At 56.6% G+C, this 61,105-nt stretch overlaps 1 protein-coding gene and 1 long non-coding RNA gene across 3 annotated transcripts in view; one reads left to right on the top strand and one right to left on the bottom strand.

Annotated features, from left to right (window-relative positions):
• Positions 1 to 470: 470 nt before the first annotated feature.
• Positions 471 to 10,186, bottom strand: LOC308521821. Its single transcript, XR_013996194.1, has 3 exons — positions 10,098 to 10,186; positions 2,234 to 2,452; positions 471 to 581 (listed from the first exon to the last, which is right to left on the bottom strand). It is a non-coding gene; the product is annotated as an uncharacterized lncRNA (long non-coding RNA).
• A 41,373-nt stretch (positions 10,187 to 51,559) lies between these two features.
• The window catches only part of GRM4 (glutamate metabotropic receptor 4), a 98,759-nt gene continuing 89,213 nt past the window's right edge, over positions 51,560 to 61,105 (top strand). For both annotated transcript variants that reach the window (XM_081094735.1, XM_081094734.1), the window contains exon 1: positions 51,560 to 52,446. In XM_081094735.1, coding sequence (XP_080950861.1) covers positions 51,598 to 52,446 — 849 coding nt within the window. In that variant the 5' untranslated portion in view covers positions 51,560 to 51,597. The remainder of the gene's footprint in view (positions 52,447 to 61,105) is intronic.

Genomic DNA, 61,105 nt, shown 5'->3' with positions numbered 1-61,105 from the left:
TCTGTATTTTCTATAACGTGCACATTTTTTTTTTTTTTTAGGGAGAGTATCAGCTATATTTTACTTATTTTAAATGTCTTTTTTTTTTTTTCACTTACCTGTCAATCCATGCTTATGCTCAAGTTCAAATGGTACAGACATATGGAGTGACCCACACATGGTGGGAAGGCCAGCGCACTCCCCGCACTGTTAACATTCTGTGAATATCTTAAAGGATAAATCTTAAAGTGAATCTTTAATTCTTTATTATTATGTCACTTTTAAAAAACGTATCAGCTCAAACGTATTTCATCTTTGTTTCCCGTGACCATGACCCAACAATGACAATCTCACATTTACAAGGGAGGAAACAGCCTCTATTCTGTGTTTGAAGCAAAGAAGGTGCAATAATTTTTCCTGATTCCAAGAACTGAACAGGAAAAGGACTGCACCCTTGAAACATGGGCTCATCTTCCTTTGTTATTTTAAAAGATGTAACTGTAAATATTTATAAATGGAGAAGGTGGGCAGCGTCTGCTTCTGGCACAGCCACCAACTTTCTCGGAGTCCGCTCTGGGCTCAGCTGCTTATGTTACTTGATCCTGCAGAATAAACAAACAGAAGAGATAGTAACACCCTGTTACGGGCAGCAGCGGAGGGTGTCGTCCACCGGCCTGGTCGCCTTCTCCCCGAGTGCTAACCTTCTATTTTTAGCTGAGCACATGGTGACCCTCAGAAGAGACTGTGTTTCTTTATTTCTCTTATGAGATGTGGTCAGTGCAAAATAAACATGTTTTTATTTTTTTAAATGTTATTAGTTGATTTCAGAGAGAGGAAAGGGGGGAGAGTGAGAGCGAGATACATCTATTTACTGTTCCACTTATTTATGTAATTATGGGTTTATTTTTGTATGTGCCCTGAAAAGAGATCAAAGCTACAAACTTGGTGTATCAGAAGGACACTCCGACCAACCGAGCTGCCCAGCCAGTGCTAACAAAGTGTTTTTAAAGGGAAGGAGGGGCCGAAACCGGTTTGGCTCAGTGGATGGAGCGTTGGCCTGCGGACTGAAAGGTCCCAGGTTTGATTCCGGTCAAGGGCATGTACCTGGGTTGCGGGCACATCCCCAGTAGGAGATGTGCAGGAGGCAGCTGATCGATGTTTCTCTCTCATCGATGTTTCTAACTCTCTATCTCTCTCCCTTCTTCTCTGTAAAAAATCAATAAAATATATTAAAAAAAATAAAAATAAATAAAGGGAAGGAGGGTTTGTTTGTTTCTTTTCTCCAGTTACTCCTTTCTGAAGGCGGGATAGGGGACAGGATGACGGGAACACAGCAGCTATTTTAGATCATGAGGAAGCCTTGGGAATGAAAGCCGCGCATCACAGAGCAGACGGAAAGAGGCCGGGTTGCTGGGGCAGCGGCACACCCCGCTCATGCTGACCCTGCACTGCTGCCTCTGGCCTTCTTGGTGCGAGAAAAGTACTTCTGTCCCGTGTAACCCACTGGGATTTTGGGATTTTGTTGTCAGACAAAGTCAGTGCGGAGAATCAGTGCCAAGGCTGTTTCAGAAAGTGAAGGGAGAGGCGACTAGGCCTGAACCCTGGTGGGAGGTTGGATTTTTGAGACATTTGTGTAGGACAGTGGTTCTCAACCTTCCTAATGCCACGACCCTTTAATACAGTTCCTCATGTTGTGGTGACCCCCAATTTCATTGTTACAAATTGGACATAATTAAAGCATAGTGATGAATCACAAAAACAATATGTAATTATATATGTGTTTTCCGATGGTCTTAGGTGACCCCTGTGAAAGGGTCGTTTGGCCCCCAAAGGGGCCGCGACCCACAGGTTGAGAACCGCTGGTCTAGGACCTGCCAAGTCCCCATCCCCGAAGGACCGTCATGGGGCTGCTGAGCGCACGGACGTGGCGGCCAGCGGGTCCGAGCTGGAGAGAACGTGCCCAGAGAGGCACGGGTGCCACAGCCGCACAGCCAAGCCGCTGGCCCTGAAAGGAACCTGTGTCATTTATCTCCTGATGAGTAAGAACTTCCTCCAACACGCAGGGAGTGGGGGGCAGGGGCCCGGGGGTTCTAGCTTGGGGTTCACTGTGAGACTGCAGGGAAGATGTTGGCCAGCTGCAGCCATCTGAGGCTTGGTGGGGCCGGAGAAGCCATCGCCACGGTGGCTCGTTCGCATGGCTGCTGGGGCCTCCTGTGCGGCCCCCCCTGCCCCCCCTCACCGTCAAAGGTTTTACCTGAGTAAAGATCGAGGCCACTTCTGGGGGTGGAGGGGAGGCCGTGTAGCGTAGCGGTGCCCTCTGATGAGATCCAGCAAGGGCGCTTGGGATGATGAAGAGGAATCCTGCCCTGGCCAGCCTGGCTCAGTGGTTAGAGTGTCGGCCTGCACACCGGAGGGTTGTGGGTTCGATTCCCGGTCAAGGGCACCTCATGGGCTGCAGGTCGGATCTCCACCCCTGGTTGGGGTGCATGTGGGAGGCAACCAAACGGTGTATCTGTCACTTCGATTTCTCTCTCTCTCTCTCTCCCTCCCTCTCTCTGTCTCCCACTCCCCCTTCCCCTTTCCCTTCCACCCTCTCTAAAAAAAAAATCAATGAAAACAATATCCTCTCTCCTTGGGTGAGGATGAGAGAGAGAGGGAGAGAGAGAGAGATGCTGTCTGTGAGGCTTGTGCTCACAGTGAGGCTCACTGAGCGCTGGGACCTGCAGACACAGCGTCAGAGACTGAGGCCCCAGCACCCCCCCCCCCCCCACTTGCCGTTGGAGCTGTGGGGCCTGCTCAGCCGTCCAATGGGAGCTAATATCTCTCATTGGGCCCTTGGGAGGCTTAAAAGAGGAAATCCAGGTGAAACGCCTGAGCCAGCACCTGGCACTCACAATTGGCCCAAATAAGGTTTCTGATGGCGAGTTTCCTGCGAGGAATTCTCCAGGGGCGTCCCCGCGGTCAGGCAGCCTCCGTCTCACCGCGGGCTCACTCCCTGCCCACACCCCTGCCCTCGCCCACATGCCAGCCGCCAGCCGCTCTCCCATCTCCCCCCAGCCCTCCCTGTGGGATCTGCCTGGTGGGCCTGGGCCTCTCTGGTCCCTGGTGGTGGTGGTGGTGGGGGGGGGGGGAGCGGCGGGGAATAACTGGGCTACAAGGCGGGGAGGGTGACGGCGGAGATGGGCAGAGGGGTGGGCGGAGGGTGCCGCCCGAAGGGCTGCCAGGGCCGGGCGGTGCACGGTGTCCCTTGCCCCTCCAGGATGTCACGTCAGCAGTGGGTGGTGGGTGTTTCTCTCATCTGCTCACTCAAGGAGCTCACCAGTTGCCTTTGAAATTAACTGAGGATCTGGGGGTGATCAGATCCCCGCCTTTCCCCCAGATACCGTCCCTCCCCAGCTCGTGCAGGTGCCTGAAATCCCCCGTTGGGATGACGTCGGGTTGAGAGCCAGTGTCCCGGGAAAGCCCCGCTCAAACGTGCGCCCCGCCGGCCCCGTGGGCTGTGGCAGAGCCGCCCCATCTGCCACCACGGCCCCAGCCGCCTGCAAAGCCGCCGGGTGTGTCATCACCTGACCTCGCTCCTCCTCGGGGTCACCACCCAACCCCCAAGTCACCCCCTGGTGGTCTGGACTCCCCTCTTAGTAACCCCACCCCCAAGTAACAGCTCCCCGCTGGGCTACCCCCCCACCCCCGTCCACCACGCCCGCAGCAGGATCGCACCCTCGGGTGGAGGGGCAGCTTGCGGGTGGAGGGGGTGGCGCCGCACAGCCAGAGTCAGAGCTGGCAGGGACCCCAGTAAGCTCCTCTGCTGTTAGGCGGGCAAGCTCCTTTATCCACATCCATGGTCCCGCCCTTGCCCCTGGGTAAGCCAGTCTGTCTCAGGAGGAAGTGCTTCCCACTGGGCGTCTGCACCAGGTGGCCTCACCGGGTTTCTAGGAGGAAGGGGTGCCGTAGAGGAGGGAAGTCCGGGTGCCTCACCCCGAGGCCTGGCTCAGGTGGGGCCTTCTGCTGTCCTGTGCCCAGGTGGCCAGAGGCGAAGGGGCTCCGCTGCTGGCTAATGGAGTGGCTCAGCAGCGCCAGCAAGGACGAGGCTGCTCTCAGCCGTCACGCCTGCCGTGGCCAAGGGGCAGCCACGCTTTTCCTCCCGGTCACAAGACGGCTGCCTGTCGCCAAGCATCGTGCCTAGACATGACAACGCACAGTGCAGAAGAGAACTTTCCCAGAAGCTGCCAACAGTTCTTTCTTCCCAGTGGCCACAATCACATCACTGCTCCTCAAAATCCATCACTAGTGCAACGCGGGGAGAAATGAGTTCTCCGGGGCCTCTCATGCTCTGCACATCTCGCAGGGTGGTTGGGTACCAACAGCCTCAGAAGATAGATCTTCCTCCAGATCAAACAGCCGATTGGGTTAGTTCCCATTTGAAAAGAGTTAGGTTCCCTAAGCTCAGGTTTTCTCTTCCTGTAAGGCTACTCTCTGCAGTGCAATGGCCACAGCTCACTGCAAAGGATGCTGGGAAATGTAGTCTTTAGCCCATCTGAAATTTCCATTTCAATGGAAAAGGGACAATGGATATTGGGGCAATTGGCAGTCTTTGCCATAGTTACGCCAATGAAATTGGGGTTCTGCGAGGGAGTCAGGAGGAACGTGTTGGAGAGGCAGCCACAGTGCCTGCACAGGAGCTTGGTGCCTTGACCCCGTTGAAGAATTGCATTCCAGACAAGGAAGTGTCAGGGCCGAGTCTAGAAGCCCCGTCTGCGGACTGCTGACCTCATGTTCCCCGTTTTCCCGCCTCTGCATCAGGCCAGGTCGGCCATGGCCAGGGAGCCCTCCTCCAAATGCTCCACGTCCTTGCCTCCAGGGGCCTCTCCTGTTCAGCGGATCTTTGGTTTCTGTCTCCTTCACCTTCTCTTCCCAGCCTGTGCGGCAGGAGCTATCAGGCCACCTGGCACATGACATTAAACGCCATCTCCTTCCCTCGAGCCCCACCCTCCTCTCTGCCCGCTGGACCACGCTCTGTGCTCTGGATTTGCATACCCAGGAGCCCCCATTTGGGTGTCTTCAGGCGCCTAGGACACCATAAGCCCGAGGCTGAACTCATGACGTCAGCACACGCTGACTCCTCTTCCACTCTGGCCAATCTCAGTGCGTGTTCCACCCTCCAGCGGACACTCTTGTGTCTCTGAGGCCTTCCTCTCTCTGTCCTTCCAATGCACGCCACCTCCAGGCCCCTGCGCCCGATCCCTGCTGGAGCCTCCCCAGGAAGCCACCTGGGCTTGCCCCAGCCAGTCCTGTCATCTTACAACAGAGGCATGATCACACTATTCTTATTCTTAAAACCGTTGCTTTTAGGATAAAGACCAAAATGCTTTATACGGTGTAGCAGAGTCACCTGCCCCTCCCTCGTTATCCATTATTTTCTTCTTTAGAAAGAGAACCCCCTATTTGTAGCTGAGCAGGCACAAGGCCATTTAAAGGAAGACTCCAGCCCTGGCCGGTTTGCTCAGTGGACAGAGCGTCGGCCTGAGGACTGAAGGTCCCGGGTTCGATTCCGGTCAAGGGCACGCACCTCGGTTGCGGTGCTCTCCTTTCTTCCTGGAGCCTCTTCTCCTGCAATCCCAGCTCAGCCTTCAGGCCTCGGCTGGATGCCCCTTACTCAGGGAGCCTCACCGCCTGCAGTGGCACGCCCGCAGGCCTCACACCCAGAGCAGGTGATTGTTGTGGTTGTTGTTTTTAATGTTTTTATTGATTTTTACAGAGAGGGCGGGAGAGGGAGAGAGAAACATCGGTGTTCCATCGGCTGCCTCCTGCACCCTCCCTACTGGGGATCGAGCCCGCAACCTGGTGTGTGCCCTGATCGGGAATCAAACTCTGACCTCTGGGTACATGAGAAGCTGCTCAAACAACTGAGCCACATCAGCCAGGCAAGCAGATAGTTTTTAAAAAAAATCCCTCCTCTATACATTATTTTCAATAATAATCATGCCATGAATAGTAATAGTAGCCAATAAAAATGCAATGAAATGTTCTCTCATTAAAGGTCATATGTATCATCATCATAGTAAAAACAAAGTAAAATATTATAGCACAAAAAAAGAAAGGGAATAATACTTTAAAATTATATTAATGCATTCCTTTTGGCAAAAAGGGAGATGTACATGCACATCTATAGCAATAATGATAATAACATTACACCATTTGTTTTCCAGGCTTCTGCGGGTTTGTCAATGACCTCATCAAAATTGACTTCGAATATTTATGTTTAAGAAATAGCTTAGGAAAATTTGTTAATTTATCTTTGATCATACTTGACCAAAGAATCCTCTTTATTAATTTTGGGGGGAAATGTTTTTTTTTCTCACATGAAACAATTGATGCACAGATAGTTAGGTAAGCCTTAATCATAAGGATACATTTAGCAGAAATTCAGGAAAAAAATGAATTTCACAATCAATTCCAGAAATCACAGAACTGTCCATGCCTGCTTCTTGGGGATTGATTCTAGCAGCTTTCAAACATCTTTCCAGTTGAAAAATTTTAAACAAATAAAAGCTCCACAGGGTCACATCGAACTATGCTGCTAATGTTTACTTCAGACCCACGGTGTAAAGGAAGGGCAGGAGGACAGGGTTAGAGACCCAGGTTTCCCCCGAGGTGCGCACAGTTCTGCATGCACATGCGCTCGGCGAGCTGAGCACTGTGAGGAGTGGCTCAATGACTGGGAATCCTCCCAATTAACTTCCACGTAGAATACAGTGCTTATTCGAGGATACGTAATGAAAAGGTGCCAATTTGAGACTGACACATATAATATGAAAAGTCAACAGTGCCCTAGACAGTTTGGCTCAGTGGATAGAGTGTCAGCCTGCGGACTGAAGGGTCCCAGGTTCGATTCTGGTCAAGGGCACATGCCTGGGTTGGGGGCTCGGTCCCCAGTAGGGGGTGTGCAGGGGGCAGCCGATCAATGATTCCCTCTCATCATTGATGCTTCTATCTCTCTCTTCCTCTCCCTTTCTCTCTGAGATCAATAAAAATATATTTTTAAAAAAGTCAACAGTAACTGAAACAATTGTTTAGGTCTTAAACCAATAGAAGAATTTGGGAGGTGGGAGGATTGTGTAGAGTCACTGGTACATAGTGGTAATAAAAAGCAGCCTGATGTACCTTGGTTGCAGGCACGTCCCCACTGGGGGGCATGCAGGAGGCAGCTGATTGATCTCTCTCATCGATGTTTCTGACTTTCTATCCCTCTCCCTCTTCTCTGTAAAAAAAATCAATAATATATATATATATATATAAAGCAGCCTGACTTTCATGTTTGAAAAAATATTTTTATCGATTTCAGAGAGGAAGGGAGAGGGAGAGAAAGATAGACACATCAATGACGAGAGGACTCATTGATCAGCTGCCTCCTGCACGCCCCCTACTGGGGACCGAGCCCACAACCCCGGGCATGTGCTCTGACTGGGAATGGAACCGTGACCTCCTGGCTCAAAGGTCCAGGCTCACCCCCTGAGCCACCGGGCCGGGCCAGGCTGACTTCTAACGGGTTCTTATTGTTTAAGAGTTTGTTGTTGATGACCCCCTCTTGTTGCTGATGCTCCCACCGCCCCCTGGCACAGCCTCCTTGGTTGTGAGTCCCTACATTGGTTTCCCTTTGAGGCACTCACCCCAAACAATGTGTCTGCATCATGACTTCGTCGTCTGCTCCCCACGGGACTGCCCCTCCGTGAGGGCCGGCACAGTCCTTGGGGAGCTCCTAGCAGAGCACCTGGCAGCCACTAGGCCAGGGGTGGGCAACCTTTTTGTGAGTGCGTGCCAAAACCAGCAAAATCTCTGACTCAAAATTCTTCTGCGTGCCAACCCTAATTTTTTGAGAACATGTTATGCCTACTTGGTAACTCTTAAGGTGTACGTATGTGAAGAACCTTGAAGAAATAATAAAATTCATTCGAGCGACAAAAACACAGTATAGGATGATGAAAAATACATTTATTTTTTAATGTATACATGTACACTGATAGTCCGACAGAAAACTTTATGACTCCGTTTGATATTATCAGTGGGACTTTTGCTGCTGCATCACTGATGACAGATTTTACATCAGGCTTATATTTCATGACCTCCAGAGATATGCACGAGCTACTACTTTCATCTGTCAGGCTACTCCTATTATGAGACTTAACAAAATTCATCACTGAGAACAAAGATTCACAAACGTATGTGGATGAAAACATGGAGAGTATCGCTGTTGCAAAGTTTTTTAAACAAAAATTTTCTGGAATGGCATTCCAAGTCATCAATAGTTCGTTTTCGACACTTCTCTCTGGTACTCCTGTCTCTAAACGCTTTTTTTCAATGTTTTCCAAGTCAACTTAAGGTCAATAAATTTCTGCTTCCAAATTGAGCTACTCTGAAATTCAATCAACTGCATTTCAAAGTCAGCCATGTCTATCCATGAAAACATTTGTAAGTTTAGTTCCTCCAGTTTCATGCTGTCTGGAAACCTCATGAATTTTGCTGTCTCTTCCAGTTCTCTGAATTTCGCAAATCTTGAGAAGAACTGCTCAATAGTTGACTCGATGATGTTTAAAAACAGCTTTTGAAGGCTTTGACAGTCTGTTCTGCCATCTTTTGGGAGGTCTTTGATGTGCCTCTTGAGGTTTGGGAAATATCTAAATCTCTCACCATCCACATCCCTCTTCAAGACTTCCAGTTTCTTTTCAAAAGCCTTTATGTAACCAAACATAACATCAAGTGTCTTGCCAGTTCCTTGTAATTTAACATTTAAGTCATTCAAATGTTCACAAAAATTGTAAATGGAAGATTATAAGAGAGGGTTTCGCGTGCCAGCAAAAGTTACTGGCGTGCCATGCTTGGCACACGTGCCAGGGGTTGCCCACCCCTGCACTAGGTCCTCAGGACAAATGTGTTGAGTGAATGTAGCTGGAGAGCCTGGTGCGGAGTAAGCGCTCAGTACAGGTGGCTGGGCGGCTGCCGCCTGCAGCACGTTTACAGTCAGGCACGTTGTGAACGCTGGACGGCCAGCGCCTTCCACATCAGCAGCAGCTGCTCTGCGTGAGGCCTTGGTGCGGCTCCCTCTCCTTCTGGGCCCCGGGCGGGGCATGGGTGGGGGGTGACGAGTTCCTCTCCCGGCAGCCGGTCATGCCTGGACAGCAGCAGCCGGATCTCGTTCATCTCTGGGGTCTCTTGGACCCCAACAGAGGGCCTGGCCCAGCACAGGAGTCATTAACTACTCACTCAGTAGCCAGAGTTCATCGAGCACCTACTTTCTAAGGAAGCATTTTCTTTCTAAGGAAGTTTCTCTTCGTGTGGTTCCTAATAGTTACGGCAACTCGCAGGGCGGGTAGGAGCACTCCCATCTCACAGACGAGGACTTGAGCCCAGAATGGTTTGACCACTGGCCCGAGGTCACACAGCCAGTAGGTGCAGAACCAGCTTTATTCCAGGTCTGTGGGCCCCAAAGCCCCTGTCTTTCCAGACTGTGGGGTGTGGGGAAGGGGTGGGTTGGGCAGGAGCTTGGACCTCGGGTTAGGCATGTCCCAGGTGCCTGGACTGAGTCCTGGCCAAGCACAGTAGGAGCACCTCTGCCGGAGGAGGTGGGGTTGCGGCTCCCAAGTGTGGCTGGGAGGCCTGGGTTGGGGTGAGGGTGCGGGTGGGTGGCAGACATGAGCTCCAATGCCAGTGAGCTCCCACACTGATTGTTGTGCAGCCTGGGCAAGGCATGGGGTCCTTCTATGCGTGGAGGATGGCACGAGATGGGAGCATCTGGTAGAGACGAGAAATTCTGACTACGGCCGGCCCAGGGCTGGGCGCGGGCAGGGCTGGGCGCAGGAGGCGCTCTGCCAATGGCTGTCTTCTCCTGTTTCTCTTTCATGTTCTATTCCCTCCCCTCCCCTTATAATCCAGGAGGAGCAAGGTTCACCCCATGGGCCCTGCAGGCGGGCACGCTGCACACCTGACGGGCGCCCCGGATCCCGGGATAATGTGCTGGGGTCCCCATAGGTCAGGTCCCTCTGCACCGAAGCGGTCCCCAGGCGCCTTCCACGAGGATTTCGGCTGAACCACCTCCCCTCCCCGCTCCCCGGCCCGCTGCTTACCGGACTGCTCCCTGTGAACTAGGGCCCGGGCCGGGGACGCAGGGGGCGGGAGGGCGGCGGGGGGCCTGGGCCTGCAGCACCGGGCCACTCGGAGGCAGAGAAATGTGGCCCGGAGGGGTCTGGGTTGGGAGTCTCAGGCGGTTTCCTGGCGCCACCTCGTGGTCATGACCGGCATTGCCGCGCCTGCTCTGAAGGGGATGCTGGCGCCGGGCGCGGGGCTGGGCTGCGACCCGGCCGCTTGGGCTCTTGGGCGGTGATGCTGTGAGGCACCTCCAAAGCCCGTTCCTGTCTTTCAGGGGACAGCCGAGGCTCTGAGGGCCCCCGGGTCTGCGGCGAGCAGAGGGTGGGGAAGGAAGCAGTAAAGGGGGTCCAGCCCCGGAGGCAGGCACGGGGTGCGAGGACCCTCCCCGGGGCGCAGGAGAAGCCGCACCCACATGGTGGCTGTGTGTACATGAGTTGAATCCCACGCCTTTCCAGGGGTCACCTGTGGCCCAGGCGGGGTACCTGCTCTGTCGATGGGCTGCGGGCCCCTCCCACCCTCTCCTGATCGCTGAGGACAGAAGGGAGGGCAGGGCCACCGCCAGGCCTGCCATCCTCCAGGACCCGCACCCGTGTGACAGCGGAACCGGGACCAGCTCCCTGGGCCACCCTGGCTCACCAGGGCCTCTGGGTCCAGGCAGCTCAGGTGTCCACAGAGCCACTGCTCCGGCCCCCCAGGCCACAGCGAGGGCGGGGCAGCAGTGTGGGGCACTGGGCCTCACCGGACCCCCCAGGCTGCCCCCGGACTGCCAACAGCCCAGGGCTGTCCTGTCCCCTGGAGGTGGAGGGCGGTGGGAGTGACACTCAGGAGAGGGCTCGGGAACCTACTGCTCTGAGGCACCGTCCCAGGTGTCAGCTCCTGCCCGCCTGGCCGCCCGCGGGCCTCAGACCTTCATCTTAGCAGCGCCCACTCGCCCCTTTGCACACGGGCTGCCGTGGCTGCAGGCTGTTGGGCACTCTCTTCACTCCTATTTTCTTCCGCAACCAAAAGAACCTTTGAAAAAGGCAGGGTTTCATATCAATGGTTGGAAAAGGGTTCAATACAGAAAGTGGGAGGGACCTTTCCCCCGGGGTGGAGGCACCCACTGGAGGGCCCTGAACAGAGCTGGTCACCAGGGCTCGGGGCTCGCAGCCTCCCGAGGGGGACAGGCCCCTCGGGGAGAAGTCCGTGGTTCGGGTGCATGAGTCCTGAGAACTGGGCTCCCTGCAGGTCCATGGGAGGCCTGTGTCTGGTGCTGGCAGTGTGTGGGGAGCGGGGCCTCGGATTTCAGCTCCCAGGATCACCTCTGCTTGCAGGGGCGGGTGGAGGCATAAGGTCCCCAGCTGACCCAGGCGATCAGGCATGAGGGGCCGCAGGCAAAGAGGGAGGGCAGGTGGGAGTGGGCCAGGCTGCCCCTTGCCCGTCACATGTTCTGTGACCAGTGCGCACTGTATCTAGGGGAGGGCACACTGGTTCCATTTGTTTAAGAAGCAGAGGAGACTGGCCGCGATCTGGCCGTTCCCTCTGCCTGATGCCCCGCTGGGCCCCCGGCCTCTCCTTGTCCACCTTCCGGGAGTCCTTGCCCCGCTGCTGTGGGGACCCATCCTCCCTGTACCCCACGTCGTCCTTGGTTTACCCCTTCCTCCTGGTGGAGCACAGCCTCGAACTTTCTGGAAGGGCTGGGGGCAGTCCCCACACGTCAGACCCCTCGCCCCGGTGGCGTGGCTGCTATAGGACTTGGGGTGGGGGCGCACTTGTCTTCAGAATGTCCAAGTGAGGAACTGTCGCCTTGTTCCTGATGTCGCTGCAGAGCAGCCTGAGGCCAGTCCAGCTCCTGACCCTTTAAGGAAGATGACCTAGTTTTCCTCCCGGAAGCTGGTGGAATATCTGTGTCTGCGACTTCACGTGATGGGCTCCGGGGATGGATTTTTATCCACTGAGCAGGCACCTGACTGGCCAGTGAGCCTGGAAACTCATGTCCTTCAGTTCAGAGAAACGTTCTTGGATTCTTGCTTTAAAACAACAACAACAACACAGCCTTATTGGGATATAAATCACATACCATACAACTCACCCATTTAAAGCATACAGTTTAATGGTTTTACGTATATTCACAGAGTTGTGGAACCATCACCACAGTCAATTTTAGGACACTTTTATTACTCCAAAAAAGACACCCTGCACCTCTTAGCGGTCACCCCTCCGCACCCCTCCATCTCCACCAGCCTTAGGCAGCCACTAGTCCACCTTCCGTTTGCACGGACGCACTTACTCTGGACATCCCTGGAGATGGGTCCGCACAGCATGTGGCTTGTGTCGGCTTCTCTCACTTCGCACGGTGTCTTCAAGGTCCCCCACGCTGCAGGCTGCGCCAGTGCCTCGCTCCTTTCATGGCCGAGGAAGGCTCCGCTGTGTGGGTCTCCCACTCACATTTATCCGTGCGCGTTGGTGGGCACTCGAGTTGTTTCCCGTTTCTGGCTATAACGACTGAGTACTTCCTGCCCCGTTTCCCGCGCTGTCTGCTCTCTCCTGTGCATGTCCCACCACCTGGATGCGACTCCCCGAATGGGTCCTCCATTTGAGCAGGAGGGAAAACTGGAGCCGGCTGGCAGGCAGGGGGCAGGGGGAGGGCATGTTTAGCACGAGTGGACACGGAGCTCGCAGAGCCCTGCACAGGCACGGGGACCTGGCGGCTCAGGAGCTGGGGTGGCAGGAGCCACCGAGCAGGCGGCTTCTCCATCAGCGCTGCGGAGCGGAGACCCAGCGGCACCTGGAGAAAGCTCACCGCCCCGGGCAGGTAATGCTCCCTGGGGCACCCCATAATGCAGGGAATGGGCCTCGCTAGGCTCCCATCTTGCAGAGGTCCCTCCCAGGTCACCGTGGAGCCTCCTGGATTGACCTGCGGGGGGCAGGGTGGGGGGTGGGGCCACTGAAGGGAGAAGACACAGCATTTTCCCTTTGCTTGTGAGTCTCTCCTCGCACAGAGGCTCCGGGGGGCTGGGGAGGGCAGCGGGCCTGTTGCAACAAACAGGTACCTAGTCCCTGATTTCCCGTCTTGGCTTTAGCAATGCCAGGGCCACAGGGAGGTCCCTCTTGATACCCGAGGCCTCGAGCTGAGCGTCTCACCTCCCAGCGTTTCTCACCGTCCAGGCACTGAGTCCCTGAGGGCTGCCGAGAGCCTGCGGCTGACACTTCCCAGCGAGTGAAGACCTCACTGTGAGAAGCAACTTTTAAGGGGAAGGCATTCTGGGAGGAGAAGATGTATCGTTTTTAATTCTCACCTGAGGACATGCTTTTTGTTTTTAGATGATTTAGAGAGAGAGGAAGAGAGAGAGAATCGGTTGCCGCCCCTGCCCACCCTACGGTGGAGAGAACCTCAACCTTTCGGTGCAGGGATGACACTCCCCCCTGAGCCGGCCAGGCCGGAAAGCAGATATTGTCTCCATTAATATTATTTATGAAGTAATCGTGGCTTACACAAGCTGGCATTTCTTCCTCTCGGATGTTAATGAGGCCAGAGGTGAGGGGTCCCCGACCCAGGTTCCCTCCCTGCTGCTCTCTCACCCTCAACACGAAGCGAAGTAGCTGCTCAGGCCCCACAGCCAGGACAGGGCAGAGCCATTGTCTGAACAGGTTTCCTGGCTCTCAACCCTCTTCTCGCCCGACTTCGTGTCTGGAGTGTTGGGCGGCGTCTGGGCTGTGCGCGCAGTACCAGTACGTGAGGGAGCGAGGACGTAGGCTTTCTGGCAGGAAGCCAGGGGCAGGTGCCAGCCCCGGTGATCTCTCTCTCTCTCAGAGGTGCCAGCAAGGCCGGTGGCCCTTTGGGGGCGGATGAGTCCTTGCCTTGGGACACAGTTGGGAGGGGTGTCAGAGAAAATGGGGTTCCGGCAGGGACGGAAAATGATAACCTCTCCCTGCCATTACCCCTGCTTCACCTGGCTCTTTTTTTGTTTTGCTTTAAAAACATTTAAAAAATATATTTTTTTTATTGATTTCAGAGAGGAAGGGAGAGGGAGAGAGAGAGATAGAAACATCAATGATGAGAGAGAATCATTGATTGGCTGCCTCCTGCACGCCCCCTCCTGGGGATCGAGCCTGAAGCCTGGGCATGCGCCTGGACTGGGAATCAAACTGTGACTGAGCCACACCGGCTGGGCTGCTCCAGCATTTTAAAAATCGATTTTACAGAGAGGAAGGGAGAGAGAGAGAGAGAGAGAGAGAGAGAGAGAGAGAGAGAGAGAGAGAGATATTAATCGGTGATCTCCTGCATGTGCCCCAACTGGGGATTGAACCTACAACCTGGGTATGTGCCTGGACCAGGAATCAAACTTGTCACCTTCTGGTGACACAGGGCGATGCTCCAACCAACTGAGCCACCCAGCCAGAGCTGCTCCAGCATTAAAAGGAAAAATTAATGGTGGTAAAAACAAGTCCATATATGTAAAGATGACCATCTAACCACCTCCAGCGCCTTCTGACCACACTGCCTGTGTGCGGAGAGGCCTGCGGTCCGCGGAAGAAGGCAGGCACACACCTGCCTCCTGGTCTCCCTTCGACTAGGGTGCAGGCCGCGGGGCTCCTCCGCTCAGACACTGAGAGAGGCCGCCAACCACAGGAGCCCGGGCAGGCGAAGGGAGAGCTGGCGGCTCTTCCCTGGCCAGCGTGGTGGGGAGCTGGGCGCTGGCGCCCAGAGATGTGGTTGTAAGAACCTGAGGTTCTGACGCGCAGGCCCAGGGTCAGCGGAGTGGCCTCGGTCCCTCACCCATCCCACTTGGCAGCAAGGCTTCCTAGTCTCACAGCCGTACGGTTGACTTGTGACTTCTCTCTTTTCTCCTTGGTCAGTCTCGCCAGATGTCGCCAGTGCAACTGGTCTGTCTGAGAGCCCACTTTTGACTGTCTTGATTCTCTCTTCTGTACGTTGTTTCCTGTCTATTCATTTCTGTTCTTATCTGCCATTTCCTCCCTGCCACGTTTTTGGATTTATGTGGCTGTTCTTTCTCTAACTTGGGTGGTAAGTATGGCGATTTTCAGCCTTTCTTTTTTGTAAAGCTTTTTAAAAAATATATTTTTATTGATTTCAGAGAGAAAGGGAGAGGGAGAGAGAGATAGAAACATCAATGATGAGAGAGAACCATTGATCGGCTGCCTCCTGCACGCCCCACTCTGGGGATGGAGCCCACAACCCGGGCATGTGCCCTTGAGCGGAATCAACCCCGGACCCTTCAGTCCGCAGGCTGCCACTCTATCCACTGAGCCAAACCGGCTAGGGCTTGCTTTATAATTTTAAACAATTAAAGTATAACGCCCCAGTACCTATCCTTTCGTGCTAATCGTACCTTGCTTTTCTCTGTAGTTCCACCCATACAGACACCTGCTGTACTAGAGGTCAGTCTGCCTGTTTCTGAGCTCTGTGCGGCGGAATCATACTGCGTGCGTTCTTGTGTTCTTGGCCCTGTTCAGCTAGGTTGCTCGTGTAGTTGCAGATCACTCATTTTGATGGCCATATTGAGTTTTATCCTCTCAACAGGCCATCATTTATTTGTCTGGTCCCATGCTGATGGGTGAGTGACTTGTTTCCCGTGAGGCTATCCTATCCAAGGTGCCGTGAGCGCTTTCGCAGGTCTCGTGTATGTGTATGTGTGTAAGCGTGTGTCAGCATGTGTGCATGCAAGTGCTGTGTGAACGTGTGCATGCGTGTCCATATGTGTGTGCCTATGTGTGCCTGTGCACGAGCATGTGTATGAGTGCTTTCAACAGGTTTCCTTTATGTGCGTGAACATGTGTGAATGTGTGTGTGCACACATCTGTGAGTGTTTTCAGCAGGTCTCCTGTGTGTGCGCATGCACATGTGTGCCTGTGTGTGTGTATGCATGAGCGTGTGCGAGCACACTCACGCACTCTCGCACTGGCGCACCTGCACTTCTCCAGGCCAGCGTATCCAGCCTGGGGTGGAATTACTGGTCACGGGTTAGGCATGTTTTCAATGTCACTAGCTAATGCCCCAGGCTACCCTCATTCACACCCAGGCACCGATTTACATTCCCACCATGGCCTCAGCCTCTCCCTGTCTTTGCTTATTTGTAAATGATTTCATTTCATCCTGGTTCTTGGAAGATGGTTGTTCTGGGCACATAAGTCTAACCTGACATTTATTTATTTTTCCGTAACATTTTGAGGATATTATTCCCCAGTCCCCAGCATCTGCTGAGCCTGGCGGCCTGTCCCTTCCTGGGGCTGCTCGAAGACCTGTGCTTTGGTGTCCTACGGCTTCACTCCAGGCATTTAGGCGGAGGTTTGTCTTCATTTGGCTCCTTGGAACATGTGTGTTCTTGGTGGATTTATGTTGTCACTTCTGCAGATTGCACAGCCATCATCTCTCATTTCATTTCCTTCTTTTTTTTAAAATATATTTTATTGATTTTTTACAGAGAGGAAGGGAGAGAGATATAGAGTTAGAAACATCGATGAGAGAGAAACATCGACCAGCTGCCTCCTGCACATCTCCCACTGGGGATGTGCCCGCAACCCAGGCACATGCCCTTGACAGGAATCGAACCCGGGACCTTTCAGTCCGCAGGCCGAAGCTCTATCCACTGAGCCAAACCGGTTTCGGCTCATTTCCTTCTTTTTGTCCATTCTCTTTTCAGAGATTCTGATCAATATATGTAAGATTTTCTTATTCTATCTTCCACATCTCTTAAAAACATCATTTCCTTGCCTCTCTATGCTGTTTGCCAGGTAATATCTTCAGCTCACTGTTTCTCTCTCCAGCTGTGTCTAATATGCCTTCAACAAGTTTTTAATTTCAGCCATTATATTGTTTATTTCTTTCATTTCCATTTTAATTAATTAATTATCTGTTGTTAATTCTCATCCGAGGATATTTTTTCCATTTTTTTTTTTTTTTGAGAGTGGAAAGGGAGAGGAGGAGAGAGAGAGGAAAGAGAAACATTGATTCAAGAGACACATCAATTGCCTCCTCCACATGCCCAACCAGGGCTGGGGATTGAACCTGCAATCCAGGTACATGCCCTTGACCAGGAATCGAACCCACCACCCTTTGGTGCATGGGCCAATGCTCTAACCACTGAGCAATGCCGGCCAGGGCTTGAAGTTCCATTTTATTTTTATTTAAAAAAATCTTTATTGTTGAAATTATTACAGATGTCCCCCCCCCATTGGCCCCCTCCACCCAGTTCCTGCCCCGCCCCAGGCCTTTGCACCCTATTATCTGTGTCCATAGGTAATGTATATATGCATATATGATCTTTGTTTAATCTCTTCCCACCCCTCACCCCCCTTCCCTCTGAGAATCATCAGTCTGTTCCATTTCTATGACTCTGTTCCTACTTTATTCACCAGTTTATTCTGTTAATTAGATTTCTTATTCGTTTATTTTGATTTTTAGATTCAGTTGTTGATAGGTATGTATTTGTAGCCATTTTGTTGTTCATATTTTTTATCTTTTCCTTTTTCTTCTTCTTCCTCTTCTTTTTTTTTCTTTTAATTAAATCTTTATTGTTCAGATTATTACATTTGTTCCTCTTTTCCCCCCCCCCCCCATAACTCCCCTCCTCCCAGTTCCTGCCCCACCCTCCGCCCTCACTCCCCACCCACTGTCCTCATCCATAGGTGCACGATTTTTGTCCAGTCTCTTCCCGCATCTCCCACACCCCTTTCCCCCCCAAGAATAGTCAGTCCATTCCCTTTCTATGTCCCTGATTCTATTATAATCAACAGTTCATTCTGTTCATCAGATTATTCATTCACTTGATTCTTAGATTCACTTGTTGATAGATGCATATTTGTTGTTTATAATTTGTATCTTTACCTTTTTCTTCCTCTTCCTCTTCTTAAAGGATACCTTTCAGCATTTCATATAATGCTGGTTTGGTGGTGATGAACTCCTTTAGCTTTTTCTTATCTGTGAAGCTCTTTATCTGACCTTCAATTCTGAATGATAGCTTTGCTGGATAAAGTAATCTTGGTTGTAGGTTCTTGGTATTCATCACTTTGAATATTTCTTGCCACTGCCTTCTGGCCTGCAAAGTTTCTGTTGAGAAATCAGCTGACAGTCGTATGGGTATTCCCTTGTAGGTAACTGAGTTTCTTTCTCTTGCTGTTTTTAAGATTCTCTCTTTATCTTTTGCTCTTGGCATTTTAATTATGATGTGTCTTGGTGTGGTCCTCTTTGGATTCCTTTTGTTTGGGGTTCTCCGCGCTTCTTGGACCTGTAAGTCCATTTCTTTCACCAGGTGGGGGAAGTTTTCTGTCATTATTTCTTCAAATAGGTTTTCAATATCTTGCTCTCTCTCATCTTCTGGCACCCCTATAATTCTGATGTTGGTACGCTTGAAGCTGTCCCAGAGGCTCCTTACACTATCCTCACATTTTTGGATTCTTTTTTCATTTTGCTTTTCTGGTTGGGTGTTTTTTGCTTCTTCGCATTTCAAATCTTTGCCTTGATTCTTGCGCTCCTCTGGTCTGCTGTTGGGAGTCTGTATAGTATTCGTTATTTCAGTCCGTGTATGCTTAATTTCTAGTTGGTTCTTTATCATAACATCGAGGGTCTCATTAGATTTCTTGAGGATCTCACTACATTTATCAGCGGCTTCTAGACAGTTCTTAAGAGACCTTGAAAGTGTGGTTCTGAACTCAATATCCTCCATTGACAGTTTTGTCCTGTTTCTTTGTCTCCGCATTTTGTTATGCTTTCTTGGTGCACCCCCTAGTGGTCTTTGTTCGCAGTCTTATAGTTAAATCTTGATTGTTGTAGCTAATTCCAGGGAGGGTTTGACCTCCAGGCCAAGTGGCTATGAGAATCGGCTGTGTCAGCAGTGAGAGAACTTCTGTCCTCTAGGGAGGTGCTAATCTGGCGTTTGCCTGAGGCTATCCGGCAAATGGCTCTGTGCAGGGCTTGGGCGGGGCAGGTCGCACAGGATCAACAGGGTGGGCCGGAGAGAGCAGTTATGGCCGCTCTCAGTCCTGTCCCCAGGGGCTCTGCCTCTCTGAGTCCCAGCAACGGCTGCAAACCTCGGAGAGAAAGCTGCACTCGCTCTGACTGAAGCCAGACAGTCCCGCTTCTCCCGTTTGAGTCTGGGTCCCTAAAGACTCGCCTGTATCTGGAGCTCAGAGTCTGCGACTCCCTCCCGATTGAAAACGCCAACCGCGCCCTCCGCCGCCAGCCCGATTCACGCACGCACTCCGCACCTCAGAATTTGACTTCAGCACTGCGCCTCCTCTGAGTGTCCGTATGCGTTTCTCTCTCCTCCTAGTTGTAGGACTTCCACTCAGCCAGCATTCCTGTGGTTCTGGGTGATGTCCCTTCTGTTTTTTGGTTTCACTTTTGAAGTAGTTGTTCAAAGCAGCAAACTCCGGCGTTAACCTATGCCGCCATCTTGGTTCTCCTCTCTTCTTCCTCTTCTTAAAGAATACCCTTCAACATTTCATATAATACTGGTTTGGTGGTGATGAACTCCTTTAGCTTTTTCTTATCTGTGAAGCTCTTTATCTGACCTTCAATTCTAAATGATAGCTTTACTGGGTAGAGTAATCTTGGTTGTAGGTCCTTGCTATTCATCACTTTGAATATTTCTTGCCACTCCCTTCTGGCCTGCAAAGTTTCTGTTGAGAAATCAGTGCACAGTCGTATGGGCACTCTCTTGTAGGTAACTAACTGCTTTTCTCTTGCTGCTCTTAAGATTTTTTCTTTGTCTTTTGCTCTTGGTATTTTAATTATGATGTGTCTTGGTGTGGTCCTCTTTGGGTTCCTCTAGTTTGGGACTCTCTGTGCTTCTTGGACTTATAAGTCTATTTCTTTCACCAGGTAGGGGAAGTTTTCTGTCATTATTTCTTCAAATAGGTTTTCAATACCTTGCTCTCTCTCTCCTTCTGGCACCCCCATAATTTGAATGTTGGTATGCTTGAAGTTGTCCCAGAGGCTCCTTACACTATCTTCATATTTTTAGATTCTTTTTTCTTTTTGCTCTTCTGGTTGGGTGTATTTTGCTTCCTCATATTTCAAATAGTTGATTTGATTATCAGAATCCTCTACTCTACTGTTGAACCCCTGTATATTATTCTTTATTTTGGTCAGTAATGTCTGACTGGTCCTTTTCCATTTTTGTGGAGGTTTCTGGAAGATTCTTGAGTAACCTTATAACTGTGGTTTTGAACTTTATATCCAGTAGTTTGCATTCTTCCCTTTCTTTCCTTTGTGACATGTTTCTTTGTCTCCACATTTTGGTTGCTTCCCTGTGTTTGTTTCTATGTATTGGGTAGAGCTGCTATGTCTCCTTGAGTTGGTAGAATGGCCTTGTGTAGTAGGTGGTCTATAGGGCCCAGTGGCTCAGCCTCTTCAGTCACCTGGGCTGGGGGCTCCAGGTGCATCCCTTTGTGGGCTGTGTGCACAGTTTTGTTGTAGTTGAGCCTTGATTGCTGTTGGTGTCATTGGGAGGAATTGACCTCCAGGCTAATTGGTTGTGAGGGACCAGCTGAGACTACAGTGGGAGAGCTGCTGTGCAGGAGACACCCTTATGGAGCAGGACTTGCTTCAGTGGGGCTTTGGTGTTCACTGAGTCTGCCCCTTGAGTGTGTCGCTTATGAATGCGTAGAGCTGTAATCTGGTATGTCTGACACTGATCCCTGGGTACACTGGCACTTGCGTCTCCAGGGGAGGTGCAAAGTCAGCCACTGCCTGGGGCCATCCAGCAGGAGCTACAGAGAGATCTGCAGATTCAACCTCTTTGTATTGGGTTTAGAGGTGCTCAGATGAGGCCCAGCTGTGAAGCAAGGCAGGCTGGTGCTGGTGCTAGGTCTTGGGCCTTTTATTGATAGGTTTGGGGTTCCCTGACCCAGCTGCAGCTTGCTGAAGAGATTTTAGCTTGAGCAAGGACAGGCCATTCATATGCAAAAGCAGCTGCAAGCAGCTTGGGTGGGATTGCAAATTGGATGAGGTGGGGTCTTAGGGAATCTCTGGGGTGGAGTAAACAGAAATGGCTGCCAGCCAGCTCTGCCACTTGGGGGGTCCCAGCATAGGAACAATGATCCCTGCGAGCACCTCCGCCTGGGAGAAAGCTGCCTCTGAGTTTCTGCCCCAATGCCAGACAATCCAGTTCCTCCTCCTCGTATGTGTCTGTGTCCCCCACAGCCTCGCCTGGTGCTGGAGCTCAGAGGAAGCAGGACCTTGTAAGTTCAGTTTGTGGTGCTGGCCTTTTAAGAGGAACAGCTGGGTCTCTCGCAGCCTCTGTGTCACTGAGCCCCAATCCGCACAGTTTTTACAGTCCGTAGTTCTTACTGCCCGTAGGGACTTCTTTTCCCACCTCTGGGACCCTGGACTGGGGGTCTGGTGTGGGGCTGGGACCCCTTGCTCCTCTGGGCGGCTTCTACACAGGCAATCTCCCTCCCAATTAAAAAAGTGGCCATGTGAGTGCTGGACCAGCCCGATCCGCACCTCTGCCCCTCCTGCCAGTCTCAGCGTGCTTTCTTCTTTACTTCTCTGGTTGTAGGACTTCCATTCAGCCAGCTTTCTGGTGGTTCTGGATGATGGTGGTTCTGTATTTTAATTGTAATTTTGATGTGGTTGTGGGACGCAGCGAGTACTGTACAGGCATTTACCTATGCCGCCATTTTCAAATCTTGAAGTTCCATTTTAAAATCCATCTGTTCATTCCACCATGGCCACTGGCTCAGTTGGTTGAGCATCATCTAGTGCACCAAAAGCCCATGGATTCAATTTCCTGTCAGGGCACATGCCCGAGTTATGGGTTTGGTCCCCAGTCGGGGTGCATACAAGAGGCAGCTGATCAATGTTTTTCTCGCTCTTTCTCTCTCTTTCCCTCTCTCTCCCTTCCTCTCTCTCTCAAGTTAATAAAAACATATAAAAATAAAGCCACCCGTCCATTCCTAATTGTCTTTTTTTGAGTGCTTTCTTTGCAACTGTATCTTTTATTTATGTATTTCATACATGTATGATCTATGTTTTGTATCTGAAAATCTTCAAATCTTCAGTCCTTAGGGACCCACACCTGCAGCTCAGTGTTTGTGCTGACTCACAGACTCAGTAACTTCTCTCATATATCGGTGACCTTGTTTTTCATTCTGACCCCAGGATATGCGTCTTCTTCTTCTTTTAATCCTTACCCAAGGATATTTTCCCATTGATCTTTTATTTTTATTTTCAAAAAATATATATTTTATTGATTTTTTACAGAGAGAAAGGGAGAGGTATAGAGAGTTAGAAACATCAGTGAGAGAGAAACATCGATCAGCTGCCTCCTGCACACTCCCCACTGGGGGTGTGCCTGCAACCAAGGTACATGCCCTTGACCGGAATCGAACCTGGGACCCTTCAGTTCGCAGGCTGACGCTCTATCCACTGAGCCAAACCGGTTAGGGCCCCATTGATCTTTTAGAGAGAGTGGGAGAGAGATGGAAAGACAGAGAGAAACATTGACGTGAGAGAGAACATCAATTGGTTGCCTTCAGTACATGCCCAACCTGGAATTGAACCTGCAACCTAGTTATGTGCCCTGACCAGGAATCAAACCGCAAACATTCTTTGTTAAAAAAGTATATTTTTATTGACTTCAGAGAGGAAGGGAGAGGGAGAGAGAGATAGAAACATCAATGATGAGAGAGAATCATTGATTGGCTGCCTCCTGCACACTCCCCACTGTCCTATAAAATGGACGTAGTAATTGGTCAGACCGTGAAAAAGGCTGCTGGAAGGACCATTTCCTATTGTCATTTAGGAATCAAAGTTGGAACAGAGAAGTGTTTGGGTTCACATTCTAGAGCAGTGATGGCGAACCTTCTGAGCTCGGCACCTCAGCATTTTGAAAAACCCTAACTTAACTCTGGTGCCGTGTCACATATAGAAATTTTTTGATATTTGCAACCATAGTAAAACAAAGACTTATATTTTTGATATTTATTTTATATATTTAAATGCCATTTAACAAAGAAAAATCAACCAAAAAAATAAGTTCGCGTGTCACCTCCGACACGCGTGTCATGGGTTCACCATCACTGTTCTAGAGAAAGTGGACATGCTGGGCGGCCGACTCCTGTCCCGGGCCTGTTGGAAGGTGGCTGACCAGTTCTGCGTCCCCCGCATCCTGCCGGCTCCCAGCAGGCTGGTGCATCACCAACCCGTCACTGCGAAGCCACCTGATTTCCCTGTCCTCAGCTGGACCCCACCCACCCTAAAAGGTGCCCCTCCTAGGGTTGCAGTGAGGGTTACCTGGGTCTCCCCCCCCTGGGTCTGTGTGAGCAGGAGCCTAGGACACCCAGAGGAATCACCTGAGTCAGGGCCCTGGGGGAGGGCCCGCTGTGGGGAGGAACTCCAGGGGCGCCTCTCTCAGGGGTGCCGGCATCTCATTCCCTGGCCGGACACTTGCTCTCTCAGCGGCCAGGCTGGTCCTCCCGCGTGCCCACCTGAGCAGGGAAGAGAGGAGGGGTGGGGTGGGCGGGGCAGCCGGGGCAAGCGAGTCTCCTGTGGCCAAGTGGACCTCACAGGAAGCTCAGGGCCATTTTGCTTGTTTCTCCCCCAGGGAGGGCTGGCCACGGGCAAGGGGCCCTCAAATCAGCAGTAGGGGGTGGGCCTGGGGTGGGCACTGAGGGAGGAGGGGCACAGCTGGCACAGGGCACTCAGTAGGCAGGGGTCCCAGCCAGGTCCCTGCCCGCCTGTCATGCACGCAGAGACCAGCCCTGGGCACTGGCTGCACAGAGGAAGAGGTGGCCGAGGGAGGCGATGACAGCAGAGCCAGGGAGCCCCTGGCAGGGACTGTGGCGGGAGGGGGGCCCACGGGAGGCGGAGTGAGATGAGCCCTGGATGGGCCTGGGCTTTTGTCTGGAAGGTGCTGTGATGGTGGGAAAGCGTGGGAGGGCGAGGCTGGAAGCTGGATTTGGGGGGAGTCAAAGCTCTTTGTGATTGAGCCCCTCTGAGTGGGGCCACTCAGGAACCAGTGACCAGCACAGCCTCCCCGAGCGCTCACTCTGTGCCTGGGCGTCCGGCTCAGCTGGGGGCCTCCGGTGAGTGCCTGCCACCAGGAACAGGGGGTGGGTGGGGTGGGGGGTGGGGGTGGCCCCTGCAGGGACACTGAGCCCCTGCCCTTGCTTGACCGGATGTGGTGACGCTAATGCTGAGGAGAGAGCTCCCCTGGACTGAAGTCCTATCCAGGGGCTGAGGAGGGTGAGCCATAGACGGAACCGGCTGGGTGTGGGGTCAGGTGCCCACCTCCCTCTGCCCTCCCTCTGGGGGGTCAGGCTCAGCCAGGCTCAGCTGACAGCAAAGCCCCGGACTTGGAGCGGAGGCGGGCAGCCTGGCCAGGGCAGAGAGAGGCCACGGGCTCCCCTGGAGGCTCCCCTGGCGGCTTCGAGCCGGGCCTGGCTGAGGCCCCGGTAGGAGGCCCCGGTGCGGTCTGTAAGGCTTCCAGCTGAGCCCGACACCCAGGCACAGAGTGAGGCCTGGGGGGTGGGGGCTGTGCTGGTCACTGGTTCCTGCCGTTTGCTGAGTGATTGAAGGTGGACCTGTTTCAGGAGCTGTTACACCTTTCTGAGCCTCAGTGAACATGATATTTACCAGAAAGGGTGGCTGTGCACATAAGTGCAATAGCGTAAGGGGCCCAGCATAGTGCCCGGGGCACAGGAGATGCTCATTAAACCCCAGGTTATTATTCTGTCCCTCCCCTCGCACCTGCCCCAGCCCCAGCACCTTTGTAAAGAAGGAATAGGTGGAAAGGAGAAATGCCGGGTTGACCAAGAGGAGTGCTGGAGCGCCCTCTGCTGGCCAGTGGTGCCAGAGGCCTAGTCGGAAACGATCCCAAGCCTAGAAGCGGGGCTGCACCCACCTCCCGGGAACTCACGTCCCACAGGGACCCGCTGGGGACAGAGATCCCTCGTGGGTTTGAGGAGCAGCTCCCGGCCCGATAGAGGACGCCTGTGTCCGACTGCAATGGCTGGGACCCCCAGCCCCAAACCTGACACCTGCGTGTGAGGGTCTCCTGGCTGCAGGCGTGGCTGGGGGAGGAGACATGGGAGGCGGGGGAGGAGGTTCCACACAGCCCTGGAACTCCAAGTCACCGGTCCTGCGGCTTCCCCTCTCCAGGTGCCTCCTCCCCAGGGGTCTGCAGTGGCCCGTGTTCAGCGGTTAACTTCTGCCTCCCACGCCATCCTCGCAGCCCAGGAAGAGATTTTCTTTGCGGCCGGACAGCTACTTTTCAGAGGTTGAGTGACTGGGCCAAGGTCGAGCTCTGTGGTTCTGTTGGGCTAGGGTCCTGGCTTGGAGCCTCATGTTCTTCACCTCTCATGGGGCCTCCCCTTGCCCGTCCCGCCCACCCTGGGCTTGGCCCGCCAGTCTCTCCTCTCAGCTGCTGGGCTGGCTCTCGCCCTCCTTGCTTTGCAGCTGCGAGGACTTGGGCTGGCAGAACAGAAGCCCCTCCAGCTTCTGGGCAAAGGGTTCGGGAGCAGGAGGGCCAGGCCCAGGCACAGGGAGGGGGCTCCCGTCGCCTCCTTCTTCATGGCCTGTAAATTTTCCTTCCTGCTGGGGCCCAGCACAGTAAACACCACGGTTCACATGAGCCAGTCTTTCTCTCTCTCTTTAAAAAAAAAAAATCAAAAAAATTCTATATAATAAAAGGGTAATATGCAAATTGACCCTAACAGCAGAAAGACTGGGAATGACCAGTCGCTATGATGCACACTGACCACCAGGGGGCAGACGCTCAATGCAAGAGCTGCCCCCAGGTGGTCAGTGCGCTTCCATAGGGGGAGCTCTGCTCAGCCACAAGCTGGGTTGACGGCTTTGAGCGCAGTCGCGGTGGTGGGAGCGTCTCCTGCCTCCTCGGGAGCACTAAGGATGTCCCACTGTGACTTCAGCTGGCAGGTGGACACCCCCCAAGGGGTCTTGGACTGTGAGAAGGCACAGGCTGAGGGACCCCCCTCCACCACAAGTACATGAATTTTCATGCACCGGGCCTCTAGTATATATATTTTGATTTCTGAGAGGAAGGGAGAGGGAGAGATAGAAACATCAATGATGAGAGAGAATCACTGATTGGCTGCCTCCTGCACGCCCCACACTGGGGATTGAGCACACAAGCTGGGCATGTGCCTTGAATGGAATCAAACCCGGGACCCTTGGGTCCACAGACTGACACTCTATCCACTGAGTCAAACCAGCTAGGGCTCTCTCTCTCTCTCTTTTTCCTCTCACACATTCATGGAAGAAAACATCAGGTTTCTCCAGGTCTGGGGCCACATCCTGGGTATCAGCCCTGCAGCCCCCACTCAGGGTGTCTCTGGGCCTGAGCCTGGTGCTTCTCTGGGTTCCTGGGACTCACCCTGGGCTCACCCTGCACCGACAACGTCTCTGAATCCCCATCACATAGAAAGCCACGTCCTCACACTACCTCGACCTTGTCCAAATTCAGGTTCCGGAGAAGGCACCAGGCAGGTGGCCCCAATCATATTACCTTGACCCCTTGACCTTGGCCAGGGCTACTGGGCCCAGGCTGAGTACTTCCCCTGGGGGTGGGGAGGGACCTTTGAAACTGGGACCCAAGGACTAGAGGCCACTCTCTTTCTCCTGTGGAAAGCAACAAGAATTTAAACTCAGAAGATCTCAGAGGCCAGGAAGGTAGAGCACAGTGGTTGCTTATCTTCAGGCGATGCCCTCCTGATAGTCTCCAGGGAAATGCCCTGCTCCCTGTCGTCTGATAGGACCAACTGATTAAGGGGCGGGCCCATCAACCCAGTTGGACCAATTAGATTCTCTCCTGGAGGTTTGTCGCTTGCGCAGAAATACACAGTGGGGGTTGCAGCCGCCCCCCCTCCCCCACCACCAGCAGAACTCCAAAGATGAGGGTCCCTGAAGTTCCAGCTTCCTCTTCTGTCCTCCCTGAGACCTGGTTAGTCAACTGTGCCCGCCCCCCTCATCTTATAAGCCAGGAGTTTCCAATAAATTCTGCCTTTCTCTCTGTTCTCCAATGCTCCACCCCACCACATGCACTTTTTAGTTTGAAAAATTTCACAAGTTGCAAAGTGAAAGAATAGTTCAATGAATATTCTTATTTCCTTCACTTAGATTCACCCCCTGGTAATCTTTTGCCACATTTGCTCACATATACTAGTACACATTCAAACTTTTTTGTCTTTCTGAATCATTTGCAAGTCGTTCAGCAAATTCTCCTGGGAATAAAGACATTGTGCCATTATCCAGTTATCACAGTAACCTTAAAACTTCGTGGCTAAAATCAAGAACAACAACTATTTTATTATCTATCTTAGTTCTGTGGGTCGGTCGGCTCGGCCCAGTTGGGTGACTGTGGCTTGGGATCTCTCCCGTGGTTGTAGTAGACAGATGGTGGCGGGGGCTGGAGTCATCTGAGTTTTCCTCATTTACATGGCGGGTGGCTGAGACTGCCTGTTGCTTCCTCACTGCGTGAAAGTGGGTCCCAAGAGGCAGGAAGTAAGAACTTCCAGGCTCTTCAGACCTGGTCTAAAAACGGGCCAGCAGCACTTCTAACATATTCTATTGGCCAAGTTGTTACAGATCCCAGATTTAGGGACAGTCAGAGCCCCATCTCCAGACTGGAGGAGTGTCAAAGAATTTGGAAGTTATGTTTTAAAACTACCACACAAAACCATAAATTAAATATGAACCCAATAGTATTACCTAAAACACAGTCTATATTTAAGTTTGTCCCAATAATGTCCTTTGGAACAACTTTTTAAAAAGTCTGGGATCCAATCAAGGTTTGCACTGCATTCGGTTGCCATGGTTCTTTAGTGTCCTGGAACACTCCCCATGCATTTTGTCTTCTATGATATTACCATTTTTGAAGAGTCCAAGTGTCTTCTAGAACATCCTGAAATCCATATTTGTCTGATGGTTTCCTCATGATTAGATTCAGGTGAAAACACTTTTGACAAGGGTATTTGTTACCGAGGTGGTCACATACTCCCTGCAGCACATCTGGGCTGTCAGTTTGTACCTTCATTGGTGATGCTGAGCCGGATCACCTGGTTAAGGTGGGGCCCACCGGGTTCTTCATGGTAAAGGTCCTTCCTCCTTTTCCAGGTTTACTGAGGTCTCAGAGTTGACCATTCCAGGTCAGCATTCCTAAGCACTTGATAGGCCCTTCAATATGTAGATCATGTTGTTTATTTCTAGAAAGTTTCTTCTCTGTCTCTTGTGATTACCATTGTTTGCTATTAGTTCTTTTAAAAAATATATATTTTATTGATTTTTTTTACAGAGAGGAAGGGAGAGGGATAGAGAGTTAGAAACATTGATGAGAGAGAAACGATGAGAGAGAACATCGATTAGCTGCCTCCTGCATACCCCCTACTGGGGATGTGCCTGCAACCAAGGTACATGCCCTTGACCGGAATAGAACCTGGGACCCTTCAGTCCGCAGGCTAACGTTGTATCCAGAGCCAAACTGGTTAGGGCTAGTTCTTTTTATTGTTTTGTTGTTCTTCTTCGAACACTCCGATTATGTGTATGTTGGATCATTTTTACAAATCTTCTTTAACCAGCTTTCTCTGTGATGCTTTTAAAAAAACTTTGATTTTATTTTTGTTCTCTTGACTCTTTTCATTTCTTTAATGATAGAAATGCCTCATTATATTTTCAGTTGAATTTAATTTCCATTGAGTACCTTGTATTTTAATCTTCACTTCTGAGATGATTTTGACTTTTTGTTCATTTTCTTCCCTGACTTTTGTTAACTCTCATTTTCTGCTTTCTATTTTTTTGGTCTATTTTTGTTTGATGTTTTAACATTTATGACTTAAAGTACTTTTCCTATCTGCAAATGCTTGCTTAAGGATATTTAGTCCAGGTTAGAGGGTTGTGTTAGTTTTCCTCTGCTTGGTGGTGTTTCTCTGGAGGAGAATTTGGAGAATTTTCATCAGCTGAAATGTTTTGATTCTATTTCTTACAGTAGATTTGTATGGGTGTTGTCTGTCCACCCCCCTGCCCCCCGCTTGTGTTGAAATATCTTCTATGTCCCTTGGCTAGCAATGATAGGCATTTGCAGACTGGGTGAGGTTTGAGTGACTTGCTAGGTGTCTTAGTTCAAGAGAGTCCTCTTCTGTTGGTGGAGTGAAGTTTTAAAAACATTGATGACGCCTTTTTTTTTGGGGGGGGGGAGGGGTTGGTATGTCTTTTGATCTGATGATTCTTGTTTCCTTAAGACCAGTAACCTGCACAGCTTACTCCTTTCTCTCCATTCGCCAAGGGACACCTTCCCCTTCCAGGCACCCCCTTACCCAGAAGTGGTGCTTTCTCAAGACAGCCCCTCTGGGCCTGCACATCCTCAGACACCATCCTCTCAAAGCCCACAGAAGCCAGTGCTCTGCTCCGTGGGGCCTCAGACCTGTTCTCAGCATTTTCTTTCTTTTTTAAAAAATATATTTTTATTGATTTCAGAGAGGAAGGGAGAGGAAGAGAGAGCTAGAAACATCAATGATGAGATGGGCTGCCTCCTGCATGCTCCCTACTGGGGATCAAGCCTGCAGCCCAGCATCTGCCCCTGACTGTAATCAAGCGGGGACCCTTCAGTCCGCAGGCTCACGTTCTATCCACGGAGTCAAACCAGCTAGGGCTATTCTCAGTATTTTCTCACCAGGGCAGGTCTCTCTCTCTAATTCCTCTCTCTCCCTCCCTCCCTCCCACCCTCCTTCCCTCCCTCCTTCCCTCCCTCTCTAATTTTATTTGTGTCTCATCCAGGCTTTTGGCACCCTCCCCTCTTTTGCATGGAGTCTTTCCCTGACCTCTTACTCCTGGGTCTAGACCTTGAGCTGTCATTTTCAGATGTATATTTCCCTACTTAGCTGAACATTCAAGTTTCTCCTGCCTTGTTTCCTGGTTGCCCTGTAGGCAGGGCAGGGGCGCTCTATTTGTGTTCCTTGCTATTCTGCACGGCTTTGGGAGGGTGGCGGGTTTGGACTTCGGCAGCTGCCATTATCCTAAGGAACCTGGAAGCCAACCCAGGTCCACGGGGTGAACCGGCAGTGACCACCAGCAAGTTACACGTCAAGGAAGGTCCTGTGGTTTCATTTCATTTTTGGTAAGTTGGCCAGAGCCATCCTGTTGGTTGCAATCAAAGAACCCTAGCCGTGACATCATGGCTCCTGCCAGGCTGGAGCTGGGCTGCGGGAGAGGCAAAGTGAGCTGGGGAGAGAGGCGCAGGAGCTTTGCAGCCCTGTTTCAAGCCAGCCCGAGGCCCAAGGGCAGGTGTGGGAACTGGGCAGCCAGAATTCTGTCTTTATTGAGATTTTACTGAGCAAAAGACCCTCCCACAGAGTGTCGTTAGCATCCAGTGGAAGGACGAAGCACACAAGTCCCCAGTGGACCCCTCACGTCCCTTCGGCCACGCCCCCCTTCAAAGTAATCAGTGTCTGACTTCTCTCACTACAGGTCCCTCTGACCTGCTTTCATAGCTCGTCTGAATGGACTCACACAGAATCCCGCAGTTGCACGCTTGGGTTGGGCTTCTTGTGTTCAATACCACCTCTGCGAGTTTCTCCCAGGTTGTTGCATGGCTCTGGGATGTATTTTGGACCGGAACGGACAGGACTGGAGATTCATCCAGCGGCCTGGGCAGCCTTCACCTCTCAATCCTTCATCTGTAAAAGGGGGCGCTGTTACCAGCTGTCGGTGCGGCGGCTCCCACGCTGAGCTCCTCCCAGGGCCTGGAACAGGGCAGAGGCCCCGGGCCGCCCGCCCGCCCTCCGCCTGGGCGTGTAGCTGTCACTTGGCGCACGTGAGGCCCCTGTGCGTGAACAGGCCCCTCTCCACCCCCACACCCTTTGCCATCTGCGCTTCCACAGTTAGAAAAATTCCGGAGTGCCCACTGGCCCCTGCTCTCCGCTCTGTCCCCGCAGCCCCCAGCCCCGGGGACGCGGCTGTCCCATCAGCCAAGGTATCACAGGAGGAACGCGCCCCGAGAACCTCCCCGCCCGCGGAGCGGCCGTTTGGGTCGATCCCAGCTCTCTGTGAAGCTCTGAGCCTCTGAGGATGGGGACCATCCTGTGTACCCCCAGGGCTGTGGCGAGGCTGGCAGGGGCGGCCCCATGGCAGGGCCTGGCACACCGTGCCTGTGCCTGGCGCTGTGGTCTCAGGGGTGTCTCTGGGTTTGGGGGAGGCATCAGAAGAGGTTCCCCCGCGCCTGCCGTCGGTGCAGGTGAGCTGGCAGCACAGGAAGCCGAGGGGGCGGTGGCCCAGCCGGGAAACTGGCTTGAAATAGACCCCGCCCTCCCCTCCGCATCCAACCCCGCCCCCAGCCTCCTCCCGGAATCTGCTCCGGTGAACACAGCCGTCTCCCGGGAGGAGCGCGGGGCCCCGGGCCGGGTCCCGCTCAGACCCGCGCGGACCTGCCAGGCCGGGCCAGCGCGTGCAGTGAGGGCACCCGGCCACGGGGCGGCGCTGCTGCTCCGCGATGGGCGCCCCAGGCCGGCTCGCGGGGAGGGAGCGCTCTGCTCACGCCCCTTCTCCCTGCATTATGGGGTGGGGTGGGGCCCAAGGGGCCCTAACTCTCGCACACACCTTGGGACCCTTCTGCAGGAGCCCCGGAGAGAGAGCGGCCACCATCCCACTCCCCTGCTTCTTCTTGCCCCGCATTTCCCAGGTGCCTCGGAGCTGGACCCCGGGTGTGTGAGGACCATCTACCTCCACCTGCGTCCACCCACCTGCCCCCCGGCGGGACCTGCGAAGCGGGCGAGCGGGAGAGCAGCCCTCTCGTCGGGGAGTGACCAGTGAACTGGGCCCGGGGGGTGGGTAGGCGGGGCCCACGAGGGGCTTTCCGAGTGAGAAGGAAAGGCGACTCCCCACAGGGGGGGAGGGAGAGGGAGGGCCAGGCCTGGGGGTGGGGGTGGGGTGAGGGTGCAGGGGAGGGAGAGAGGGCAGGACTCCTCTGGGCCCGCCCACCCCTGGGCCCGCCCACCCCTGGGCCCGCCCACCCCTGGGCCCGCCCACCCCTGGGCCCGCCCACCCCTGGGCCCGCCCACCCCTGGGCCCGCCCACCCCTGGGCCCGCCCACCCCTGGGCCCGCCCACCCCTGGGCCCGCCCACCCCTGGGCCCGCCCACCCCTGGGGCCGCCCACCCCTGGGGCCGCCCACCCCTGGGGCCGCCCACCCCTGGGGCCGCCCACCCCTGGGGCCGCCCACCCCTGGGGCCGCCCGCGGGTGCAGGAGGCTCTCGGGGAGGAGGAACCTATCACCACGAGCACATGAACTGGGGGAAGGGCCAGGGCCAGCCTCCAGGAACACAGGGGCTTCCTGCCCCGGCTTCTACTTTTGTGCCCCGAGGTTCCTCCTGCCCTGCGCCCTCCGCCGCGCGTGGGAAGGGCCTGTGCCCTGGGAGGGCGATTGGGGCGCTGCCAGGAGGCAGGGGGCACTCGGGGCCAAGCCAGTGCCTCCGTGTCCCCACTAGTCCTGCAATCCCGGGGGCTGGGCCAGAGAGGTCCTGGCCCAGGGGAGCGGGGTCGGCTGGAGGCTGGGGCTGCAGAGTGGGGCCAGGGACGGAGGCCAGGCCGCTGTGCAGGCCGGCCTGGCTCCCCTCCTGGGCTCTGGAGGCAGCGCAGGGGGAGGCCCAGGGGCTGCAGGGGAGGTGCCTGGGCGGGGGGCTGGGCAGCTCTGTCCTCTGGGGCCCCCTCGGCTGCCCCCCCTGCTGCTCACCCACCTTGCTCCTGCCCAGCCCCCTCTTCAGCTGTGGGGGCCTCGTACCCCTCTCCAGCTGGCTGGAGTTCTATTAATATTTCAGTTTGATGAATTAAAGATTCTTCCTACCCTCCTTCCGATGTCCCAGGAGGGAATTAAAAACGCATCCGATCCCATCAAACGCCATTGAAATGCAGCCCAGGATGGGGAGCGGGCGGTGTGGCTTTCCTTCCCCGCTCTGCTTTGTCTTCTGGGGGTGTGGGTGGTGGGAAGGTTTTTGTGGGCGCAGGTGGAGGGTGAGGGGTGTTTGCGTCAGTGCTGCTGCTCAGAGGGGGCGGTCTCTGTTCGCTCAGGTTTCCGGGTGCCTGAGGAGGTGGGGGCGGGGCAGCGGCGACCCAGCCCAGCACTGACCACCACGCTCCCCTGGGAAGCTTTCAGGGTCAGGGCAGCCTCCCTGGCTCTGGGGGGGCTGGGGGGACTGCGGATGCCTCGGCCTGGAGGCAGCATGAGGCCCCGGCTCCTGAGACTCTGGGAGCGGGAGGCCCAGGGTCCCGTCCAGCATTCTGTCCTGTCGGCCGTCTAGATCCCCCTTACAGTGAGCAGCCACTGAGCTTCCTCCCAGCGCTCGCTGTCCAGGAGGGTCCTACGGAGGCCCAGGGATGCAGTGGGGGGGATTATAGGAGCCCCCTCATCCCCTGCTTCCCAGCCCGGCCAGGAGCCAGTCAGCCAGGCTGTGTGGCCTGTGTCTGCCCCAAGGGCCTGGCACCCGTGTGGAGGACAAGAGCCACCGGACACACGCTAAGGCCCGGCCATCAGCATCCCTGACGCTTGGAGCCTTTCTCACTGCCACCCTTTCCTTTCATCCAAGCAGCTCCGAGAGAGCAGCAGCCGCTGGACCCACACAGGACAGCGGAGGACGCCAGGCTCAGCGCGGAGTGGCCGGGACACCCCTGTTAGGCCGCGCTGCGGGGGGCAGTGTCTGGGCCGGCGGGGCAGCCGTGCGTGTGGGAGTGAGAGGCAGAGGGCGGCGCGCTGGGAAGGGCTGGTGGGAGTGGACAAGGCCCGCCTCTCCGGCTGGGGCTGGACTGCTCCCTTCCCGGGTGCTCCCCTGGCCCCAGCGCCCTGCCGCTCAGCCCAGGGAAGCAGCAGGCGGCCAGGAGGCCACAGGCAGGGCAGGAGGGGCTGTCAAATGTTAATCGTATTTTGACATCCTGGGGTGTGACATCCAACCTAATGATGTTTGGCTCACGGCTGACAGGTGGAGAGAGGGATGCGAAGTCGCTTTAAATTGCGGTGTGCAGAGGCTGGGAGATCCTGAGTCTTAAGAAAACAGGTGGGGGGAGGGACGGGAAGGCAAGGGAAGGAGGTGGAGAAGCCACCCCTTCTCTCGGGCAGTGGCCCGTCATTCACTTGTTTAACTGGGGGACGTTTATGGGGCACCTCCTGCATGCTAGTCCGTCTCCGCCTGGGGGTCAGACGCCCCGCCTGGGGTGCTCTCAGCTCTTCTAGATCCCCTCCTCTGTCAGGGCCAAGTGACAGACCTCCTCCAGCCCACCTCCAGCCTCACTGCCCCGCCCTTCCTGGCCAACCCTGGTGTCTCCCCTTCTTTTCCTCCCCTGTATCCCCTCCCTCTTCAGCCCTCCAGGTGGGGAAACTGAGGCTGATGGAAGGAAGGGGCAGCATCATCTTTCAGGCCAGGAGGCTCCAGAGCAGACGGAAGAAGCTAACATTGACCTAAAGTTACTGATGGCTCCCTTCTCCTGCCCCACCCACAGCTCCTCCCTGCCCACCCTGGAAGGTGGAAGAGCCAGAGACCCCAGCCTAGCCTCCCCTCCTGTCCTGCACCCCCCATTCTTGTGGGGCATCATGTTAACGCCCCTCTGTCCTAAACCTTCTGTGCCTCGTTCCTCGCCCTGCTTCTGCGTCTTGTTCCTGCGCCCGGGCCTCACGGAGGTGTGTTCAGCGTCTGCCCGGCGCTGGCCAGCCTCTCCGCTCTGCCGGGCGGTGGGAGGGCACCTGGACCACTTGCTGGGCACCTGGAAAGCGCGTGGTCCAAATGGACGATTCCAGGTGCATGGACCCTATCAGAGGCCCCTGCGGCCAGACCATTTAGGAACTTATCGGGACATATGGGGCGAATATTACACAACATGCAACACACCCAGGAGCTGGGCAGCGTCCGGCGCTGCTCCCCCCCCCCCGGGAGCGGGGAGCAACGGCGACTCCCTTTCCCATCAGCTTTTGCTCTAAACGTGTTTGCAGAAAATTTATAGCCAAGTTGTGTTTCCGAGCATTTGGCTTTTGAAACTTTGATAAGGGGATGTGGCTTTAGCTAAGTCACTACTTCAAGCCGAAGGCCTGAGAAAGCTCTAGGGGTGCAGGAGGGTCCCTGGAGATTAGACCCGGACAGGCATTAAGGGGGGCAGATTGCAAGGCCCCTGTCTGCTAGGGGTTCGGTGGAGTCACTCACCTGGTGCGGCAGCCCGGCGCCCAGGCTGGGGGTTCAGAGTCCCATGTCCTTAAGACTCAACGTCTCGGTGGGTGAAAGGGGAGGGGCTGGGGTGACCCCGGGAGGCAGAGCAGTGTGGACCCAAACAGGGCCACATCCTAAACCTGACAAGCTCGGGAGCCTGTAGTTTCCTGGGCAAAGGTCAGTCTCTACCCTAAGGGAGCCTGTCGGCTGTCTTTCTGTACCTAAGATAACATACCTGTCAAAGGCCCAGTGACCTGCCCTTCCAGACCCCTCCGGCCTCTCCCAGCAGAGGCAGAGCACCCTCACTGTGACCTAGTCCCCCACCACCCCCCATCTCTGTGTGCTAACACCCTGCCCCCCACAGAGCACAGCACCCTCACTGTGACCTCGTCCCCCACCACCCCCCATCTCTGTGTGCTAACCACCCTGCCCCCCCACAGAGCACCCTCACTGTGACCTAGTCCCCCGCCACCCCCCATCTCTGTGTGCTAACCACCCTGCCCCCCCCACAGAGCACCCTCACTGTGACCTAGTCCCCCGCCACCCCCCATCTCTGTGTGCTAACCACCCTGCCCCCCCACAGAGCACCCTCACTGTGACCTAGTCCCCCACCACCCCCCATCTCTGTGTGCTAACACCCTGCCCCCCACAGAGCACAGCACCCTCACTGTGACCTAGTCCCCCACCACCCCCCATCTCTGTGTGCTAACACCCTGCCCCCCACAGAGCACAGCACCCTCACTGTGACCTCGTCCCCCACCACCCCCCATCTCTGTGTGCTAACCACCCTGCCCCCCCACAGAGCACCCTCACTGTGACCTAGTCCCCCATCTCTGTGTGCTAACCACCCTGCCCCCCCCCACAGAGCACCCTCACTGTGACCTAGTCCCCCACCACCCCCCATCTCTGTGTGCTAACCATCCTGCCCCCCCCACAGAGCACCCTCACTGTGACCTAGTCCCCCACCACCCCCCATCTCTGTGTGCTAACCACCCTGCCCCCCCACAGAGCACCCTCACTGTGACCTAGTCCCCCATCTCTGTGTGCTAACCACCCTGCCCCCCCACAGAGCACCCTCACTGTGACCTAGTCCCCCATCTCTGTGTGCTAACCACCCTGCCCCCCCACAGAGCACCCTCACTGTGACCTAGTCCCCCCATCTCTGTGGGCTAACCACGCCCCCCCAGGGCACAGCACCCTCACTGTGACCTAGTCCCCCCATCTCTGTGGGCCAACCACGCCCCCCTGCAGGGCACAGCACCCTCACTGTGACCTCGTCCCCCATCTCTGTGGGCTAACCACGCCCCCCAGGGCACAGCACCCTCACTGTGACCTCGTCCCCCCATCTCTGTGTGCTAACCACGCCGCCCCCACCGATGTACAAGCAGCAAGTGCCTCTCAGGTTCACTTTATCCGGTTCCAGAGAGTCCCCTCCTGGCTTCCTCACACCCCCTTAGTCTACACCATGAATCGCATGCAGCGCCTCCTTCCAAGGTAATGGGTAACAGGCTGCAGACTCCCATTCTCCGGACCTCTCCTCAGTCGCTGAGAGTTCACTTCCTGGCAAGGTCATCTGTTTGGCTCAAATGAACTCTCCCAAGACCGTTTCTTAGGCTGGATGCTCGTTCCTCGACAGTCCAGTCGGAAGGACTGACTCCAGGATTCATCGGGGGCTCTGACCCAGCCCCCCTCAGCTCTCCACGCTGTGGGGACAGGGGGCTCTCTGGAGAGCCTGGGCCATTCCGTCCTCTCCTGCCGGCTCTTCATCCTGGAAATGTCCGGCCGGGGGACAGTTACTGTTTAAACAAACTCCCCCATCAGAGACATTCCCCTCTAACGGCCTGGTTCAGGGGAAGCCAGAAGCGAAACCCATCAGACACAGGGCTGAGGTGCGGCCGGGTCGGCTCAGCATGGGACCATTTATCAGGTGTTCTTGCCCTGCACCTTCAGGCTCACTTGATATATTTCAACACATTCTAAACTTTGGGATGTTCAAAGACAATTGCCTGTTCCTATGAGGATTCTTTTGAAATGAGAAGTCATAGAAGCAGCTTGGTGAGTTTGAGTTGCCAATACAGCGGGTGGGGAGGCGGGCAAGTTATTTTCCCTCCCGGGGGGGGGGGGGGGGGGCAGAATAAGCGCGGGAAGGAAGCCTGCAGCAGCAGGAGGGAGTGAGGGCAGACCTCAGGAGGGACTTCCAGGGCACGGAGGCATGAGGCACAAGTGCAGGACTTGGTGCATCCTTTCCTGCAGGACTGCCTGCCTCTTTCTCTCCCCAGTGCTGAGCCGGCTCTCCTTTTCTCTGGGCGAGTCTGCACACGGGCTGGTGTGTGAGAGCGAGTCTCCTGCTTACCCACCAGGGTCCTTCAGGCCAGCTTCCTTTTAGGTTTCAGGGTGAGACCCAACCCCAATCCCAGGTCCTTAGAGAGACCTGGGCCCAGCGCCCATCTCTCCTGCGGGGAAACGCACGCTCAGAGAGGCTGAGGTTCTCCCCCAGGTCACCCATCTTAGCACCTTCGCGGAGGACTTGCCTCCTGCTTACAGTCCGATCAGGGCTCTGAACGGGACGGCTTGCTGAGGCGGGCAGCCGGGGTTCAGGCCCTGGTGCCAGCCGGCCCAGCCCAGCCCAGGCCTGGCTACGTGACTCCTTGAGGTCACTTCTGATCGTTCTTCCCACAGAGGTGGCTCTGGAGCCCCCTTGTCCACCCAATGACCCCAAGCCCCCAGGGCAGGGCCTCCAAGCGAAATTCCCTGAGGTACATGTGTCTGTGTCTGTGTCTGTCTGAGGGTCTCTCTGTGTCTATGTGTGTCTGTGTCTGTGTGTATGAATGTATGTCTCTGTATGTGTATCTGAATGTGTCTCCATGTATGTGTGTGTATGACTCTGTATGTGCCTCTACGTGTTTGTCTCCATGATAAGTTGAGTCAGCCACAGTCGGCAAGAGGGCGTCCCAGCGGTGCCCTGCTGGGTTCAGATGGGGAGGGCCGGGTGGCTGACCGCTCTGGGGCTGGGGGCTTGGGTGGCCCAGAAGGCTGCCCAGCAGAGCTAGGCCTCAGGCTGGGAACCTTCAAACTGGACAAGTCCACGAACAGCCATCTGCCAGCCAACACTGTTTCTTTTTTTAACCCCTGAAAAATATAGCCTGCCCAGCCTCCTGCAACACAGCTGGTGGGGGGTGGGGGACAGGGTAATTATGGCCCGAGTGCGGGGGGGGGGGGGGCAGTGCCTGGGTTAGTTTTGGCTCTCGATAAACAATGGCCCATTTATTTTCAGTTTCATTCATTCATCCAACAAAAGGATAGTGAGGACTATATTCTGTGTAAAAATTGCAGTGGCTCCCACATATGGGCACCCAAACACAGGACTGGGCTCTGTGCACACAGTACTCATTCCCTTTCACTAGCCCTTCGGGAACTTGGCACGAATTGGACAAAGGCCCTTATCTTTCGGGCAGGCACAGCCTTAAGACAGAACATGTCACTTGTCAAGCCTGGCAGCCCTGCTCGGAGGCCAGCTTTACAGTCCTGTTCTACAGGCAGGAACCAGGGACCCTGGGCATGACTCAGGCTCAGGCGGGGTTCGGATTGGATTGAACCCAGGCAGGCAGTTCCCAAGGACACGGCCCCTCCAGGAGCGACTTGAGTTCCCTGCAAGCCCAGAGCAGCGCACACTTGGCCGGGCAGAGCCGTGGACCAGGAACTTCCGTGGTCGTAGCTTAGGTCTCTCTGAAGTGCGTGGTGCTGGGTGTGCCTGGCCACGGGGTGAGCCTCTCAAGGTCACGGTGTTGTTCAGTTACCTGTGTATTCCCAGGGCTGGGGATGGAGCAGGGTCTCCGTCAGGCTGGTCGCATGGAAAAAGACGTGGGTGATGCCTGACCTGGGCCCGTCTGTCAGACTTCAATCTGACTGGGTAAATGAGACATGTATTTGGGGCCATTACATGTGACAGTAAAGAGAGTTTGTGCTTTGCCAACATTTCTTCATTCACTGAGCTCCACTATGGGCCGGGCGAGCTGCCAGGCCCTAGATGGGCCATGGTGAACAAGATGTGGTTCTGGCTGCCATAGCCTGGAATCTGGAGGAGGGGGCATGTGAGTGGGTCTGTGGGAAGAGGCAGGGTTGTTGGAGAGGGGCCTGGAGGGAGACAGGGCAGACCAGTAGATCAGCATCTGCTGTCCTCAGGCACCCCAGACGTTCCCCTGACTAATAGGGAGGCCAGGGGCTGGGTGGTGAGAAGGTGCTGAGTCTCCCAGGCCTGGGCACAGTGGCGCACAGGGTGGCACTCTGCAAGTCAGCCAGGGGCACTGACGGGGAGGAGGCCACGTGCCAGCCCCCCCGCCGCCCCCAGGCATTGTGTTTGAGCACTCTGCCTGGGACAAGGACAGTCACACATCACGGCTCTAATTGAAGTCTCTTCTGCAGTCTGGGAGGCGATGCTCCTGCAATCCTAAGAGGGCCCCATGGCGCCCTCCTCCCTTCTCCCCGCCTGCCTCTAAGACCAGCCTGTCCTGGGGTTTTTCTCGGCTCTCTAGGAAGGAGGCAGCCAGGGCTTCTCCCTGCCCAGGGATTCTTTCCTAGGTCTGCTCCAGTCTGCTGGCCAGGCCACCTGTTACACGTTGCAAACCAGAGGGAGGCCAGCGGGCTGTGGGCCTTGGGGTGGGGGTTCCAGAGCCTGGTGGGGCTCTGGGGTGGCGTGGTGTCTCAGTGTAAAGGGGACCCACAGGCTGTGTGATCAGGGGCAAACAGAATCGCCTCACTGGGCCTCAGTTTCCTGCGTGTCATATGCTTGAACCGGGAGTAGTGGGGTGTGCAAATGAACATGCCACAGGGGGGCACACGCCACAGTTCAGCGGATGTGAGGAGCGGCCCAGCGGGTGGGGGTTCTACTGCAAACGCAGGTGGGGGGGGGGGAGGAGCGCAACCCCTTTGCATCGCTGTTTTGCTGTACTTCTGTGTTCTACGACCCCGACCTTTGGGGTCAGGAGGGGTCCCCCCACGTCCTGGGTGGAGGGGTGGAAGCTGACACCCGCACGGCGGGAAGAGGGGAGAAAGGGGCTCCCAGGAGAGGGCGCCCGTGGGGCGCGGCGGGAGGGGCAGCAGCCGCGGGTCGGGTGGGCGCCTAGGTGCTCTCTCTTTAAAAGGCCGGCGGAAGCGCCACGCGCTCGGCCCGCACTCGCCGCGCGAACTTGCCGGGCTGGGCTGGCGCCTGCTCGCGTGCGGCCGCGGGCGCGGGGCTGGGCGGCTGCGGTCCCCTCGCCCCCTCGTGCTCCGGGCGCTCCCGCCCCTCCCGCAGCCTCCCCTCCGCGCCTGCCTGGCTCTCCCTGCCTCGCTCCCTCTCCGGCGCGCTCTCTCGCTCGTTCTCATTATTTTCCTGCTGCCGCTGCCGCGGCGCCCGCAGCTCGGTCGGCTGCGCCAGTGGTCGGCTCCCGCTCCACTCGCTTCCCAGCCCGGAGCCCCCGGTCGGACCGCGCTTCCCGGAGCCGCCTCGCCCGTTCCCTCCGGCTCGGACCCCGCGCTCCGCGGCGGCCGGAGCAGGGCTGCCCGGCGCTCCCCAACTCGCTCGCTCGCTCTCGCCGGAGCAGCCGCTGCAGCCCGGCCGCCAGCTCCTCCCCGCGTCGTCCGGGACTCCCGGCGGCTCCGCGCCCGGCTCGGTCCGCAGCGTCAGCGCCGCCCGCCGCGGCCCTGGTTCTGGGCACCGCGAGAACCGGCCTCCGGCTGCCGCCTCTCCGCGCCCCCGGGGCGGGCGGGCGCGCCCCCGACCCCTCCGCGCGGTGCAGACCTCGCCGGTGCGCGGTGAGTTGTGGCCCGCGGGGACCCGGCGGAGGGGACGGTACCCGCCGGCCTCTGGGCACGGGCTGCGGCGGGGACCCCGGGCTGGGGGAGGTGGCCTCTGACGAGCTCCCGCGCTCCCGGCTCCCGGAGGAAGGCCGCCCGCCTGGAGTTTTCGGGGCTGGAGGGTCTCCCCTCGGGGCTGGCCCGGCTTTCCGGCGGCTCCCAGGAGAGGGTCGGGCAGCGGCATCTCTGCGGGCCTGGGGGGAAGTGTCCCTGTGTCCGGGGTTATGTCAGGTTCTACCGGGCGGGGGTCGTGCCAGCTCTCCGGTGGGGGCGGCGGCATTAACGCGCCCGTTTGCGGGGAGGCAGGGCCGGCGGGGAGCGGGGCATTATCTGCACCCCTTCCTTGCCGCCTTCCGGCGGGAGGGCAGCGCCAACCTCGAGCGCTTCGGCTACTGCTCCCGCACCGCGTCCCGCTCCCGTGGCCGCCAGCACCGCCTGCGACCCCGGCCAGAGCCCGGCGCCCGCTGGCTCTTGGCCGCGGCCGGGTTGGGATGGCGCTCAGGGTCTGGGGTCTCCCCACCCCGGGATGCGGGGTCAGGTGCTCCTCGGACAGTCTGGACTGACCTCTCCGGGACCCAGATGAGCTGTGTGTGTGTGTGTGTTGCTGGGGTCCCCTCTGGGGTCGGGCTTCCCCGGCGCTCGGGAGCTGGGAGCGCCCCTCGGTGGACACACGAGCGGAGTGGGAGGTGGAGGACCCGCCTGCGCGGCGCCCCCGCACCGGGGCGGTCTGAGGCTGTTTGTGCTGAAACGCGAGGCAGTGGCGGCGGCAGGGAGTCCTGAGGCCCGAACGTTAAGTACGAGCGCCCCCTGCTCCCAGGCCACGAGTGACACCCCCGCCTTTAGACTTTCGGTCCCCTTTGGAGGCGGCTCTTCTGCTTTCCCCTCTCTCGTCAGCATCTCTGCCCCTCGTGCGGGAGAAAGCTGCTTTGCAGGATTGAGCTGGGTTTGCCTAGTGGGGTGCCCGGAGCCACGTGTCTGATGGAGCGGTGAGTCCGTCTACCCCTCCTGTAGTCCGGCAAAAAGGCCTCTGTGATGGGGGAGGCGTGTGCGCGCCATCATAGCCCCTCCCTGCTACCTTCTAGGGTGAGAGTGGGGCTCAGGCAGGCAGCCGGCCAGCGCTCTGAGTCTCCCCACTGCGCATCCGGTTCCCGCAGCCTCGCAGCCCCGGGGCCCTCCCTGTGGAAGTGAAGACTGTTCTAATTCCCATCTCCCCCTCCCCATGCTGTGCCCAGGCCGCCCCCGCCCCCTCTGGATCCACACGGGCTGCCGGGCTGCCCCAGGCTCAGTGTACGCAGTCTCAGCTCTTAGCGGCCTCAGGGCCTCGGCGGTGGGAGAACTCCATGAAGCGGTGAGGACCTCAGGTGCTTTCCCTGAGGTGGCAGACAGTCCCCACCAGGGTCTGCAGGCTCCTGGGTGTGGTCACCCACCGGGCAGGCCCTGGGGACTGTGGAGAGTGGGTCAGACCTCCCCCCCCCCCCCCCCCCTTCTAGAGGGCCTTAGGCAGACCTCTGCCCTTGGCTGGGCTGGGGCCTTTGAGGATGGCGCCCCTGAGCCTCTGCTTAGCCCTGGACGACATGCCTGCCCACTTGTGAATTAGGTGACCACTCTCTTCACCCCCCCCCCCCCCCAGCTTTTGTCTTTTTTGCCATCAACGTTCCCCCACCTGTCAACACCGGCACACGCCTCAGAGTTGAAGACAGCAAACAGTTACCCCTCCTGAGATCTTAGCCACTTCAGGGCCACTCCTGCCACGGACCTTTGCATTTAAGAGAGACCCAGAGAGGAAGATGGCAATGCCTAACATAAAGGAACGCTCTACTGATGGTGGTGGCGGGTTTTCAGGGGAGATGTATGGGATGTAGGGGGGCATGCAGCGTGCCATGCAGAAGGGGAGGCGGGGGAGGCAGTGGAGATGGGAGTGTGGCAGGAGTCGAGCTGCTTTTTTGGCCTCAGTGGCCTAGCATGGGCCCCTCCTCCCCCCACTCCCTTCCTCTGGGCGGCTTCAGGCTTCATATCTGTTGGAGGCGTGATGTCTCCTGGAGGGAGGCCTCGCACAGCGGCAGGCAGGCAGCCAGAGGTAGGTGAGGGTGCGTGAGTGAGCACTGTGCTAGCCCGAAGGGTCAGAGGGTGGACCCAGGGCAAAGGGCTCTGCAGCCCCCACCCGCTTCCTGGGAGGTCCCCAGCTCAGACTCCAGGATGTGTGGCCACATCAGAACTGCCCCACGACATGGGGACAGCGGCAGGAAAAGATGGGACCAAGACCCACGGGCTTATGCGGGTTATAATTACAGCCAGCAGACACATCCTCTCCCCTAGACAAGTGTGGAGCTGGCAGCACCTAATTACCGCCCACCCCAAGACATCTGCCCACCCTGCTGTCCTCCTCTGCTCGGCCTAGAACCCAGCTCTCCGGCGGGCAGGCCCGGTGGCAGCCTGGGCAGCTGGGCCTGTTGGCTGGAAGGTTATCTTATTTTGCAGAATGGTAGCAGCCTTTGCTGCCCGGAGAAGGTGTGGGGGAGCTGGCATCTGGGCTTTGCCCTGCTCACGGGCTGGCAGAAGAGCTGCTGGTTGTCCAGGCCAACCCGAGGGCCTCCCCAGGTGGCCAGCGGGCCTGGAGCAGCGGACACCAGCTTCCTGTTGCTCCCACCCAGCCTGGTGCCAGCTCCTGCAAAGAGCAGGGACGGCTTGTTTTCATGTTAACTCTGCCCTCGCTAGCAGGGGACCATCAAAAATTAATTTAGAGCTTTCACTGCCTTTGGCCCTTACAGAATGCAGGCTGCCTTTCCCCTCGCTCCTGGCAGCCCTGGTTCTCTCTCCATCGAGTTCTCTCTCTGCTGAGTCTCTGGCCTCCCAGCCCACCCCAGGCTGGTAGCTCTGTTTCTAGGCTCCACCCCCAGTCAAACTCGGGGGCTCCTGGCTCAGTTCCCCCCCGCTTCTGTTTCACTGCCTGAGCTTGCTCCTAAAAGGCAGGTAGAGCCTGGCCGGCCTGGCTCAGTGGTTGAGCATCGACCTATGAACCAGGAAGTCACGGTTGGATTCTCTGTCAGGGCACATGCCCGGGTTTCGGGCTCGATCCCCAGTGGGGGGTGGGGTGTGGGAGGCAGGCAATCCATGATTCTCTCTCATTGATGTTTCTGTCTCTCTCTCCCTCTCCCTTCCTCTCTGAAATCAATAAACATATATGAAAACAAAAAGGGAGATGGATAACAGAACTTGCTTAGGAAAGATAAGGCCTGCCCTGCAGCCCTGCCCACCCCGCGCCCAGCCCCTGCCCGCGAGCGCCTCTTCCAGCTTGTCCGCGTCTCTCTCGGCTTCTTGGAAAAAACGAGCACCACAGGGATAGTAAAGATCAACCCCTTCAATTAAAGCCGATGACGCCTGTCAAAATGTTTTATTATTAATCTCACCGTTTAGCAATCTCGCGGCAGCAGTGAGGCTTAAATATGTGCACACACGTATATTAAATAAATCGAGGACGCGGGGCGTAATGACATTATCCAGACCCCATTCAATTAAGGAGAGATTATCTGCAGTCGTTGGGAAGTAGCCCCGATGACAGCCCAGGCCGTTCCGGGCCGAGCGCGCTGACGAGCCGGCTCTGGAGAAAGCACGGGCCGCCCGTTGCTGTGAGGACCCCGAGTCCCCGGAGAGCTCCGCCAGCTGCTCCTCCCGGGCTCGGCCACCTGCACCGGGCCCAGGAGCTGTGTGTCCTGCCCTGTCCCTCACCCTTGCCCTCCCAGGCCCCCCTCCGTTCCTCAGGACAGGTGCCACCCCTGGACCTGTTTGCTGGTCGGGGCCCACGACTTCCAGTGAAAACACTGTCATTGCTACAGGGTGGCTTTTAGATCTGAATATTGAAGTAAGCGTTGGGGCCTTGGCCTGGTTCTGAAGTTTCTGGTGAGTGATGGCTTCTTAGGTGTCCCTGTCCCTTCTCCGTACCTCGCCTCAGTGTGGCCTGGGATGGAAGTCCCACCCACACCCTGGTTCTGTGTTCACGGCTGTGGGAGACGGTAGAGTTGGGTGTTGACTTGCTGAGCCTGTGGGCCCCAGCTGTCCAGGCAGTGCTGGTGTGGGGGAGCTCTGACGAAGGAGGGGGCAGCAGGAAGGAGGAGAAGAGGAAGAAAACATTAGCAGGGAAGCCCACAACAGCAGCAGCTGCAAACAAAGACACTGCCCACTTGGGTCTTGTGTGGGGAAACAGGATGGTGGCGGCACATGTTGGGGGGCGAGTTGGGGGAAGGAGAGGCCTGGGGTCGCACGAGAGGGGGCGCTGGTGGTAGGAGAAGATCTGGGCGAATTTGAGCTTGGTGGCTGGCCCCTGCTCTGGGTGAGGGGAAGGTCAGGGCTGGGCGTTTCTGGGCTGCACTGGTAGAATCAAGGGCGGAGGAGCGGTGCTTGCTTTATCCGCCAACTGCTGTGAACTGCTGTGGCCTCAGCAGGCCGCTGCCCCGTAAGCCTCAGGCATTTCTTGTCAGGAATCCCTGCCTGTCGCTGTGCTCTGAGCCCCCCAGTGGGCCCTCGCTTCCCTGTCCACCATGGAGCTTGTGCTCGGTGGCCTCTCTGACCTCTCCTGCTTTGCCCCCTGCCGCAGGGCCTTTGCATGTGCTGTTCTCGCTGCTGCTACTTGGGATGCTTTTCTCCCAGATACATGCTCATGCTTTTAGTGGTGTGTATGTATGTATGTATTTATTTTATTGTCTAAAGTTTTACATATGTCTCCTTTCCCCCCAATTGACTCCCCCCCCCAAGCTTTTAGTGTTTTGCTTTTAAAAAAATCCTCACCCAAGAAAGGGGCGGGGGGGGGCGGGGCGGGGGAGACACACACACACATTGGTGTGAGAGAGAAACATCTATCAGTTGCCTCCCGTTTGCTCCCCAACTGGGATTGGACCTGCAACCTGGGTATGTTTCCTGACTGTGAATCAAACCCCCAGCCTGTTTGCTGTACAGAACTATGCGCCAACCAATGAGCCACCCGGCGGGCCCTTTTCCTGCTTTTAACCTGTACTCAGAGCCCCCTCCATAGAGAAGCCTTCCTTGCCCCTTGCCCCCTGAGGATGCCCCTCTGGGTCATTGCCTACCCCCTTACCAGCCTTTTTCCTTCACAGCCCCTTGTCTCCTGGAAGTGCCGCACATCTGTGTGTACGTGTGTTCATTGTCCCTCCTGTGCCGCCCCCGCCCCCCTGGGCAGGCGTTTATGTCTGTGTCACTCTCAGCAGTGCCCAGTGCCCAGAGCAGAGCCTGGCGCACAGCAGGTGCTCAGCGCGCATGTGAGTGGCTCATTGAGTCATGGGGTGGCAGGAAGGGCTGTCTTCCATGCCCGACCACATGGAGGGTTGTCAGAACTCAGTGGAAGGTGGGACTCCTCTCTGTGGGCCCGATGCTGCTGCAGACCCCCTGCTCGTGGCTCGGCCTGGGTGGGGTGGCTGCCATGCTGGCTCTGGGCAGCGACCTGGCTTTGTCTTATTATTTATGGAGAATTTCCTGTGTTTTGAGCCTTGAGCAAGGCTTGGGGACAGAGGTAAGGGGGGGTCCTATTCAGACAGGCCCTAATGTGCTCCCAGGCTTTTCAGTGACAAATAACAACAGAGAGTTGCTGTATGGCACTAGGTGTGGAAGACGGAGACAATGGGAACTGGAATAATCAGGGCAGGCTTCCTGGAGGAGGAAGGATCTCTTCAAGGGGCTGAGTGTCACAGGGAGGAAGCTGGAGGGAGCCAGGGTGGGGGAAGCACAGGCAGTTGACTTAGAGTTTTCCCTCCTGTCCATTGGCATTAAGCTAAAGAATTGCTTTCTCCCTCTCCCCCTTCCCCTCTCTTTCCTTCTTTCCTTTCACACAGATTTCTCAGTGCCCAGCACAGAACCAGTCGCTTCTGAATCAGGCCCTCTTTTGTTCTGGTGGAACGGGGAGGCGTGGTGTTTATGAACGTGGAGGGTTCAGGACCCAGGGTGGTGAGCTGGAGCAGCTCCAGGAAGTGCAGGAAGGGGGCCTGTGGCCTGGACCCCACCCCAGGGTGCACTCCTCCTTGCCCTTAGAACAGGGCTCAGGCTGGGTGAGGGACTGGGAGCAGGGATGCTCTTTCTGTTAATAGAAAAATAGATTCCCTGGGAGAGAAGGGTGGGCAGAGCCCAGGAACCATTCACTCACATCACATCATTCATTTATTTCCGTGAACCGGGCAGGGGTTGCAGGCACCGCAGGCGGGGATGTAGCAATATCAAGAGGAGTAGGACAGGATTCCCCTCAAGTTGTGGTCCGCGTGGGGAGAGGGTTTGCTAGGGTTTGTGGGAGCTAATTGGTCAACCCCTTTCCCCGAGGACGGGAGTCATGCAGGTGGAAACCAGACAGTCACTGGCAGCTGGGGCGGAGCATGGCTCCTGATGACCTGCTCCCTGAGTTCACACGGTGCAGCCAGCCCTGCTTCTGCCCGCCAGCGCGGGGCCCAGGGCTGGCTCCCGTGAGTGGGGGGCATATAGGAAGGAGGGAGAGACCTCAGGTTCTCCCTCACCTTCCCCTTGGGAGGTGGAGGCATCTAGACAGACCCAAAGAGACTCACACTCCCCAGCTCTGCCGAGCACCTGGGCTGGGCTGGGACCCCCAGAAGCAGAGGGGACAGGACTGAAATAAGTGCTGACGGGACATGGAGACACCGGGACCATGAGGTCCCAGGAAGTCAGGAGGCTTGGCCCAAGGAAGGCAGAGGACGGGCCTGGGGTGGCCCTGGAGCCCTCCCTGGGCCTGGCTGTCCTCACTGAGCCCTGAGGGGCTGGCCTGCTGGGGAGCCAGGGGCCTGAGAGCCCCTCAGAGGGCTGCAAGCAGGAGGGAGCCTGCGGGTCCCCCCAACCCCAGCCCCAGCCCCGTCCCCGTGCAGGGTCAGTCCCTCTGCTGCTGCCCGTTGTTTTGGAGTTTGGGAAAATTCCGTTCCCTTAGGTTTGGGAGAATAAAACGCAGCTCAGTGAGAACCGGATCGGAGTTTAGTAAGTCACAGCAGCGATGTTTGGATCTGGTTGTTTTGTGGTTGTGGTTCTTCCTGGCTCAGGCCCTGGTTGCCGAAGGAGGATTAGGTTAGACCTGGGGGAAGCGTGGGCGCCTGCTTGTCAGGACTGGGAACTGGTGGGCGCCTGCTTGTCAGGACTGGGAAGGGCCCGAGGCAGGTCCGGAGCCCTCTCTGTGGCCCTCGGTGGTGGAGGTGGCCGGGGAGGGCAAGTGGGCCTCACCCATCCCCCCAGCTCCCCTCATTCCCTTTCACAGGAGAGAATGTTCTGGGAAATGCCCTGGAGCTGTTGCCGTGTGGAGATGATCGTGTGCTCTTCCCTCTCTGCATCCCTTCCTGCCTGGTCTGCCCTCCCCTGGAGCAAGGGCTAGAGAGGGAGTGAAGACGGGGTTGGGAGAGAGTGCGGGAGGGAGAGGGAAGGTCAGGGAGAAGAGACCGCCTGGGTGGAGCTGCAGCCACAGCCGCCCTGGGGCTCCCCGGGAGAGGGGTCCCCTAGCTGTCCTAGGTGTGAGCTTTCCTGGCTGTTTCCAGCTTGGAGGGTGGTGGTCTGAGGGCTCCAGCCTCCCCACCTGGCGCCCCTCCCCCTGCTGATGGCGGCAGCCGCCCCCTGCTCTACGCGACTCCTTTCACTCACAGGGTATTTTTACTTTTCCCTTGTCCCTGGTTCCTGTTACATGATCAAAGGAAGGAGGGGAGGCTGAAAGAGGCAGCGGTTTGCTCAGCTCTGTGGAGAAGCTCAGAAAAGGCAGGCCTGTGGGCCCGAGGGAAGGGTGGGGCCCGTCCCTGGGGAGGGAGGCTGGGGGCAGCCCCATCAGCTTGGGCAAGACCCTGTCCTTGGGCTCCTGATTCTACTCCTGCAGGTATTTGCCTTTCGCCTCACTGAGGTCTCCTTCCCCATGGGGACGTGTCCTTTCCGTGTGTGTGTCTGTGTGTGTGTCTGTGTGTGTGTGTGGTATATGGTGTGCATGGGGTGCCTGTGTGTGCACGCTGCCCACCCACAGGTGCTCAGGCTGCAAGGAGAAGCCAGCGTGAGCCCTCAGGGAGGACCTGAGCCTCAGCAGGGCCTGCCAGCTGCTGTGTGAGGGCCTTGCGGCCTGAGTGCACACGGTCTGCCATGATGCTCCAAATCCCTGTGCTGGAAATTCAGGAAAACCAGGCCTGAGCTCCCAGGCTGTCAGAGCTGGGAGTGGCCCGTGTGGTGGCGTGGCAGGGGCCTGGGCAGCCTGCACAGGCTCTGTGTCCCCGGGCTCTTGTCACCAGCTGAGGTTGGGTGCCTCAGCCTCCTCCGCTGGGTGATAGGGACAAAAGTATCCCCTGGCTCACAGGGAGGCGAGCATCGCCTGAGGAAGTATAAGCAGAGCACTTAGGACAGTGCCTGGCACAGAGCAGTAAGTTGTCATTTGCTGTTATTTCTCCTCGGGGCACTATTGGCATTTGAACAAGACCGTGTTTCACTGTGCGGCTGTGCCCAGGGCATCTCTGACCGCTGTCTGGATGCAGGCTAGTAGGTGACTCCCTCCCATCATGGTGACAGTTGGAAATTCCCCTGCAGGGACAGGGTGTCCCCCAACTGGATTTTCCTCCAACCCACCCATTTTACAGATTTTGAAACTGAGGACTCTCCAGGGGACATGCCTGGCCCCCAGCAGGCAGTGGCAGGACTGTGGCATCTGTCTAAGCCTTCTCCAGTTTCTCTATCTGAATTGCCTAGTATTGGCGTCAGCAACTAGGTCCCCACATCCTCTCGGTCCCCACAGCCACCTGGGAGAGAGCTCTGATGAGCTCACACGGAGGTGTGAGTGATGATGACAGCTCCATTCAGCCGTAGCCACCCCCTCTCCTGTATTTTAGCAGCTCTTACGCCTCCCCAAAGCACAGACGCCAGCCCTAGGTCACAGGGTCCTGGCTTCAGGGTGAGGGTGGTATCAGGGAGCGTTCCTGCGGGTGCCCCCCGGGCTCTGTGTGACTGGTGCTGGCTTTGAGTCCTGGACCCACCCTGACTCGCTGTGTGCCTTTGGGGTGCCACTGGCTCCGGGTTCACCTGCAGAGTGGGGCTAAGGACGATCCACAGTGTGTCCTTGGCCTCTGAGGAGCTAATGGGAGGGAGCATTTTGATGAGGGGGTGAGATGGGAGGGTCCGGAGGCGCTTGCCAGAGAGGCCCCGGGAGGTGAGGCTGGACTCCTAGGTTCTGCACCCTCTCCTATCCTCCCCTGTCCCAGAACTGGAGCAGCCTGGGCCTCTGTGGGGGGCTGACAGGTGGGGGGTGGGTGGCTCTGAGACCACATTCTCCTGGGAAACCTCCTAATCCAAACACAAGCCCTTTTTCCAAACGGCTAGGGAAACTGAGGCACACATGGGCGTGTGGCTTCCTGGTCTTCATTTGACAACCTCACGAGGAAGGGGGCCCGGGCTTGGCGCTCCAGCCCAGCCCTGGCTCAGCTCCCAGCATTCTCCCCGTGGCCTCCTAAATTGAGGGGAGGGAGGTTGCTGGCTCTCAGCAGGGAGGTTGGGGGAGGGAAGGAACCCCAGGGGAAATTAGCCCAAATTAGCAGAGAGATGAGGAAGAGCTGGTGTTCTCTCCTCTCCCCTTGCAGATAAATATTTAATCACAACAACAATAATAATGACGATGATCCTAATAGTGTGCAGTAGCTCAGGCCGTAACCGGAGCCCCACTCTCAGAGGAAGGAAGTGGGGGAGAGAGAAGGAGCAATGGAGAAATTGAGAGATAAGATGGGCAGAGAGAGGGAGGGGGAGGGAGGCCACCAGGAGAGGGAGGCTGGCTGCTCGCTCAGGAGGCCCAGGGTTTGCTCTCTGCCTGGCGTTGCAAACAGGAAACAGGAGGGTCCACCCCTGAATCCGGAGGAGAATCCTGACCCCCAACAGCCCCCCAGCTTCTCCGCAGCCCTCAGAGGAGCAGCTCCCAGCTGATTCCTTCTCCAGGAGGCCCTGTCGGCCTTCCTTGTCTCTGAGTCCCAGGAGCCTGAGTGTCTGGTCCCAGAGCTGGGGGCTGGGAAGCCGGGTGCTAGGCGATGTTCTGCGGGTCACGACCTGTGTGACTTGGGCAAAATGCTCTCCTGCCCTGGGCCTCAGTCTCCTCATCCCTAAAACGGGGTTGTGCCCAGTGGGACTGGTTCCTTGCTTCTCTGTCGTGTGGGAGAGCGTTGAGGGAGGCCCTTGTTCCTCCCAGGCCAGCCCAGGCTGTCCCTGGGGCGCGTGCTCACTGATGCCCAGGCTCCTGATGGCAGTGGGTACAGGCCTTGAGAAATGTTCAAACATGACCCAGTTTCTGCCTTAAGCTCTCCCATTTGACTCAAGTTGAGCAGCAGCCAGGAGGAAACCGGATGAGATTTGTGGAGTCTTTGGCGATAACCTCCCGCGTCTCCTCACAGGCTCCTGACGAGAGATCAGAACAGCTGATGTCTTCTCTGGGCTTCTATTTGATTCTCTCTTTCTCTCTCCCTTCTAAGGTTGGTAGGAGGAGAGCATTGGAGCTGTTTTCTCTTTGATGCCAAGACATGCCAAGCTAGGAGCACGCGCCTCTGTTCAGTCATCCAGCAAGAACAGGCCTGCAGGACGTGGGGACCGAGGCCCGAGCTCTGCTGCCCCGTGGCCCCGTCTGTGGGCAGGGCCTGTGGGGGCAACTGAGCACTGCCTGGACGGCAAGGAGCACCGGCATGGCTTACCCCGTTGGCAGCCCTCGGCCACCCCGCTGCTGAAGCCACCCCGGAGAGACTTGTGGGGGCTGCTCTGCTCATGCTCACCCAGGCTGGGGGGCCCGGGGCCTGCCAGGGCTAGGAGTGGGGCTGCCGTCCATGGGTCTCTAGAGATTTCCAAGATGCCTGGGAAGAGAGGCTGGGGCTGGTGGTGGGCCCGGCTGCCCTTTTGCCTGCTCCTCAGCCTTTATGGCCCCTGGGTGCCTTCCTCCCTGGGGAAGCCCAAGGGCCACCCTCACATGAATTCCATCCGCATCGATGGGGACATCACACTGGGGGGCCTGTTTCCGGTGCACGGCCGGGGCTTGGAGGGCAAGGCCTGTGGGGAACTGAAGAAGGAGAAGGGCATCCACCGGCTGGAGGCCATGCTCTTTGCCCTGGACCGCATCAACAACGACCCGGACCTGCTGCCCAACATCACGCTGGGCGCCCGCATCCTGGACACCTGCTCGAGGGACACCCACGCCCTGGAGCAGTCGCTGACCTTCGTGCAGGCGCTCATCGAGAAGGACGGTACGGAGGTCCGCTGTGGCAGCGGCGGCCCGCCCATCATCACCAAACCCGAACGGGTGGTGGGTGTCATTGGTGCTTCCGGGAGCTCAGTCTCCATCATGGTGGCCAACATCCTTCGTCTGTTCAAGGTTAGTGGCTGCCGCTTCGTCCAGAGGTTTCTTCCGTAAACACGGTGCCAGGCCTGGCCAGCTCCTTTCTCCTCTTCCTGCCTGCCTCCCAGAGGGAAGAGTTCTTTCCTGGGGGCAGTCGCTGAACACTCGGGGCCTGTCCCATGCAGAGCGAAGGTGTCGGGGGCGGGACCCAGCGCGGTGGTGCTGACCGTGGTGCTGAAACAGCACCGGCCGCGGGCAGCTCCTTGGTCCATTCCCCTCAGCGGGGAATTCCGAACTAAGAAGGGAAAAGGGAGTGCCTGTGAGCCACGGAAGGGAGGAGGAGATGTGCAGACCGATATAGAAGGAGACAGACAGATAGAAAGGTAGACAGATGGAAATAGGAATGTTTCCGGGGAGGAAAGGAAGGCCGTTGTTTTGACATTGTTTTCAAATAATTGCAATTCCCAAGAAAGAGGTGTTTTTCTTCTGGGTCACTGCGCGAGCCCCGCGTGGCCCTCCCGCTCCACCCCGAGATCACGGTTAGGGAATGTGTGCCGATCTGGCGTGGGGCCACTGAGCCGCAGAGAATGGAGATGAAGACGGAAAAAGGCCTGGGGCGAGCAGGCGACCCCTGTTTCTGGTGCCCTTGGCCCTGAACCAAGCTTCCCTCGCTCATTTCCTCCCTCTGCCCTTCCTCCTTGCACACCTTTCTTCCTTTCCTTCTGGAATCCCTCCCTGCCCCCTCCCTGCCAACTCCCTTCCTCTCTTCCTGGGGCAGGAGCTGCTGATTTGCAATTCAATTGGAGCCAAGTGCTTCGCTAAGCTGGTAAAGCAACTGAAAGCTACCGGGTAGAGAGAAAAACATTACAAGCATTTTACCCATAATTATGTGCCTGCTCCTCTCTCGGAGCCTCCTTGTTTGCTCTGTGTTTGTGTGTGTGTGTACATGTGCATGTGTGTGCGTGTGTGCGTGTGTGTGTGTGTGTGTGTGAGAGAGAGAGAGAGAGAGAGAGAGAGAGAGAGAGAGAGGGGAGGGTGAGGAGGAAGGGATGCAGAGAGGAAGCCACTGGGTCCCTCCTTCACTCTGGTGTCAGATTCTCAGCCTCTGGAAGGATTTGGCCCCTTCTCTCCTCAGTCTCCAGAGTTAGGGATCGGATTGAGAGAGGCTGTTGGCTCCAAGCAGGGTGGGGAGTGCTGAGCCTAGAGCCCTCTTTCCTGTACCCTTTCTGGAACCCATTTGCCCAATCCCAGCATGCATCAGTCCTTTGTGTTGTGGGGGCTGGGTCGAAGTGGGGGTGAATAGTGCTGAAGATCCCTGTGCTGGGGCTGGGGGCTGGTGGGAAAGAAAGGAGGCTGGAGCAGCCCTGTCACCACAGGGGTAGGGTCGGAACTTTGCATGGCTGGTGTGGGCCCCTGTGCCATGTGGTTCTTGCCTTTGCACCTTCTTGGTTTTACTCGATGATCCAGATGAAAACATTATTCTAATCTGAGAACAAGTGGGTGCGTTATGAAGAATGCAGAACGAAGAGGAAGGAAGTAGGAGCCTTGAAGGAAACGCTGCCCTTGCCCAGGACAGTCTGAGCGACACTGGGAGGGGTGCTGCTTGGCCCGTTCCTTGGTGGGATGGTTGGGAGTGGTAGTTCGGTCCAGCCCTTCCACCTGCCCACCTTAGCTGCAAGGCTGGGAGACCCAGAGTGGGTGGGGCCAGGGCTACCTGAGTGGTCACATCAGCCTGCCTGCCGAGGAGGTGAGAACTGGGTCATGTAGCAGAGGGGGCAGTGCCCGGACTCCTTGTCAGCCTGTCTGGGTGGGGCACCGGCCCCCAGCCTCCCAGAAGGCCAGGGCTTGGGTGGGGCTGTGGCAGCTTCCGTGTCTGAGCTTTTTATCACACGCCATTGCAGGAAGATGGCAAACAACCTGTTTGGGCCCTTGGGACTGTGACATGGGTGAGGGTCCCTCCCACCATCGCCCAGAGGGGAGGCAGCGCCCACAATGGAGGGAGGTGGGAAGATCAGAGGAGTTGAGAGGGGTCACTTGACCTGGCCAAGCTCTAAGGAAGGTCACTGTCAGCGTTAGACCTTGAAGCGTGTTCTTGGGAACATGGGTGCTTTGGGGTGAGGTGCCTGGCGTCCCATACGGTGGGCTGTGACTTCTGTGAAAACTTCCCAGGATGGGGAAGGTCTAGGTGGGATGAGGGGGCCTGGGGCCAGGGTGCCTCACCAGCCCTCTCCTCTGCTCATCTGGTCACAGGGAGCGTGGCCTGGCCGGGGCCTCAGTCTGTGCCTCCTCAGGTTACGGAGAGATGAGTGGGTTGGGTGGGGATCAGGAGTCCCCCAGGCTGCGAGGAGGGGACAGGTGAGACAGGAAAGGGAGGGGGCGGGGAGCGGTGGGGAGAGCCGGAGGGAGACTGATGGCTGTGGTCTGCACTCAATGGGTCCCTTTTAACAGTGTTAATGTTCCAGGCTGGCGACACGAAGGCTCCTCAATAATTAAACGGACAGACATGAGAGGCTGGGCGAGAAACTTAAAAGCCATTTACCGAGGAAAAAGGTTGAACTTCGGGGAGGGAGGTCAGGAGCTGGAGCCTCAGGCAGGAGAGGATGAGGGAGGGGGCCCCGGGGAGCTGCCGTGTCAGGTGTCTATTTCGAAGAGCACCATAGCGGTCCCAGCGCGGCTCCTGCTCCCACCAAGGCCATTACGGGGCCTGCTGGGAATGTCTCCAAAGGCTGTGATGACGGCTCTTCTTCCTCCGAGAGGTGGATTTCCTGTGCACGGCTCAAAGCGGAGCTCTGGCTTTGGGGGCACTGGGGGTGGTTTCCTGCCTAGAGGAAGCTAATGGGGTGCAGTCAGGGTGTGAACAAAACTCATAACTGGCAGAGCTGGAAGGGGCCAACTCGCCATCCTGCAGGTGTGGAAACAGCCCTCTTAGGTGGCAGGCAAGGCGGGAAGTCAGGTCCCCAGCTCCCAGGCCTGACTCCTTGCAGACTGCCCCCCCAAATGAGCCGGGCTGGAGTAGGACTCAATCCCAGGCCTTCTTTGGGGATCAGAAGACCTGACGTTGGAAGGTCATGAACCTGACAGCTTATCTCCCTTACCTCCCTGCTCCCACCCCCTCCCTCATCCTCATTTTGGCTCTGTTCTCCTAGGAGAGGGGATATGGATGGGTGTGAAGAACACCTTTTGGAGGAGATCCTAAGCCCAGAGGATGTGGCCTGTACAATGCTATGTTGTGGGGACAGCCCAGGTTCTGGAGCCAGTGAGGCCTGGGTTTTTATATATATGGTAGAAGCCCGATGCACGAAATTCGTGCAGAGGACTCGGCCCCAGCTGCCGCCTCTGCCTCGGCCCCCACCGCCATGGCTTCATCTGGAAGAACATCCGGTCTAATTAGCATATTATGCTCTTATTATTATAGATATATTTTATTGATTTCAGAGAGGAAGGGAGAGGGAGAGGGAGAGAGAGATAGAAACATCAATGATGAGAGAGAATCATTGATTGTCTGCCTCCTGCATGCCCCCTACTGGAGATCGAGCCCTCAGCCTGGGCATGTGCCCTTGACCAGAATCGAACCTGGGACTCCTCAGTATGCAGGCCGACACTCTATCCACTGAGCCAAACTGGCTAGGGCGAGGCCTGGGTTTGAATCTCTGTTCTGCCAGAGTTACCTCACCATATCCACTCACTATATCAGTCATTTACACCATAGTGTGAACGAGCCAGTAAGATCTTTTCCCCGAGAGCAAACATTGTTGTGGGGAGAAGAACATACACTAAGTGCCTTGGAAGGAAGCACTTGTCAAATCTTGGACCTGTAAGAGCACTGAAGGATCCAGAAATCATTTTATTGAGTCCCATATTCATTTCACAGTGGAGAAAAAAGCAGAGGCTCGAAGAAGGGGAGATTGCACAGGGTGCTGGCTAAGAATCTGGACGCTGGAGCCAGACAGCCGCTGCCACCTTGGCCAATTGTTTAGTCTGTTTGTGCCTCAGTTTCTTCATTTGTACAATGGGGATGATAATGGTCTCTTAGACCAGGTGTGGGAATTAAGAGTTCATGTCCACAAAAGGGCTAGTGCAGTGCCTGGCACACAGTCAGCCCACAGGAAATGTCACTGCACAGCTTGTAGCTGGGCCTGAAGTCAGCATGGGAGACTCGTCCGTGCGGAAGAGGCTGGAGCGGGTGGGCAGTGACAGACGGTGACCTTTGAGGCTGATCCTGGGGAGGGCCCACCATCTGCTGGGCCTCTCGTGCCTCCCTGCAGAGTGTTGAGACTGAGCGGCCAACGTAACTTTTGGATAATGAGAGTTCTCACTGTCACAACAGTGGGGTGGAGTGGAGGGAGGGAGGGCATGAGGGACAGGCAGCAGAGAGGGTGGAGGAGCGCCAGCCAGCGGGTGGGTGGGCAGGTGCCCCGCTTCCCAGGAGCGGCCTGGCCAGGATGCTGGTGACTGACATTAGCCCTCTGTGCACCGCCCCTCCCCGCCTCCCCTGGCCGTGCGAGTCCTCCTGTCCCACCGGGGACCAGAAGTGCTGGAAAGGCTCGTGGCTGCTCTAGAGAAAGTTGCCTGCCCGGTGCTTGGCTTGTCTGCTCTTCTGCGCCCAGCCCAGGGCTCCTGGGGGTACTTTGCGGCTCAGCTAACGCCAGCTATTCTGTTGAGGATGTGGGTTTCGTGTCTTCCAAGTATTTCCACTGCACAACTGAGAGAAACTTTCGAGAGAGCCCAGCACTCTTCCGCAGCCTGGCCATCTTCCTGGAAGGCAGCTCCACCCCCAGCGCCCGGGCCAGCAAACCCGGCGGCACTTGACCACCTCTTCCTACTGTCCACAGCCTCTCCTTGCAGAGTGTGTCCTGGAGATGAGCACTCCCCCACTCCCACCATGGGTCTCGCCCAGGCCGTGTGGGAGCTCCTCCTGCCTCTCCCTGGGCCTCCAAATGGGCAGCAGATCTTTGCTCAGCGCCCTGAGGCCCCGGGATCTTTCTGAAAGTCCCCGCACATCGCCCTCCCACCCCCACCTCCACCCCCTTAAACTTTTCGTTGACTTCCTGCTGCTCTTAGATTAAAATGCAAACTCCCAAGCACCAAGCCACCTGGAGACCCTGGCCACACGCTCTGTCTCTTCTGGGTGCATGTCACCCGTGGGGGTGCTGTGTCTTCCTGTCACTCGGAGACACCATGCTATTCCCCCAGGGCCTCTGTCCCTGCTGTCCCTCTGTCTGGAATGTTCTCTCCCATTCTTTGAGGCTGGATCCTTCTTCCGTAACCTTAAGCTTAACTGGACTTTATTCAGAGCCCCGCCCCCCCTGCCCAGTTTGTGGGCATGTCCGTATTTGTCTTTCTGTTTGCTGTCAGCTTTTCCTCCAGTCTTTGTATGGCCCGTGAGCTAAGGATGGTCTTTGTGTTTTTAACGAATGATTGAAAAAAAAAATCAAAATCATCATAAAACGAAACAGGAAAGTTTACAAATTCAGATTTCATGTACGTATGGCCTAGGCTGCTCTCAGGGTGTGAGCACTGACGGGTGAGGCAGACCATCAGCTGACCCCCTCTAGACTCCAGCTGCACCTCCAGGACCCCAGCCCATGCCAGGCCCAGCGGGGCCCTCAGGAAATCTTGGCCGAGTGGACTCATGGGGAATAAGGCGTCTGCAGCCAGCACATCCCTCAAAACTGCAGCCACAGCAGGCTGCATGGCTGGCTGTGCCCGCTCTGGCTGTGCGGGTGGGTGCAGCAGGTCCCACCTTACCACTGGCTCAAACCGGTGCCCACCAGTGCCCTTAGGTTGAGTCCTCGCAACAGGGCAAGGTGTACAGTTGTCATCCCCATTTTACACATGGAGAATTCAGGCACAGAGAGCTTAAGCAACTTGCCCAAGGTTGCACAGCAGGTAAGTGGTGGAACTGTATTTGAATCCAGACTGTTTGGCCCTAAACATACCCTTTCACCACTCTGCTCTCCCATCTCTTGGCCATCAGATTGGCTTGGCTTTGAGATCTGGCCTCATACTGTGTGGCCTTTCTGAGCCTCAGTTTACTCATCTGTAAAATGGCTCACCTGGTAGAACAGCAACGTGCGCAAAGCCTTGAGTAGGTGCCCGGGGATGCCGGAGTTACCTGAGCAGGTTTGATAGGCCCTAGTGCTGTGAAGTGCTGGGCACCCAGGGGGTGGGAGGGAGTGGATGGAGGTGGCTCTCAGGGTGAGGACCACGCAGCCCTCCCTCTGATTTTACGGGGACTCTCTTTCCCCTAAGCCCAGATGTTCCTGCGTGGTAGGGGGTCTGGGAAGGTGACCTCAAGACCCAGGGTCAGGCGAGGCCTGAACAGAGAGGAGAGGGAGCTGGGAGGAGGGAATGTGGCATTGGGGAGCGGCCCTGGGGGTCTGGAGCCCCCAGACAGCTCCCTGCCGGTTCTCCTGTGGTCTTGGCAGGACCCTCCCTGTGGACGGGCCGCTGGGGTAGAAGTGGCATCACTCCCGTGGCTCTGGAGCCTGGGGCTCACCACAGCCACCTGCGGCCATGAGACTGGGGCTGGGTCTGTGTGTGGACACCTGCTGGGAGGCTCTGTGGCTGCTCCACTGGATGCTCCGAGTCCTCCGTATCCCAGTGTCCCTGTCCTGCCCACGCGGCTTCTCCAGGGAGTGCCCCCACTCGCTGTGCAAGCCTCTCCAGCCCCCTTCCTTCGAGGTGCACCCTGGGGTGGCAGAACCTCTCTGAATACAGGAGGTGTGGGCGTGGGAGCAGGAGGGGTTCGGCTCTGGCAACAGACTGGCAAATAGGCTCATTATTGTGGAATTAAAAGAAGGCAGCAGCGGCCTTTGGGGCCATTTCTTGCAGCTGCCCTGGAGGGAGGGCTGGTGGGCTCCTAGAAGCCAGGTTGGAGCAGGCCCCTCGGTGAGGTGTGTGACATTATGGAGGGGCTGACGTGGGGCCGAGTCTGGGGAGGCTCAAGTTCATAATGGCTGGCTTCTGACTCTCACTCTCCCATCTGGACCTCCATTTGCCCATCTGTGAAAATCATCCATCCATCCATTCATTCATTCACCAAATCTGAATTGAACACCCCTGAGCGTTTCACCACTAGAGCAGTGGTTCTTCAAGTGGCTGCACAGGGGAGTCACCGAGAGCCCCACCCCAGGTAATTGGTTTGAGATGGGGCCTGGCTCCCAGGTGAGGCTCATGTGCAAACCAGACGGAGAACCACCACTCTGAGCAACTTTATAAAGTGGGAGACAAACAGAGGGAGGCCTTGCCCTGGTGGGGTTCCATGTGTGAAGGAGAAGGCAGGCAGTGAACAGGCAAGACACCCAAATATGCAATGTCAAGGGGAGCAGGTCCCTGCAGAACAAAGCAGGAAGCGGCTAGAGAGCCGTGGGGGCCGGGGGGCCCTTTAGACGGGATGGCTAGGGGTGGGGACAATAAGAAGAGGGGGCATTTGTTGATCAAACCGAATAGAGTGCAGGGGTTGCCCTATGGATGTCTGGAGGCAGAGTGTTCCAGACTGAGCACGTGCAAAGGCCCCGGGGCGGGACTGTGCTTGGTTGTTGACTTGACCTGGGAGCTCACTGTGGGGGGTGGGGGGACCAGAGGCTCTGGGAGCAGAGAGAGGAGGATCGAGGCGGCTCCGAAACCCTCATCCTGCTCCTTCTTACTGCAAAGGGAGTGGTGGGAGGAGGGTCACCAGGGTTCTGACCTGGACAAGTCACTGGGCCTGTCAGGGCTTTAGATTCCTCGTCTGTAAGAGGGGCAAGTGGGCTGGATGGGCTGTGAAGCCACAGAGGTGATGGGGAGGAGACAGGGGCAGAGCCTGTGTGAGAGACACGTGCTTCCCCTGCCCCCCATCCCCACCCACCCAGGCCCCCCTGAGCCTCTTCCAACTCCTCCCTTTTATTTCCCGGCTGAGGCGAACAGAGTTGGGTGCTGGAGACCGGAGGGAGGCAGGGCCAGCTAGGAGTCCGAGGCGGTGGGTGGAGTGTGGGCCCTGGGGCCAGAGGGCCGGGCTTCACCCCTGCTCTGCCATTTATTACCTGGCGGTGCCTCTCTGTGCCCTGGCTGCCTTGTCTGTAAAGTGGGGAGCCTGTAGCTCACCTCGTGGGGCTTGTGAGGACCAGACGAGGGATACGTAGAGAGGGCTCAGGGCACTGCCTGGCACGGAGCCTGTGGATACCTGCCGAGTGCCTGCTTGTGGTGGGCAGCCCAGAGCACCGGCTTCGGAGGCAGCGCGCAGTAGGTTGCTCAGATCCCAGCCCCGGATCACTCGGCCTCTGGACAGTTCTCATCTCACTTGTAAGATGGGCAGAATCACATGTGCCTTTCAGGTGTGGAAACGGAAGTGCACCATGGGAGCTAGCAGTGTGGTGGGCGCACAGTAGGGCTCAGCAACCTTAGCCCTCGTCTCCTGCTGCCAGAGGACCCACGGGGCTGCCAGGGCAGAGCGTGCGGGGCGGGGGTGTGTGGGGGGGAGCTCTGCAGTTGGAGGGCAGCTCGCTGGCGGTTGGCAGAGGTGACTCTGGTGAATTTCCCCGCACCTCCCTGTGTGATGGCCCTGGGTCCTCCTGACCCTCACACTGTCAGGTGTGGTGCCATCTCTGGCTCCCCACTTCGGGGAGGACTGTGGGCCCCTTACCAGAAGCCTCCCAGAGCCCAGGGACCTGCGTTCTGGGCCCGGCTCCGCTGCCAACTCTCGTGGCCCCGGCTG

This window comes from Myotis nattereri (assembly GCF_964212035.1).
Source record: "Myotis nattereri genome assembly, chromosome: 6".
NCBI classification, from domain to species: domain Eukaryota; kingdom Metazoa; phylum Chordata; class Mammalia; order Chiroptera; family Vespertilionidae; genus Myotis; species Myotis nattereri.
Note: the sequence above shows the minus strand (reverse complement) of the source record. Positions and strands in the feature narration are given on the sequence as shown.